Here is a 71,911-nt window from a genome sequence, read left to right as displayed (position 1 = left end):
CCAAAGCTGGGCCCCAGGCTGCATCTTAATGAGCTACAGCAGAATCTGGGGGTGGGCTGGGGGTGGGATCCTTGGGAAGGTGTTAAGCCTGGGACTATGAGTTCCCAAGAGGTGAGATGGGCAGAAACACTAACTCGGTAATGCAAAGGCAGTAGGAGTTTTATTCCAGTAGATTGGGGTCAACTATCTCACGCACAGAGTGGTCTCTTGATAGTGACCCCGACTTCAGGCAGCAAGCAGTTTTTATAGGGTTTGATTATAGCAGTGCATGCCTTATTGTTTCAGAAAAGAATCCTACTTAGTTACCAATCGAAGGTGTTCTGGAAAGTATCTTTGGTAACTGTGGTCAGGCAATAGTTAAACCATAATTTCCCACTAGCAGTTGACGGTTACATAGGCTACTCATTCTTTTAGGGTTAACAAAAGGCAATTTCTGGGGCACTGTGAGAACTGATGGATTGAGCCCACTTGCTGGGCCCAGGAACTTCCCCAGGTGGGTTCAGGTTGGCCAGCTGCACGTTGTTTCATTGCTGGGAAACGGAATCTGTTTCAGTTGCAGGAACTGAGCCTGAGAGGCCTACGTGGTTTTCCTCATTTCTGCTGCCTGTCGTGGCTGCACTCTGGCTTGGTCTGAGTCTCACAAAAGAACCCCAGGTCATTGGTGGGAGGGGGCTCGGGAGTAGGAAACGGAAAGGGCTGATTCACAGTGATGCTTTGAAATGGGTGATATTTACCAAGGCCACATGCAAGAGGGCCCCCTGGTTACGTTGTCCCCCTGAATGGCCCCAACTCCACCTAAATCCTCATAAGAATATAAATGCATTGGATTGATTCCGCACCCTGAGACATGTCACAGTGCACGGAGACAAGGAACAGAAATGAAGGATGTGGTTGGACGTCACTCACGACTGAGAGGCAGAGCCCCAACACCCACCCTGCCTTTGGGTCTTACACTTGACCATGGCGGCTGCCTCCTGGGTCCATGATCGCCCTCCAGACCTGCTGCTCAGTGGCTGCAGACAGGATGACAATCAACACTCCCTACAGAGGCAGGTTCCGCTAGTGAAGGCCTGTCCATCCCTCTGCTGTGCCCGCGCACCAGGTAAACCCTTCCTCGTGGCACTGCGGGAGTTTGTGTACCAGCTCCACCAAAGCTCTGAGGTTGGAGCTTCTGACTCCTGCTGGGGGGAGTGGCACAGGGCGCAGGAGCAGAAAACTTACCTTCAGCTGTAGCAGGAGGTAGAGAGCATTGCTCGCAGCCTGGAACCTGGAGAGAAAGAAGGTGGAGCCCCGGTACCACAACCTCTTCCTTGGGATTATTTCTCCCCTGCCCTGTAATGAGTCCATGGCAGCATCTGCGACTGAACCCACTCTGGAGTAGCTGTCACCCTCTGAAGCCAGGTGCAGTGGGTATAGATGATTTAGATGCTCCCTGGGCTTTACTCTCCTTGATGACTTGTGAGGTTTAAAATGGGGGAAACGAGTGCCCGAGAACAGATGACTGGTTAAAGAAACTTTGGTACAGCTACACAATGAAATACTATGCAGCTGTTCAAAAAGATGAAGTCATGAAATTTGCATATAAGTGGATCAACACGGAAAGAATCATGTTAAGTGGAATGAGTCAGAAAGAGAGGGACAGAGACAGAAAGATTGCACTCATTTGTGGAATATAAAGTAACAGAATGAGAGACACTCAAGAACAGTAGAGATAAATACCAGGACGATTACTCCAAATATTAGAAGCCGGCCTCATATGCTGGGGGAAAGGCAGCTCAGGTAGAGAAGGGACCACCAAGTAAAGGGTGCTAGGAGGGCCCATTCGGGATGGGAGAGGTCGGCTGAAAGTAGACTATAGATGGAACATGATGGCCCCTTAGTACCTCTACTGCAAACCACAACACCCAAAAGAAGAGAAAGAGCAAAAGGAAATGCCCTGCCTCAGAGGCAGGGTGGGGTGGGGGGAGGATGGTGCAGGGGTGGGGGGAGGGTGCTGGGACCATTGGTGGTGGAAAATGGGCACTGGTGGAGGGATGGGCACTCGACCATTGTATGACTGAAATGCAAGCATGAAAGTTTGTAAGTCTGTAACTGTACCACACGGTGATTCACTAACAAAAAAATTTTAAAAATAAAGAAAATAAAATGGGGGAAAGTGGGGGGTCATGTTGCTCTATCACCCAAGTCTTGGGGTGTGCATTCTCCAGCAGCATCTGGATATCTGTGTAGATGTGCTCCCCTCAAAGTCTGACTCAAAATGGGACCGTGCCTTCTAAAATTTTAGGGTTTATTTGGGTGGTGGGTGGTGGGGAAGCTTCCAGGCAATGCTCAGAGGACCTGGGTTCACCTCCCTTTCCTGCCCCAGTACTCACTTAGCTGGTTCCCACTGTTCAGTGTGCTCGTGGGGGCCACCCGAGCTAGCCTCCAGGGGCACACTGGCCTGTGGTGCCAGGGTTCAAAATCAAACGTGGCGGGACTAGAGAGATAGTTCAGCACATAGAATCTTGCCTTGCACAGTGCCAACTAACATTGGATCCCTGGCATTCCCTAGTTCCCTCTGAGCACCATCGGGAATGATCCCTGAACATAGGGCCAGGTGTATGCCCTGAGCATAGCTGGGTATAACTCCCTAAAACAAACAAACAAATTACCCCATCCCAAAACAACTATCCACTCCCCAAACAAACATAAAAACCCATCCCCTGTGAGCTTAAAGTGTGGCTGTGCAAAGCCTGTGTTTGGTGGCCAAGAGCCAATTCCCAGGCCTCCCCCTGCAGAGAAGCAAAGAGACAAGAGATGAGGGACCACAAACTGATGGTCAAATTGCCCACCTAATGCAGAGCTGTTAGCATACATATAGCACACCTGAGGGAGTTTGATGTATTGGACTGCAGTTAGGTGTGATTGATCATTTACAGAGGTAAAACATTTCGGCAGAGGCAATTCTCTTGGGGAGATTAACTCAAGGAGACACTCTGTCTCCCGGGGACATCTATATTGCTTTCCTCTTTCCCTTAAGTTGTACAATTTAGTTTACCTCTTATTAATGTTTACAATTATTTGGATAAACGCAGTAAGAGATATGGATTCCAAAACTTAGTTCTCTGGGTTCTTAGGACAAGCAAGATTTATATACTGTTAGTTGTAAATCCCAGAGTAAGTCTTCAGGCTGGTCCAGATTGTCCTTCCCCATAAGGACAAGGGGGTCCCGTCTCATAAATCATAACATCTTGCATCAGACCATGATTTTATGCTTTCTAGACTATCCCAACTCCATGCTGGAGTAGCTTTGCCACTTACCCTGGGTCCATCTCAGTCTCATTGTCGGGACGTCAGTTTGTGGGGTGTTAGGAACTGTGGCAACGGAAGCCTGAGTCAATTATGCCCGATGCCCAAGAGTAGGTGTATTTCAATCAACTCCCAAATACTAGGAGCATAGCATTAAGGATCTTTCTATGTTTAAGCAAAGAACATTACCCTGTTGTAAAATATGAAAAGGCTATAGGGGAAGTAGAAAAGCAAGCAATACACTACAAAGTCCAGAATCACCAGAAGTTTTGACTTGCAAGTAACCAAGACTGACTTGGGGAATTGTGACAATGAGAGGTAAAACACAAAGGAAAGGTTAAAAGTAAACTCGGGAGGTCAGAGGTGCTCTCAAGAGCACTATAAGCTTCTCTGGGGTGAAGAACAGGGGCAATTCACCAGTGAAGCCCACCTTAGGGATAATATCCCCAACAATCCCCCAAACAAACAAATCCCCCATTCTCCAAACACCCTATCCCCCAAATAAACAAAACACCCATCCTCCAAACGAACAAGCAGTCCGAGAATAATCTAAGCATGAGCGTCAGACATCTGCTGTCTCCTGAACACCCCGTAGCTCTTCTGAGCACTTCGTCCCTCTCTTCTCTTCTTGCTGCCTATCAGGCTTTTAGGCCTGGAAGTGGGGCATCGAGGAGCAGGAAGGATGCTGATGGCTTCTGCTATTCTATTTTGCATCACTGGGATCTGTAACCTAAGGCCCCATCCAGCCTCCCACCGGGACAGTCTCCTGCTCACCCGCAGAAGCTACCAGGCATCACTTCTCAGCGATCCTCTGGAGAGCCAAGCACACACCGGCCTGCAAGCATTTCCTTTATTGTAGTCTGCGGAAATGTGCCCCTAGGACCTTGTGGGCTGTCGTGACTTTCCAAAACCTCATCTGCCGGTCAGTGCCCACCGAGCCGGCATGTGGGGGCTGCCCTCTCCGGGAGCAAAGGCTCATGAGCAATGAACAGTTCCGGGAACTTGGAATTCTCCTGAGCTCTGTGACAGGCATCTAGTGCTTTCTGCCACCTGGCTCTGCCTGGCGGGCAGAGTGCTCCCTTGGACAAGGCGCACGTCATTTTTAGTTAAAAATGGGATTTCTTTTCTTGGACCTCTATGTGGCAGCAGGACCGCGGCTCAAGGCCATTTCTCCCAGTCCTGCTGTGATCCTGAAGCCAGAGGTGCTCAGGATACTCAGGCCATGCCCAGCTGAACTGGGCCTTGGGTAAAGCATTTCATGAGCACAGGCAGCTGGGCACAGCCATAAGCAGGCACGTGGATGTTTCCATGGCACTCTCCTTCCCAAGGACCTTGCTCTGCCCCCCTCCACTTCTGCTTTCCACGACCAGCCTCACCTCCAGATTCCTCCTTCCTGCAATCTGCATGCCCGTCCTCCCCTTCACCATCCATCCCAGTGACCACCCTGCAGGCTCTGGCGCCTGTCCTGTCCCCCAAGTTTGCAGGTGTGGCCAGGCATGGGTGCGGTTAAGAGTTCCCCATTGAGAAACTGGAGCAATAACACAGCGGGTAGGGCATTTGCCTTGCACCGCCAGGAGTAATTCCTGAGTGCATGAGCCAGGAGTAACCCCTGAGCATTGTCAGGTATGACCCAAACAGCAATAAATAAATTGCCACTGTCATCCTATTGCTCATCCATTTGTTCAAGCAGGCACCAGTAACATCTCTCATTGAGATTCTTGTTACTGTTTTTGGCATATCCAATAAGCCATGGGTAGCATGCCAGGCTCTGCCGTGCGGGCATGATGCTCTTGGTAGCTTACTGGACTCTCCGAGAGGGGCGGAGGAATCGAACACGGGTTGGCTGTGTGAAAGGCGAACGCCCTACCGCTGTGCTATCGCTCTAGCCCAATAAATAAATAAATAAATAAATAAATAAATAAATAAAAGAGCTTCCAATCGATCATCCCATCTCCAAGCCTGAGAACGCCTGATTCAGAAAAATGCAGCCTGCAGAGTTTCCGTATAAAGGCTACAAAGTCCAATCACACGGGCTTACCCTGTCTCCAACTTTTCAGGCCAGCACACAGCAGAGCAAGTGGTGCGTCTGGAGAATACACTATGATTTGATGAAAAATAAATGGATATGCTGAAGTGAGGCTGTCAATCTTTCCCGGGGCTGGAACCTTGCCTTCCAGCAGACATGAGTCCTGAGCCCAGAACCTGGTTGTCCCAAGCAAGACCACATCTACTTACCATGTTTTTTTAACTTTGAAATTCCCCAATAGCTCTATTTTTCAAAACCCAAAATGCTTTCCCCATTTTTTTATATGCATTGGAAGGGGAAATAGAAACTATTTCTTACCAGATGAAGCAAGAACATTTCTGCCCTGGAATACCTAGAAAGAACCTCTGCTAATCGTTGGCTCTCTATGCTGTCATTGTTAAATCAAATCAGACCACAGCTCTTCATTAAGAGATGTGAAATCTTGCCTTCTAAACACAATTTGTGATTAGAAGGTCAGTGGAACCTTAAGGAGGTTATAAGTGAATATTAATATTCTGCTAAAATAGTTTCTCAACAGGGGTGGGGGTGGGCAAATGGGCCCCCTAGGGGCTCCCAGGATATTCTAAGATGCCTCAGATCAGAATTGCATAAATTTAAGAGAGGGAGGCAGATATAGTATGAGATTCAGCAGTCCACCAGTTGAACAGGTGGTTGTAAAACCTCAAATTAACATAAATTAATCATAAGTTGTCTTTCATTAGGCACCATCATTTTATGTGAATCGGTTCATTTTTTGCTCATCGCTGAACCTCACAGCCACAATTAGATCAGATTATAGTCAAAGACATGGTGAATTTTCCAGGTTCAGGGAGTTACCTGGGTTCTGTATTAATAAGGGACAGATGTCCAGCAAGATGTCGTAGGGGTTGAGGTGCTTGTCTTATACACACCCAAGTTTAGATTGACTTCTGGCACTGCAAATGGTCCCCCTGAACTGATTCCTGGGCACAAAACTAGGAGCAAGCCCTGAGCACCACTGACTTTGGCTCCAAACAAACAAAAATAATAATAATGATTTGAGCTGGACTCATGGGTGAACAGGCATCTCCTGAACTAGAGATGTTGGAGTTACTCTAGCAAACTTACCCATTTAAAAAAAATTTACTTGTGGGTCTTGGGATGTGACCAAGATATGGGAAGGTACCTCTCTTGCAAGCATGAGGCCCCGCATTCGAGCCTAAGGGACACCCCATGTCACAAGCCTGCAGCCTCTGGGGATGGCCACTGAAACACCAGTGACAACCAGGATAGAGACAAGAGAAGGGGAACACAGAGACTCTCTGGAAATTGATGTTCTTACTAAAAATTGATGCTGACCATCTTTCTCCCTTACTAAATCACCATTGCATAATACCTGGGCCGGCCTTCCCTTTACAGTGGAAAGTCCCCCATTTTCAGAGCCGAGAGAGAGTGTTAGGAGAGTGTTAAGAGGGTTAAGACACAGGCCTTGCACGTAGCAGAACCTGGTTCCATCCCCAGTACCACATGGTGCCCCAGCCATCTCTGGGCGCAGACCCGGAGTCCTCCAAGCTCAGGATCATCCTGAATCTTCACATTGAATCTCAGTTGGCTGAGAATTTCTGGGCCTCCTAAGAACTGATTGGAGAACAAAATACAAAAGGTCAACCCCTCCATTTTTCTCTTTAGGGACACTGGGAAGCTTCCTGCGTGTTGCTCTCCCTGGCCTTCCATTTCCTCCTGACATCCAGGGACAGGTCATCAACTTTTTGTTTCTTTTGTTTCGGTTTGCCGGAAATATCTGGTGCACTCAGGTTTTACTCCTGGGTTTGTGCTCAGGGTTCACTCCTGGCAGGGCTCAGGGTATCCTTTGAGGTGTCGGGGACCCAACCTTGAGTCACTTCTGTCTTTTGGCTAACATGAATGAAATGATTTTATATTGTATATTGTATAACTATCTCTTGCAGCGGAGTGCAAGGCAAGTGTCTCACCCTTGCTAATTATGGGTCTTTGGTCTTGCAAGTTATGTTAACCCTTCTACTGTGTCTTGGTCATATCAGTCTTAGAGCAGACTGGGGAAAAGGGAGTCCTCTGAAACGGTGGCACCTCAGCATCCCTTCAGGCTCCCCCTAACTCCCATCATGAGCCGACTCAGGTGACAGGCTGAGCTCAGGGCTCTCTTTTGAACCAACTGCATGGTTTCAACCAGTTCCTTTCTACTTTGAGCCATTTGCTGTTGGCGCGTGTCCAAAGCGGGACCAAAACAATTGGTATTCAGGGCTGGAGGTTGATGAGACGTGAACACCCCCCACCCCCCTTCCCCTCTGCCTTCCCGCTTGCGTCAAATCAGCAGAAGGCAGGCTGCCTGTAGGTGATTATTCTGGCTCTCCATACAAATCACCTTTCAGAACGAAGGCTTGAATTATTCCCTCCGTGTCCATTAAGTCAGCTCCCGGTGAGCGGCTGCGTGCAGCGCGGGCGCCCGCACCGCTGCAGACACATCTGTGAACGTCCTACAAAGGAACCTGGCAAATTCCTGGCAGGCTTCCGCGCCAGCAAACAGGACCTGTTTATTTCCTTTCTCTTTTTCCAAGACATGAGGACCACGATGCGCCGGTGGCTGGTGCTTTGGGTCCGGACTAGCCAGGATGGGAAGCTTAGTCCTCACTTGGTGGCCAGCCCAGCACGGCTTCTGCCACCTGCCACCGGGGGTTCTGTCCTCTTTCTTAGGTGCCCCTTCAGGCCGCCAGCTTCCCCCTCCTTTCTGTCTTGCCCTAATCGGTTGAATGTTTGCAACTTGGCAGTGAAGGCAGATGGACTGAAGAGTCTGCCTGGAATTTTGAGCAGCCAATGACCTATTTTGAGCGATGTGTACCCCAAGCAAGCATCACGTCAGAATGGTCCCTCTGCAACCCTTTCTCATATACAAAAGAAAGTAACTGCCTCCTATGGTCAGGGCAAATGAAAGCATTCAGGCGGTGATGGTTGCAAAATGCTCCCTTTCCAAAAGAAATAAAGAGTCATGATACATATATACAGGACAGAATGCGCCAGCTCAGAGCTGTTTTGAAGGGTTGAGTTGTGGAGCATCAGTCACACCTTCCTACAGACAGTCCCCAGAACTTCCCCTTTGAGAAAAAACGGGGCCGGAGGAGAAAAACAAAAACTCATTCTATCTACCCATCAAATGATAACTCTCCCTTCTCTCAAAGCCCTGTACCACATTCCACTTCTATCTCTGAATTTCACTACTCCACGATCCCAGATAAGTGGAACCATAAAAGATTTTCCTTCCATAACTTGCTAATGTTACATAGTATACTGCCCTCAATGGTCCTCATGGGTTTTGGTTTTCTGTTTTTATTTTTTTTCTCATGGTGAGACATTCTGAAACTTTATTTTCTATTCTAATTTTTAAAAATTAAATCACTGTGAGATGCACAGTTACAAAGCTGCTCATGATCTTTTTAGTCAAACAATGTTCCATCACTCATTCCTCCACAAATGTACATTTCCAATGACCCCAGTATCCCATGTTTTAGTCTAAGTCATTTTCACTCCTCTTAAAGTCCTAGGATCCATAGGGACTATATTTTGTTTACCCATTCACCCATCAGACACTTGAGTCACTTCTGCCTTTTGGCTAATATGAATGAAATGATTTTATATTGTATATTACATAACTATCTCTTTTAAGTCTCTGACTTGGGGGTTGTGTATTCAACATCAGATAAATTATTGGGTCATATGGCATCTCATCTTTTAGTATTGGGGCAAGGGATGATCCCAAGAATGTTCAGTCAACTGTGACAGATGCAGGCAAATACCAGGTGGGAGGATGTGTTTTTGTTCAGCCTGTGACCGAAGGTCACCCCAGTGGTGCCTACAGGCTCCCGGGGCTGCTCACCCAGCAATGCTCAGGGGCCATATGTGGTAGCAGGGTTCAAAGTGGAGTGGAATGAAAGGCAAGAGTGTTACACTGAGCTATCTCTAAAGCCCTCTACTTTTAATATTTTGAGGAAACTCCTTCCTATTTTTCAAATTATATAAATTATACCCACTTAAAAATCTCACCAACATGCACAAGGATTCATTATTCTCCACATGTTTTCCAGTATCTGGCTTATCATTTTGATGAGAGTCAATTTCACAGGTATTATGTGATGAATCTTTGTGCTTTTGAGTTGCATTTCCCTGACGATATTGAGCACTTTCTTGTGTTCCTGTTGATCATTCACATATCAGCTTTGGAAAAATGTCTACTTGGGTCTTCTTTTGTATCCATTTTGCGTTTAATTTTTTAAGTTTTGCTATTGAGTTGAGTTGTATGAATTTTTTCAATGTATTTTGGACATTAATCCCTTATGAGATAAATAGTTGCAAATACTTTTTCTTACTCTGTGGGTCTCATTCCGTCTTTTCACTTTATTGATGTGTTCTGTTCTCCTGAATTGAACTTTATGCATGTTTTTAAGTATCAAGTCTTTCATCTATTTTGCTTTTATTTTGTATTATCATTGAGCCAATGGCTTTCTTTCTATGTTTTGAATCTCAACTACTATCTGCTAAGTAGTTTGCAAATACTTTTACCAGTGTTATAAACTGCTTCTCATGCTGTTGATTGTAGCTTTGGATGCATAGATGTTTTCAAGGTGATGCAGTTCTAAGGACTATTCTCAGGTTTTCTTCTTGTGCTTATCCCATATTTAAGAATATTACAAGACCAGTGTTCTGAAGTCTATCTCCTACTGTTTCTTCTAAGAATTTGATAACTGTAGGAGCCAGAGAGATAGTGCAGGGGCTAAGCTGATTATGTTACACATAGCCAACCCAAGTTCAGTCTTTGTGACAGCATATGTCCCCTGAACACTACTAGGAGTGACCCCTAAGCACAGAGCTAGAAGGAAGTCCTGAGCACCACCTGGTCTGGCCCAACACCCCCCTTTTCCCACAAAAAAATTAAGAATTTTTGTCTTTGGCTCATTTTTAATGTCTTCATACATTATAAGTAACATACACATAACTTACTTTTTCTTTTTATATACAATTTCCCCAGGAGCAATATGTTGAAAGATAAAACTGCTTTCCCCATTGAATGGTCCTGTTGAAATTGTTTGACCACCTATGTGAGTGTTTCTTTCTGTGACAAGGTTCTGTTTTTCTATCTCTGTTGTATTACACGTGTGTCTCTATGCAAAATTTTGTTTACCGATATAGGTTGACAATTAGAGTTAAAGTCAAAAAGTAAGAGTTCCACTTTGTTCTTCCCTTTCAAAACTGTTTTGGCGTAAGATTCCATTTGAGTTTGGTAATGAATTTTTCTCAATTTGAAAACACATATACACACAAACTTTTGATAGGATTGTATTAAATTTGCAGACATCACTTTGGATAGAATTATCTTAGAAACATTGAGAACATAGAATTTTTTCCTATTCATTTTTCATTTTTTATTTACTTTTTATGTTTTGGTTTCTTGGCCACAGCTGGTGGTGTTCAGAACTCCTGGCTCTGCACTCAGGGATTGCTCCTGACCAGGTTCACGGAATCATCTGGGATGCTGTGGATTGAACCTAGGCTAGCCACATGCAAGGCTAATGCTCCGGCCCATATTTATCTTTTTTAAATGGAAGCTTTTCTTCATAAACATGTTTAGCTTTTTTTTTTTTTGTGAAACATGTTCTTTGGTAATGCTTGTGTGCTATTGTAAAAGAAATTGGTTTCTGAGCTTTTTTACAACTTGCTGTTAGTACGTAGAAAACTTATACAGCTGATCTTACACCCTGAAATTGAGACAGATTATTTTATTTTTGTATGAAATCATGAAGAGCCAGTGAGTGTCATTTCTGATGAGGTCTCTCAAACAGTTAAGAATATATAGAGAAAAATACCCTCAGACAAGTGACAAACATCTGCAGCTAACATCAGACTTGATGCTGAGTGACTGATGCTTCTCCCTAAGATTGGGAACATGGCAAGAATGTTGGTGCTTATTGCTGCCATTTAGCACATTACTGGGAGCTTTAACCATCACAAGCAGCCAAAAAATATGTCATAAAGTTCAAACAGGAAGAAATATAACTGCCTCTCCTCAAATGACATATCATCTCTGTTGAAAATCTGAAGAAATCTACCAAAAAGAAAAAAAAAACAAAACCCTTCCTGAACGAAAAGATTCAGGAATATTGATGGATTTTAAAACATTTTTTATTAAATCACTGAGAGACAAACAGGGAGATTGATGGATTTAAGACCAAACAAAATAGCTGAATTTCTATAGAATAGCGATCAATACGTAGAAATGAAAAATTAAAAATCCAATTCCATGCACAAATGCTAAAGTTATATAATGGCGTGAAAATTTAACCAAACATATACATGGGGCTGGGAGATGGTAAGATACACGTCTACAGGCTCCTGATTCATGATCAATTCCAGCACTAGATGGAGTATCTCTGAGAACAGCCCTGGAAACCCCCATATTACTGGGGTGAGCTGGGTAATCCCAACACTGCAGGGATCAAGCAGCATCACATTCTTAGGCCCTTGCTGGCCTGGTTGGTCAAGAACTTCAAGTGGAGACCCCAGGCATCCTGAGCACTGCTAGAGAGGCCCCAAACAAGCAAGCCAAGAGACATATATACATATTTTAGGCTGAAAGCTATAAAACCCAGTGAAAGAAATCAGAGAAGGCTGAGGAGCTAGCTCACTGGGCTAAAATGGCACTCTGCATGAAGGAGCCGAAGCGCCAGCCCCTCAGCACACAGTGTCCATCAATGCCAGGTGGGTTCCCCCGATAAATCAAGAAGATCTTGTAAGACATACTCTCAATGAAATAGAAGATTCAACATGATAAAGCTGTCAGTTCTTATGAAAATCATCGCACAGTTTTCTGAAAACGCAAGTAAATTTATTGTAAAGTTTCTATGAATGGATGGAGATACTAAATATACATATAATATAACCATTTTGAAATAGAAAAATAAAGTAGGAGAAATCATCCTACCTATTTTCACACTTGGATAGCTAGCAACTGAGAACTGGAGTACAGACAAAAATGGATCAATGGAGCAAAAGACAGTCCCCCCAAAAGAAGAAGACAGAAAGAAAGAAAGAAAGAAAGAAAGAAAGAAAGAAAGAAAGAAAGAAAGAAAGAAAGAAAGAAAGAAAGAAAGAAAGAAAGAAAGAAAGAAAGAAAGAAAGAAAGAAAGAGAAAGAGACGAAGGAAGGAAGGAAGGAAGGAAGGAAGGAAGGAAGGAAGGAAGGAAGGAAGGAAGGAAGGAAGGAAGGAAGGAAGGGAGAGAGAAAGAAGGAAAGAGAAAAAGAAAGAAAAAACAAAAAACAAAACAAAGAAAGGGAAAAAGAAAAAAAGAAAAGAAATAGGAATAGAAAATTCAGAAGCACTAGGATTTGGTATGTTGACAGACTGAAATCAATAAAAGAAAAAAATTGATATGAAGAACCTCATCCAAAAATCACTTTGATCTGTGAGGGCGCATAAGAAAATACATAATGGGCTACAGACTAGAAGATTACTTGTACAACACTTATTTGACAAAAGACTGATATCCACAATATCCAGCATGTAAAAAGAACTCTCAAAATTCAGCAGGAAAGAAGCTAAATAATTCAATCAGAAAATGGGCAAAATGCAGGAATACTTTTGTTGCTGTTGCCGTTTGGCGGTCTGGACCTATTCCTGGCTCTGTGGTCAGGGGTCACTACTGACAGTGCTTAGGGAATCGTATGTGGTAGTGGGGATTAAACCTGGGGCATGTAAGGCAGGAGCATTAACCCCTGTATTATCTTCCTGATATATTGCCTGTGAAGCTCTTGGGATGGCCCTGGAGAAGCCCATGAAAAAGATGTTCAGTAGCATTCATATGATAAAATGTAAATTAAGGCTCAATGAGATAGCACTATGCACCTGAGAGAACAGTTGACAAGAAATATTGATAATACAAATGCTGGCAAGGATGTGCAGTAACTAAATATCTCACATATTGCTGTTGGAAATGTAAAATGGCACAGAGCCTCTCTGGAAAGTGGTTGACAATTTCATAAACGAAACAAAAAGAACCCAAATGAACTAAAAAACTATCCCCCAAATACCAAAAACTGTGGCCTCAACCATCAGACTCTTTGGCATTTCCCAGGGAAATAAAAATGAATGCGCTCACAAAAACCTATACACAGTTCTTTGTAGTGGTTTTATTTGAACAGTAATAGCTTGAAAGTGAACATAACAAAAACATCCAACTATTGGTAAGTGACTGAACAAACTGTGATACCTCTTCAGCCATTAACAATGATATTCAGATGCTGAACAACTAGAAAAGGTCTGAAGAGCTGAAGGGGAAAATCGAAACCCATAGCAAAAAGTGACCCACTAGAGGGGCTGGAGTGATAGCACAGCGGGTAGGGCGTTTGCCTTGCACTCGGCTGACCCGGGTTCAAATCCCAGCATCCCGTATGGTCTCCTGAGCACCGCCAGGGGTAATTCCTGAGTGAAGAGCCAGGAGTAACCCCTGTACATCGCCGGGTGTGACCCAAAAACAAAAAACAACAAAAAAAAACAAAACAAGAAGTGACCTACTAGATTATGGGGGGACTCGCATCCCACAGTGCTCAGGGATTACTCCTGGCTCTGTGCTCAGGGATCACTCCTGGTGGTGCTCAGAAGACTCTATATGGCACCAGGGATCAACCCCTAACTGGTCAGGTCCTCGGCACAAGCCTTCATCTCTATACTATATTTATTTATTTAATTTATTTCTTCATTTTATTGAATCACTGTTAGACACAGTTAAAAAGCTTTCATGTTTGAGTTTCAGTCATACAATGATTGAACACCATCCCTCTACCAGTGCACATTTTCCACCACCAATGTCCCCCGTACCCCTGTTCCCCCATCCCACCCCTCCCCCTGCCTCTAAGGCAATTTCCCCCATACTCTCTCTCTACTTTGGGGCATTATGTTTTACTCAAATTTTCCCACCATCATTCAAGCCTGCCTTCCAGGGGCAGCAGTACACTGCAGCACTGTCCTCCCGTTGTTCATCAATTTGCTCGAGCGGGCACCAGTAACGTCTCTATTGTGAGACTTGTTACTGCTTTTGGAATATCAAATACGCCACAGGTAGCTTGCCAGGCTCTGCAGTGTGGGCGGGATACTCTCGGTAGCTTGCCGGGCTCTCCAAGAGGGACAGAAGGATCGAACCCGGGTCAGCTGCGTGCTATCACTCCCGGGGTAGATGCTAGATAATTTATTTTCTATTGCTTATTAGGAATATCATAAGAGGTCGAGCAGCCACTTTGGAATTCTAAAATTCTGTAATTCTAATGGTTGGGATCCAGAGACATCTCTGTAGGGAGCTAATCCATTTTGAGATTCATTTGATAGTCTCTGGACCAAGGTCACTCACTGATGCTCTGAGATGGTGTCTGGAGGCAGACGGGGTCGTGAGCATGATGGCCAGGACCCCGAGCTAGTGGGGACAGTCATCACCGCTGCCACCATGTGGCCTGGAGTCTTAGTCCTGGAACCTGCACACCTGGGTTTTGCTTCTAGATGCTTATGGCCGCCAGGGTTTCATACGGAGTAGGCAGAGGGCACGCACACTCCAGCTGAGGTGCCGGGGTGGAACCGGCTGGGCCCGGGGTCCAGAGAGATCTCTGGCGAGCTGCTTTCTTCTGGGATTCTGTGTCCCATCTGCTGTGTCCCATCCCCATACAATCTTCCTGGGCCCTAGCCCGTTGTTCATGGAATACCTTTCCAAAACCTCCAGAAAGACACCAGAAATCAACTCTATATTTTCTGAGTTTCTTCTTGTCCGTGCAGACCCTGGATCATGTTTGATCTCTAAACGAGGCCCAGTCACTAGAGTACGTGACACTAAGCTAGAACAGGTATAAAAAGGTGCTGCAATAAAAAGTTCCATGAATGTGGTCTTCCTGTATCTCTGTGACCCTGTGTCTCTCTGTCTCGCTCCCCTGCAGTATCTTCTGACCCCAAGGAAAGCAACACCACCACGGACAGGGGGACCTTCTGTATTCAGGCTGCAGATTCTCACAGCACAACCTTCTGTCCCAGACCCCCACGGGGAGAAGGAATGAATGATGTGCCCGTGGAGCGCTGGGGATGGCCCTGGAGAAGCCCACGTAGAAGATGTTCAATAGCATCATACGGTAAAATGTACGTATGGGAAGGCTCCGTGAGATCGCACCATACACTTAAGAGAACCACTGAGGCCCTGGAGGAGATGGGGGGTGGGGAGGTCAGGAATTGGGGGTGGCTATAAAACGGTGCAGGGGTGTCTTCGAGGAGATAAAAGTCTCCTTAGATTTTCTTGATTGGGGGTTGGAGGCAGCGGAAACCCAGAGTTGTGATGAAAAGGCCCAGACCCACCGCACCGCACCGCAGAAACGGGAGCAAAGCGGACGCTCTGCAGTTTCCTGGGTGCCGTCCTCTGAAAACTGGGGGAGAAAACCCATTCTTGTCATACATGCCAGCTAGCACCGGCTAGCCAGGGCGCTCTCTATTCCCGTAGGAGGCTAGACGGTGAAACACCCCCGTGGGCCCCGCAGTCGCGCCCCGAGCTGAGCCGGAGCGGGCGGCGCGGGGCTGCTGTGCCCAGGGGTGCGCGGGCGGGCGGCGTCGGCGCCCGGGGAGGGGGGTGGGGAGCGGCGCGCGGCCGAGTCCCAGCCCCACCTCCGCGGCGCCCGAGCCGAGCGGTGGCCGCACCCCGCGGCCAGAAGCCGGGGAGCGCTCGGGCCCGCCGCGGCCCCGGGAAGAGCGGGAGAAGGAACTTTCTTCGAGCCGCCCCGCACTTTGGGGTGCGGCGGGCAGGCTCCGCATCCCGGCTTCCCGCCCTGGGACCGCGCGCGCATCCCTGCTTCCCCGCGCCGCTCCATCCTTTCCTCCGAGCGTCGCGGGGGTTGCAGCCGCCGGGTCCCCCCTCCCCCCTTCCGACCCCTCACCCCCTGCAAAGGCCGGGTTCGAGAGCCGAACCGGAGCCGAGCGCGCCCGGACGGGGTGTGTGCGCTCAGCGCTCGGGGCGCGCGGGATGCAGGCGCTCAACATCACCCCGGAGCAGTTCTCCGGGCTGCTGCGGGACCACAACCTGACGCGGGAGCAGTTCATCGCCCGCTACCGCCTGCGCCCGCTCGTCTACACCCCGGAGCTGCCCGCGCGCGCCAAGGTGGCCTTGGCGCTCACGGGCGGGCTCATCTTCGCGCTGGCGCTCTTCGGCAACGCGCTGGTGCTCTCGGTGGTGACCCGGAGCAAGGCCATGCGCACCGTCACCAACATCTTCATCTGCTCGCTGGCCCTCAGCGACCTGCTCATCGCCTTTTTCTGCATCCCCGTCACCATGCTGCAGAACATCTCCGACCACTGGCTGGGGGGTGAGTCTGCGCCGCCACCGGCTCCCCGAATCCCGACAGCCTTCCCGGAGACACCCCCCACCCCCCACCCCCCACCCCTCAACCCTCATCCACACACACAAACCACCGTCACGCTCAGCTGCTGCTGACACTTCCGTCCCTCCCAACCGCACGCAAGGACCCCGAGTCTTGGAGAACTTCTCACCTCCGGGACTTGGAGAGAACTTGCTTGGTTTGGGTGTTTGGCTTGGGTTGGGGTCGTTCTTGGGCACCCTTTGCCTGTGTTTTTGCCTTGGGATTTCAGCGAGGAAGCAGTCAGGAAGGACCCTGAGACAGGGAGTCGCACCTCTTGTTAGGTATTGGAATTCCCTTTTCCAGAATTCCCAAGGTTTCCCCCTCTCTTCCCATTTTTTCCTATCAAATGCAAGTAGTACTATTCCACACACCAAATCTCCTCTTCTTCGCCCTGCAGTTCCCTCCCGGTTCGCAGGCACCCCTTCCAGACAGGTGTCTGTAACACGCCCCCCCCCTCACAGACACACTCCAAACTTCTAGCAACAAATGGAACCCACTTGTAGAAACGATGCTTTGAACTTGTCTTGGCTTTTAGACACTAGACAGGAGAGTGGGGAAAAGAAGAAGTCAGACAAGATGAGGACAAGAGATGAATTCCTTCTTTTTTCTTGGGGAAGGGATGTGCGCAGTAGTCAGGTGGGGTCACTGGTTGTGAGCACTGTGTGGAAGTCGAGAAAAAAAACAAGGCACTGCATTTCCCCAAGTAATGCCGCTTCTCCCAAAGAAGCAAAGCTGGTGAGTGTCTTCGCTGTATTCCTTGGAGAGGATACACTCCTCCACTTTTTGGGGTGGGCTTCTCTATGCTCTAGACTTTCCTATTACTCTCGGGGGAGGTTGACTATAGAGAGCTCAGATGAGAGAGAAATGGAGTTTTGTACTTACAAACCCTGCTGTGTCTGGCCTCCTTGCTAAATCTTCTTCCATGCCCTGAAGAGTGTTTCTCTCATCTCATTATTGCCAAGTTGAGATACCCCCCAAAAAATTTCCCTGGTCTGGTTTTGCTTCATTCACTGGCACAAGCTAAATGTGAGAGGGTCAGCATGCAAATATCTTTGCTTCCTGCCTCATCTCTAGCGTAAATATTTTCAAAGATGCATTAGGCACCAGGGTACCCAGCATTGCTTGGAGAAGATGCATAGAAAGGTGTGAATTGTTTTAGAGATTTGCTGATGCATCCTGACAAAGTGATGCACTGAGGGATTTTTCAGACTTGCTCAATGAGACAAACTCCACAGGACAAATGGGGAAATTAAGGCTCAGGAGATACCTTGGAGGGCTAGAGAATATACTTGCATGCAGGGGGCCCAGGTTCCAGCCTGGTACCACATATAGTCCCCCAGGCACCATCAGGAGCAACGTCTAAGAACTGAGCTAGAAGAAGCCCTGAACCCTGCTGGGCATGTCCACGCTCCCCAACCCAGATCAAAGTAAATAAAGAAGTAAGGGCAAATTTAAAATCATCCTATCTAACCTTTTAAGAGAAAGTCACAGGAATTATATCCTTGAAATGTTTGAGAAAGCTGATGCATGAAATATACTGGTATGTCTGGGTGACTGTAGCTACAGTTGTAAAGGAGAGTTAAAATGGGATCTTATCCTGGGAATTTAAAAGCCTAGATTTTACTTTGACTCGAGTACCCGGGTTTCTTTTAAAACTTAACATTTCTTCTCTGTGTTTCAGTGAAATACTGGGAATTTAGAGGCTTGGAGGTGGGTAGAGGTAGCTGAGGAGAAACTGCAGGGATGTTTCTGGAGGAGTTAGTTCACTCCCTGGTACTTACTTCCTTGTTCATTGGGGACATGACATGTCAACTTCTCTGTGCCCACCAATCGTGTCCATAATATGTTGCTAGTGTGTTTATAGGTTGAGTGCCAGGATTGAGAGTATTCATTGAAGCGCAGTGGGGTGGGGGGGGGAAAGGGATCATCCCATGAAAATGTAAGGCATTCTATGAAGGAGTGCTTAATTGGAAGGGGGCTGTGTTGATCTGGAAATGGAGCTCTAGAATTAAACATTCTTCTCTAAATAAAGCAAGCAATGCCGAGAGAGAAGTTTGAAGGAGAGGAGAGAGCCCTCGGAGGTCCTGGGGAGAGGAATGCAGAGCGATCAGGCAATAATTGCAGAACTCCCTTGGTAAATTAGCAAAAGAGAGATCCGGGAATGCAGTCTAAAAGCTGAAAATTAATTCACAATTTATGATTTCAGGAGGCTATGGAGCACCTCCTCGAAGGCGAGGCATTCTCGCCGAGGGGCACACAAAGGAATAGAGCTCATTTATGGCTTTGCAGGCCTGAGAGACTAGGAGCAAAAAGCCCCAGTGACCACAGAGAGGATTTAATCCGAGATCCACGGCAGCGGGAGCAGCGGGTGCTCGAGCGGGGTGTGGAGGGCTCCCTTCAGCCTGTTTCCAGTAGAGAAAGGAATGTGAAATATATTTTAGGAGCAGACCCAAAGTTTGGAGGGAAGCAGGTGATGGATTTCAAGAAAACTGCGTGTGGCATCTCAGGAATAGATCATTTATTTGTGGGGAATGGAGGGAAATGAGGCAGAAAGGGGCTGGGGAGAATGCATATTAAAAGTTACGGAAAAACCTCGATTCTTGCCTTTGGGCTGAGACTGTAAACAAAGAAAGCATGGAGGGCACCCCAGAAAGCAGCAGGAGGCAGGCTCATGGTTCCCCCAGAGTCAGCGGGCAGAGCTGCAGCCTGGACTCTGCACCCCAGCGAGTCCAGTCTGCACTTCCAGTCCCTGTTTCTGCTCTTTTGAATTCTCAGTAAAGCGACACAGTCAGATGTTTAGGATGAGGGTATGGAACTCAGAACGCCAAAGTGAGCTGCAGTTGGAAGCAGCCCCGCTGTGGGGTTGACCCCAGTCTCTCCTGCCCTGCAACCGGGGGGCTCATGAGCAAAGATGCGTCTGCCGAGCCTTCCCCTCCCGCACTTCTAGCCAGGGATGGGCGGCAGGGACCCTCTCCTCCCTCCCACTCAGCCCCTCCTGCAGGAGCGACAGCACCTGCTGAGTCAGAGCTGCAGCCCGCTGGTCCCCAGGTGACTTATTTGCACAGGAAACTGGCAGAAGCCCCCGTGGAAGGAAAGGTTCTCACACTTGGCTGCACAGACGGTCTCCAAGGAGCCTGTGTACCTGCTCTCTGCCAGCCCCTGTCATGCGAGCTCTTTTCAAGTCTCGGCGGCTCTCCTTGACTTCTTCTGCCTCTCTACAGGACCCTGTTCAGGGACAGCGATTGGACTTCTAATTGGGGGCAAGGTTTTCTGCTGTGTAAATGGGCTGAAAGTGAAGCTTCACACACACACACACACACACACACACACACACACACACACACACTTTTCCAGAAAACCACTGAGCACTGACATTGAATTGACTCTTTTTGGTTTGTTTCGGGGCCACACCCAGTGGGTGCTAAGGGCTTACTCTTGAGTCTAAGCTCAGAGGTCCTTCCCGGTGGCCTTGAGGGACCCTAGAGGGTTCTGGGTATTGAACCTGTAGCGTGCAAAGGAAACACCCTACCTGCTATACAGCCCGAGTTTACTTTTGAACCCAGATGGAACCATAAGTGACAGGTGAGACAAAGTTCATTGATCAGCATGTGGTTATTTCCGTGAATTACATGTAAGACAGAAGTAACTCCAGGGGGGGCCTCAGTGTCTGTGTGTAACCAAGCAGCAAAGGGACTCCATAGCCTGCGTCCACAAATGCAGCGCCACCCTCTGAACACCAGCCATTGCCTTCCTTCCATAGAAACCTTTACCACAAGTGAATGAGTGAAGGTGGGAGTGAGTGTGTGTGTGTGTGTGTGTGTGTGTGTTTGTGTGTGTTGGGGGGGTGGGTGTTATATAAGGAATTATATAACATTTGGGTTGTGATTTTCTTTTAAGATTTGTGTAAAGGCTGCATTGTGTCACCATAGAAATTAGGGTCCAGGCCTTGGACATTTGTCCCCTCTGTAATCTCTGATCTCTGGCAACATCAAGGGCATTCCCACCATGCTCTTGTGGTCACAAAATTTAACTCTTCTTCCTGTTCCAGTTTCTTCTTAGTTTGTCTCATTCTTCCTCCCACTTTTTTGTCTTTTTCTTAGAACATCTTATTGTTCTTCCAAATTCTTGGACATGATCTGTATTTTTCCAGCTAAATTTAGCACAATTTTCCTTCTGGCCTATGTTCCCAGCCCTTCGCTCTCTTTAGTGTTCCCAGAGCACCTTTTTTCTTTCTTGATGCTCCTGTTTCTTTATGTTTCACCTTCTTTTTTGGGGGGGGGTCACACCCAGCAATGCTCAAGTGTTACTCCTGGCTCTGCACTCAGGAATTACTCCTGGTGGTGCTTGGGGGACTATATGGGATGCCAGGGATCGAACCTGGGTCAGCCGCATGCAAGGCAAATGCCCTACCCACTATACTATCGCTCCAGTCCCCTTTTTTTTCTTTCTTTCTTTTTTCTGTTTATGTTTCACCTTTTGAGGGGTGGTGAGGGGTGGGGGAGGGGGGCCTGCCAGCAGCAATCAGGGAGTGGGCGAGAGGGTCACTCCTGGTGATAGTGACCCAGTCGTGTGGGTCTGTGGGTTAAAGGTCCAGTGGTGCTGCTGGTGGGGTGGGCGTGTCTAGGGCTTCACTGCCCGTGCTGGGTTACATGTTGGTGCCAAGCGGGGAACTTGAGGTCTCAGCATGTCCCACTTTGCTCCTGCCCTCAGCCCTCTCCTGCCTCCCCTGTGCTGCCTTTTGCTGCAGCAAACCCTCGCTTTGCTTTTCTGGAAGCTGCAGACGCAATCTCTTGCCTTTCATCCTTCGTGTCCGCAGAGTCTGCTGGCAGGATGCTCGTGCTTTGCTGCTGACTAGGAACACAGCACCTAACCCTTCCCGGACCACACTCTTCCCCAGGACACCCGGGGACACAGCCTTCCCTCGCCCTGTCATCTCTGCCCAGGGTCTACGCTGGTATGGATCCTGTATGGCAGCTGCATCTTGCACTCACCATCTCCACGGCTTGTGCCGTGTGTCCCAGGGTAGTGTAGGTGTGGAATATACTATATATCTGGGGACCGGCCCGGTCTCAGTTCAAGAAGAAGAGGGGGCAGGAGGCACTGAAGGAAAGACCTGGGGTGTACGGGCCTGGTCTGCATTACAGCAATTGCCTTGCGTGAGTGGAGCCCCCCGGCACCTCACCAAACAGAACGAACCCTCCCAATCCAAGGCAAGACGGAGCACACGGGGGCCGGGGGCTGGCCGGGAAGGCACAGTGGCATAGGGTTGGGAGACTGGGGGCTTGAGTCTGGCTGTGGGGTGTCTGCCAGCCCGGCTCCCCAGGTCAAGGACTGTGGAGGAGACTCAGAGTGGCTGCCACCAGGGAGGGGCTTGGGCCTGAGGGGCCCTCCCAAGTCTCCGCCCCCTTCATGGCTGTTCTTGGCATCTGCGTCCTAAATTACTGGAGTCTCCCGAGTGACCGAGCAGTGACCAATGAGCAGCATCCCGAGAGGCGCAGGCGCGGCTCTGCCTGCTGTCCCCCAGCCTGCCCGCGTCTGTACGCCTGCTCTGGGCACCTGCTCTTGCAGCAACATTGGTCAATCTCAACACCGCCAGGAACCCCTTCCTCCTCCTTTCTAGAAGTTTCTTAAATAAGGCCCGGCCCCTCCCCTAGAAGTTCTGATGCCACTGGTCTCAGTGTGATACTCCAGGATCCAATTCTCAGATATAGCCCCCCCCCCCCGCCGCCCTCCAAGAGAAAGAACTTGTCATTTGCAGCCAAGGTTGAGAAGTTCTAATATTCCCTTGTGGACAGCACCAAGACTCAAGCTGTTAAGGAAGATAAAAAACAAAGCCTGTTCTGTGGACCTGTGCCGCTGAATATTATTAATTTAATTTTGATTTGGGGGCCACACTCGGCAGTGCTCAGGGTCAGCTTCTGGCTCAGGGATCAGTGCTGGTGGGGCTTGCGAGGCCCCGTTTGGCTGTGGGCAAGGCAAGTGTCTTGTCTACTTCAAAATAGAAATCAGACTCAGAACGTTAGGGAGAGGCAGGACTCTGGAATTTGGAAGCAACCGTCTATGATATATAGTCAGTTGCGTTGTGAAAGTCGTTAAGTATGCGTCTGTTTTTGCAGTCTTCCAAGATGGATTTGGAAAGAAGTCAAAATCGATGGAAAGGTCGGGCTATAAGTCATACAAAGGGCTAAAAGAATGACTCCCTCTTCTAGAGAATTTAACTCAGACTATGAACGATTATTGTAAGAATTTCAGGCTTAATCCCACAGCCGTGGTGAATAGTGCGTCGGGGAGAAAAGCCTTCAGCCCCTCTCTGGAGGGTTTAGCATAGGGTATCATATGAAAGAAAAAAGCAAGGATTTTGCTGCAAGGGAGTGAAGAGAGGGGAAGAGGTGACCCACCAGGAGCTAGCACAGACACTTAGCTGATGTTCCAGTGATTTCGAGCTGTCTGATCGTGTAACAGATAATTAAAAGATACTGTGGGGCTCTCATTTGGTGAGAGATTCTTCATTCTTCAGGTGCGTTCAGAGTCGAGCCCTGAGGCTAGAGCATCCTTGCGCCCGTTTTGTTATTAGATTGTTGGTTAAAAAATACCACTTAAATGTGTTTGAATAATGTTCCCTCCGTGCTGACATTTTGGAAATATCAGTGCTCCTGGGGAAATTTAAATATGGTAAAATTTATGTCAAATTAACAGTCTTGTAGGGATTTTTGAAAAACATTGAACGGGAATGATATAAACTAGGGAAGGTTGGTTTAATTAAAGAAGTAATGCATTATAAAAATAGAATCCCACCTTCAACGTGCACTTTGCAAACTAAAATTGTTGCTTCAGTCTTTTGGGAAAATAAAATAATTCATTTGAATCATTTATCTAAATATTATAAAAGTAAAGCAGTATACAAATTAAAAAATAAAGAAAGGTCCAACAGCAATGATGGTTTGGAAGTTAACTCTTTCCAACATAAAATGTTGCCATGGTGTTAAACTCTGCGTACTGCCCCCTGGAATCTATTAGGACACACTTTGAGAAAAGAAATTATTAGGGGTCATGAAAATCACTAAATTTGGTGAGCAGGGTGGTGATAATGCCAATGGTATATATTAAAATGATTCCCTTCCCCAGGACGAACATTTTACACTTAGCATAAAATAGAAAAGGAACTGGCAATGAGAAAGTTTGAAATATTTCATTGACTACTGCAGAGGTTTAAAAAGAATCTCCCTTTAAATTTGCTTTTTTGAAGAATTCATCCTAGCCTGTTCTTTGACCAGTGTTGTGTGGAGATTCTGGTTCGCAGATAGAGACGCTCAACTTTGACTTAGCAAAGGTGGGGGCCGACAGAATCCTGTCTTCTGGAACTGAAGAGCTCAGGGTTATTTTAGTTGCAGACACAGCTGCATCTAGGTGCCTCCACAAGTCCAGGGCCTCCTCATTCTCCCTCTCTACATCTAGTTTCATTTTCTTTGCTATTGTGGTTTTATTCTTGGGTGTCTTTGAGGAGGATGTGGTGTTGTAAGCTCATGTTCTCTTTCTAACGCTCTACCTCAACTCTTTCCGGAGAAGAAAAAAAAATACCAGGGTCTGTATACACCATGGAATATGGCTCAGCCATAAAAAGAAATAAGATTCTGATACTCAGCATTATGCTCCGTGAAATCAGGCAGACAAATTTTATAAGATCCCACTTACACAAACTATCTAGCACAGGCAAATTTATAGAGACAGCAAGAAGATTAAACATGACCTTAGAGTGAAGGCAAGGGGGATGTGGAGTTTCCGTGTGGAGGATGAAATGGCTGGCATGAGGGATGTAATCAGTGCCATTCAACTGTATGCTTTTAAAAAAAATGTTTCAAATTGCATGATGCTTAAACAGGAAGTTCTCCTGCAGGAAGGAAGGCAGGGCAGAGACACCCAGTCATTAAAATCCCCACAGGAATTCCCAAAGCAAGTAGGTTTAAGCTGTTTGGCTCACACTGGACCTTGTTTCTCTTGTGCCCGTCTCCCTGGCCAGGGAAGTGGTGGGGCTGTGTTCAGCCACATGACCCTCCTCCCTCCCAGAAAACGTCCAGGCTTGGCCTGTGCAAGACTCACAGCCACAGTGCTGAGGGCTTCTTGGAAGGTCACTGAATGACACTGAGAAACTTCATCTCGGCCATTAACTGTTGGCCTGTCTCTAAAAAAATAAAAAAGAAAGAAAGATTCAACAGGACCCAAACTTCTTGTTTCTTTTCATGTCTTAAAAGCACAGGTTTCTGAGATGAATTCTGAAGTGCTCCAGTAAATGGTTATTGATTTTCATCTAAGTAGGCACACACCCTATATATTTTTTTTTGCCATGACTGAGTTTCTGAGAAAGACATCACCTAGTGTAATGAAGATTACTGCTTATTAGACACCCAGGGGACTCTTCTTAAAATTACCAGGGCCCAGGAGATGGCTCGCTCAAGTGTAAGAGTACATGTGTCCCGTGACAGAGACCTGATGTTCCATCCTCATCACCACGCAGCCCCACTGTGTAGCTCTGGTGGCCCCTAACCATGGGCACAAGTGCTGCTCCGCCAGGCTCATGCATTCGGCCAAACGCCCCTGGGAGTGTCCTTCTCCCTACCCCAACCCCAGGACAGTGAGGTGTGGCTCCTATCACTGTCAATGTCACCCCGTTGCTCTTCCATTTGCTTGAGCGGGCACTAGTAACATCTCTCATTGAGAGACTTATTGTTACTATTTTTGGCATATCCAATACGCCACGGGTAGCTTGCCAGGCTCTGCCGTGTGGGCAAGATACTCTCGGTAGCTTGCCGGGCTCTCTGAGAGGGGCGGAGGAATGGAACACAGGTCGGTCGAGTAAAAGGCGAATGCCCTAGCACTTTGCTATTGCTCCAGCCCGTGGCTCCTATGTTTAAAAAAAAAAAAAAAAAAAAAAAAAAAAAAAAAAAAAGGAAAGGAAAGGAAAGTATCCCCATAAACTGGGAGAAACAGAAAAGATCAACTAATGCAATGGCAATGACCGTGTATTTTAGAGTCAGACCGTCGTGGGTTGCAATCCCATGGCACCATTTATTCGTGACTGTCTTGCAGATTAACAGTTACTTTTGCCTCTGCCTCTGCAGGAGACGGAGCTGAGGAATGATAAAGTAATGGATGCTACTGCCCCCCCATGGTCAATCCCGCAACAGCAACTACAAACCAAGACGCAAATCAGGCGTTCTGCACTTTCAACACCTATGTCTTTCTTATGACATTTCTTATTGATACCTACGTCTTTCTTATGACTTCCCTGGGAATAAAGAATTCCCACATATCTCCCTACAAATTATGTAATCTTTAAAATGGAGAATCCCCTTTTAATTATGTATCTAAACTTTTTTTTTAAAAAAAACAACGTTTTCTTGTGGCATTAAGGTCCATTTAGTCTGCCCATGATGTAGGTTGGGGAACACAGTGTTTGATGCTGGGAAAATGCTGTCATTTATCTTTGCATGTAGATAATTTTTCATCTACAAGCTTGGGAACAGAACATTTTTTTTTTGCCTTGCAGCAGGGGGAGTGGTCCATTCTAGAATTAAAGGAATTAGTGAAAGTGGATCATAGCTGCTTGACTCTACTCTGTTTCTATTGAAAATCTCTACTGAAAATTTGAGATGCTTTTATGTAGAATAGATTTGTGCTCTATAAGCGTGATAAGACTTGTGAAAGTAAGAGCTCTAGGGGCTGGGAGCGACAGTTTAGTGGGTAGGGAGTTTGCCTTTCATGTGGCTGACCAGGGTGCAATCACTGGCATCCAATATGGTCCTCCAGGCATCACCAGAGGTAATTCCTGAATGGAGAGCCAGGAGGAACCCCTGAGCATCACTATGTTTGGCCCCCAAAACAACAATAATTAAACAAAAGTTACAATTGCTATGTAATATGGCAAATATGTATAATATACATCTATACAAAACAACTGTACCGGTTCTAGTTTCATTTTCAGTTATCATTCATCATTACAAGAATCGTATTTTCCAGATTACTTTATACGGCTTATTGGTCTGTGTTGCATAGTTGTAAATTCTTGCATTTGAGCCTAAAGTCTCTGTAGCTATCTGCACCAAGAGCAATGTATTGTGAAACCGTTCATTTATCAGGAACAAGAAAAAAAGAGAAAATATCAAAGTCCCATCGTCAGCCCCGATTCAGTGAGTGGGGAAATAGGTTCCTGTGCTTGGAAGCAGTACCAGAGTCACACTGCAAAGGGCGAGGGAAGGTGGCAGAGAGCACTTTCTCAGAGAGCAGTGGAGAACTGGATAAGCTGTGATCAGAATGGGCTTCAGTGCTGGGACTGTAACCACCGTGGCGGTGCTGGGCTAAGTCTCTCCTTCTGCGGTGCATCCTGCCCACTCTCCCACTTCTGCCCCATCCGTGCACCAACAGAACTGGATGCTGAAAAACGCCAACACAACTGGGCCCAGAGACCCTCAGATACTTGTTTGGAATTCAGGAGAAAACTAAACACGAGGGGGAAAAAATCCAGGGCCTTTTCCATAGCAATTTACATGAAATTGACTCCTGCACCCTGAGTCTGGGGGTCCTTTGCCCTGTCCCCAGTTCGTCGACACCTCCTCCCCAAGACTGCATCTTCAGAGAAGTTCACCTTTCCTTCTCATTCATGCTTTGCTGCATGTCCTTCTCCCCTTCTATCCGCTCGAGATTTATCCACAGCCCATAGACAAGGAATCCGGTTGACTTAGTCTTTCGGTCCAATATCCTGGCAGCCAAAGGGTCGAAGGCGGCAAGGGTCCGGCCGGGAGACTGACCTGGGCTCCGCCCCCAGTGGGGTCCAGGGCATCTAAAACTAGGGAAGCGTTAGCACCCTCTGCAGGACACCCCCGGAAGCTGCAGAGCAAAATGGGTCTTAAATCGCTGACCTCCTCAGGTTGGCAAGGACAGCTTCCTGCGATCTGTTTGCAAAGATAACTCGGTAACCATGATGATAACGAAATTCCTATTCGATATCTTAAGAAACTTGGTTTTCTAAATTAAATTTGCCTTTTGAACCCTGTCAACTTCCTTTAAAACTTTCTGGTAGTGATTAGACCCACAAAATACTTTCTCTGTAGGCAAAGCCAACTGGCATGTGTACAAGTCTCCGTCTTCAAGAAAGGGAATATATTTTTTAAGCTATTTTTTTAAAGGGAGAGAACTGGAAAACAAACACCTACATTTTTCTATTACTGCCAGAACACCCTGACTTAAACTCTCTGGATAGATGAGCTGGTGACAGGAGAAAGGGCAAGATGATTCTTTACCCAAGGACGGGCCCAGATTCTGGCGTCGGGAGCACTGTAGCACTGTCATCCTGTTGTTCATTGATTTGCTCGAGCGGGGCACCAGTAACATCTCCATTGTGAGATTTCTTGTTACTGTCTTTGACATATCGGATACGCCATGGGTAGCTTGCCAGGCTCTGCCGTGCGGGCGGGATACTCTTGGTAGCTTGCCAGGCTCTTCGAGAGGGGAGGAGGAGCTTAGGGGGTAGCATGTGTATCTTATGGATGGGACCCTGCATTCAATCTCAGCAATGTCCCCCAGCACAATCTTTAGAAATCTTTCACAAGAAAAAGAAATACCACGTGAGGGATCTATGAGTCACAGTTACCACCTACTAAACTGTTGGAGTTATGTTGAAAGCCAGCTCTTGGTTTCATTGATCTTTCGGATTGTTTTTTGGGGTTTCCATGTCGTTAATTTCTGCTCTGAGTTTTATCATTTCTTTCCTTCTGCCTGGTTTTGGGGTTATGTTGAGACATTTACTTCCACCCATTTTGCTTCCAGGCACTAGCTGGTAGGGCATCACCATCAAGTTTTTGTGGTTCCTGATCTAAAGTGGTCTATAAGGAGAGCTGCTTCTGTAGGAACTAGGAGTATTGCTAATTTGGAACCAACAACGCTGATTCCTCTTTCATGTGGAGCAGGAAAGGGAACCTAGTATGGGGGAGGCTGGGGAGGGGCACAGAACTCTGCCTCAGTCCTCCTGAGTCAGAATCTTTCTTGGGATGGGGGCAAGGGTGGGGTGTTGGCTGCACCTAAAGTGCTCAGGGGACCACACAGTGCTGGGAATTGAACTGCGACAGCAGGATGCAAGGAAAGCTCTTAAATCTCTGTACTATTGCTCTGCTCCCAGAATCTGTATCTAAACACAACCCCTCCTGTGCTCTCCAAACACAAGAAACTTTGACAGCCCTCCGGCCTCTCACACACCGCTGCCGTGTCCTACTTATCCTTCGGACAAAGGCGTGGTTGATTCTTTTGGCCAGCAGTGAGGAAGTACCGCTGAGCACTTTTTAGGAGCAAATAGACTGGCTCAGTAGTTCTCTCCGATAGTCTGTTAGTCTACACAAGCCAATACTACAGCAACCAGGAACTATGCCAGCAGAGCTTATTTCTCCAAGTTGTCATTGCCCCGACGAGGGTTCAGAGTTTTCTTCACAATCAACTTTACTTGTCTGCTTGATTTGTTGATGAACAAGTTTCAGCCGCCCCAAATTAAGTGGGTGAACATGGCCTTAAATAAGCTTTTATGAAACCGTCTACTCCAGTTTTCAGAAATTACAGTTTCCTTAATCGGCCTCTAGGTTATTAAATGCTTTTCTTCCTCTCTGGAGCCACGCCTGGCTTTTTACAAGGAAGCCCAGGCGATGTTATTTGTCAGTGTACATAATATGAATCTATTTTGACAGAGCTTTTGTTCTCTGCTCATTTATTCATGCATTTACTCATTCAGTTCGAAGTCAGGAAATGCCTGGTAAATGCTTACCGACGATGTCAAACTCAAGACACGAGGGGAACAGCACATAGTGGCACACTATGCACTATTCTCTGCCTATAGACTAGGAGAGAACTCAGTTTCCTGAAAAATCCAGGTCCTTCTGTATGCCTTGAGTTCAGCACGCAGAGAGGAAGTGGTGAGCCATGTAGCTGAAGAGAAAAAGAAGCCGGAGATCCGAAGATCCTTCAGGCACCAAGATATCAAAGTTGGAACTTTGTCCTAGAGCCAAGGTCTTGCTGGACCAAGGGATGCCAGGCTGGGTGTGGCCATCTGGTAGTAATCCATGGGGCCATTTGGTGAATTTGGATTAGCCGTATAAAATAAAATCTATAAGGATTTTGTATTTCTATAAGAAATACCAAAGAGCAATTGCCTAGTGAAGCTTGGAGTTGCACACATGGTAAGAAAATGGTGCAGTCAACACATATGTGCGTGTTTGTGTGTATGTATGGGATTAAAGGGTAGGTGTCTGACTGTGCCTCTTATTTCAATCAGTGCTGAGAGAGGAGTTAAGTCAGGCCAAAATCAGTGGAGCAGGGGCAGGAGCGATAGCACAGTGGGTAGGGTGTTCGCCTTGCACGTGGCTGACCTGGATTCGATCCCCGGCATCCCATATGGTCCCCCAAGCACCGCCAGGAGTAATTCCTGAGTGCAAAGCCAGGAGTAACCCCTGAGCATCGCTGGGTGTGACCCAAAAAGCAAAAAAAAAAAAAAAAACCAAAATCAGTGGAGCAGATGCCTTGAGAACTCAGGAGTCTGCAGCTAGGGTTCTTCGCCACATTCGCACGGTGTCCACTCACCCACGACTGGTGGCTGTCCAGCTTGAGATGCTACCGGAGATGGTGGCAGATGAGACTGCACGAAAGGCAAACCTGCTTCCATCATAGCCAAAGGCCTAAGTGGTATCAAAGCGGGGAGAAAGGTTCCCGGTAGCGGACTTTCTCACACCCCAGCTCTCTTTTTATTACTGCCGAGAAAGCGGAGCTGATACTAGGTAAAAAAAAGCACAAAAAAAAAACCATAATGATGTGTGAGCAATTTTCTGGATGCTTTTGTTTTGGGTCTGTGTTAAGTGCGCAGGTTCAGATGAAGCACATTTGGGGATGTGTTAAGTGCATCCGCCACGCAGGAGCACCCGGGGATATTTTGGGAAAACATCACCACCGCGAGATTGGGGGATGGGTTGGCGGGGTGAGAAATCAAGTTCAGGAAAAAAACCCTCCGCCTGGGAAATGGACATGACGTGGAGATGAGAGGTAGCTGGGTGCTCCTCAGCCGTGCCCAGGCGTGAACAGAGAGGCAGGACGAGGAGCGTTGCTGTCAGCTGGCAGGCAAGTTCAAAGGCACTGCACGGAAGCTCTGAAATCATCACTGTGGATTCAGCCTTCCTCTGAACACAGCCACCCCTCCCCCAACAGTCCCGAGAAACCGATGGTTTGGGGGCTGGTTTTTTTTTTTCCTTTTTTTTTTGCTTTTTGGGTCACACCCAGCAATGCTCAGGGGTTACTCCTGGTTTTGCACGCAGGAATTACTCCTGGCAGTGCTTAGGGGACAATTTGGGATGCCGGAGATCGAACCCAGGTCGGCCACGTGCAAGGCAAACACCCTACCCGCTGTGCTATCGCTCTGGCCCCAGGGCGGGGGGCTGGTTTTTACGGTTCTACGGCACCAATTCTGGATGGGTTGGGAGGCTCCACTGTCTACAGGATATCCAGAGATCCCCAAACTTATTTGTCCTGCCACTCCCTTTTCAGAGAAAGCTTGTCAGTGCTCCTCTGGAAATCTGCCTTCTTCAAGCCAACCAACAGAAGGTGGCCCTTTCAGCTGAGGCGCCCACCTATGTCCCACTCGGGATTTACTCTCCCCCCCCCCCCAGGTGCAGTGCCGCCTGCTCTGGGGAGCTCTGGGCTAGAGGAGTTAGGGGAAGCTGATGTAGTCCTCGGTGCTGGGCAGGTGGAGATGCCAACATGCCCCCACCTGGGGGTGCTGCTGGGAGGGTCTGCATTAACTGTGGCGCACACACCTTGCACGGGCCCATGTTCACAGATGTTCCTGAGCAGCCTTTGGAACTTGCAGCATCGTCCCTAGTGGGCACAGCTGGGACCCAGGTGTCTTTGGACAGGTCTGAGGTAGACACTATAGAGGACATTGGGTCTATTCTCAACCTCCCTGGGGATGCTGGGAATGTGCTGGATGCTCCCGCCGTGGTGTCCTGTCCCCAGAGCCCATGCCCAGCTGTCCATGTGCGTGGGGCTCTCATGCAGGGTTTGAGTCCCAACCTATCTCCCCTGGTTCATGTGCAGTTCCCAGCCTGACCAGCCAGGCATGGGCTCCCTGCTGGCTATGCAGTCACCAAACAGTCACTGGAGCAATTAAAAATGGTTTTGTTGTTATGGAACCACACCTGCGTTTGGGGGCTGTTCCCAGTGGTGCTCAGGGCACCCGGGCCTCTGCCTGCAATGAACACTCAGGTCTCCTGGGCCATTTTCCTAGTCCTGATTGTAGTTTTTAATGCATTAACTCTGTATGGCAAATGTGCCAATGCTATGGGCACTTTCTAAGTGTAGATGTTATGTTATTTTTGATTTGAGGTTGGTTTTTTTGTTTTGTTTTGTTTTTTTTTTTTGCTTTTTGGGTCATACCCGGTGATGCTCAGGGGTTACTCCTGGCTCTGCACTCAGGACTCACTTCTGGCAGTGCTCGGGGAACCTTATGGGATGCTGGGAATCAAACTCAGGTCAGCTGTGTGAGAGGCAAATGTCCTACCCATTGTGCTATCACTCCAACCCCTGATTTGGGGTTTTTAGGAACACCTGACAATGTTCAGGCCTTACTCCTGTCTCTGCACTCAGGAATCACTCCTGGTGCTACTCAAGGGACCATATGGAATGCCAAATATTAAACTTGGATCCACTACATGGAAAGCCTTGCCCACTGTGCTATCTCTCTTCCCTTAAAGTGCGGATATTTTGGACAAGACCAAATTTGCATGGGAGGTGGACCTCTTGGCATCTTTGGGGATGTTCCCATAGGCTTTTTCACAACTCCCACCCACCCAATATCAAGAACTTTGGGAACAGGACTAAATAAATATTCACGAATATTAGGTCTAGCACTGTAGCACTGTAGCACTGTCATCCCGTTGTTTATCAGTTTGTTTGAGCGGGCACCAATAATGTCTCCATTGTGAGACTTGTTGTAACTGTTTTTTTGGCATATCGAATAAGCCACGGGTAATTTGCCAGGCTCTGCTGTGCGGGCGGGATACTCTCAGTAGCTTGCTGGGCTCTCCAAGAGGGATGGAGGAATCGAACCCGGGTCGGCTGCATGCAAGGCAAACACCCTACCCGCTGTGCTATCGCTCCAGCAGAGAGAGAGGCAAGCATGCAGGGGAGCACAGAGATAGCATCTCACGTGCCAGATGTATGCAGTGAAATCTACTGGGGGAGATATCACATACTTGAATTAATGGAGATTCTAGATTCACGTGACCACGGAGGCTGGTGAGTTTCAGAGTGTCGCCCTGCAGACTGGGTGAACAGATGGTGGTGGCTGAAGAAGCCCTTGAACCCAAGACAAAATAGATTCCAGTATGAGTCTGCAGCCTAGAGACCCCGGAACCTCGTGGGCTGAAGAGCAATTACTGAGCTCACACCAACAGATAGCGAATACATTTAACCTCCCACTACATTTTTGTTCTATTTGGACCCTCAACAGATTGGAAGCAGCTCCCCCACACTGGGAGAGAGAAGGGAGGGGACAGCTGCTTTCCTCTGTTCCCCAATGCAAATACTAATCCCTCCAAGAAACACCGTGTCAGAGACACCCTCACGTAACATTTGTACCAGGTATCTTGTTTGTTTGCTGCATCCGAATGTCCACTGACATTCGCGGGGGGGGGGGGGGGGTGGATTGATTTTGTGCCAGTTGAGCTGACGCCTAATATTAACTGTCATAGCAAATTGTTGTTAATGCACCATGTTCTGGCCACTGTCAAGGCAGAAATGATTCGGACCCACAGAAGGAACAGAGAAGTAAAGAGAAGGAAAAGAAAGTCAGAAAGCAAACTCCAGCTGCTGTTTCATGAGTTTGAAGACTCACAGGGCATCCAGTGACATTTGGGGCTGGATGGAGCTGCCCACGAGATGTCCACTGTCATCATCTCTTTCCAAGACCACACCCATGGTTGGTGGCTGGAAACTGGAATTGGCTGTGGCAGGAGTAATTAAACCAGGGAAATGAATAAACACAGAAAAAGTGTTCTTCTTTCACTTGGAGAACTGGCCAGTGATTTGTCAACTCTGCCCCACCGGTATTATCAAGTATGAGAAGCAATAGACGATTCTAGTTATTACCTCCACTATTGCTTTAACACAGATTTCTATTTTGTTCTTTCTCCATCAGTTTTAACCCAGTTTTTTTTCTTTTTACCAAATTGGGGTCATAATCAATGGCACCAATTGGTGCTGATTCAGAGTGTACTGAGTTTCTGGAGCACCTCGGCCCAGGGCCTGTGTGTGAGGCCACCACCGTGTTGTCCCTACATCTCCAAAGGCCATTCCAGGTCCCTCCACCTGGCTTCCTCAGGATGGCATGGGGCAGACGCAGGGCAGAGCCCTCTGCAGTCCCCTGGGCCCAGAGGGCATCCTGGCAGAGAAGCAGAGCTGTGTGGGCCGCGGGAGTGCAGTGGAACAGCACTCTGAGACGCACAGAGGACAGACAGGGATGCAGCATGCGAGGAATACAGGTCTGAGGGTGGAGGTAAGGATGGGAACTGCATTAATCTTGGTAAGAACAAGACACAGAGCCCGTGTGTCACTCTTGTCCACATCACAGTGGCCCTCTGCTACTCTTAGCCACAGTGCAGAGAGCAAAGGTTTGCATCCCCTCCCTATACTGAATTAGGTCCCCAATCTCTAGGTGACAGGAATAAGGTCAGAAGGTGGCGAGCTCGGTCCTTTATAGCTGCTTGAGGAGCATGATGGACAAAATGAGATGCTTCCTGTTATGAAAAAGTTGAGATATGTCACTGTGGCTTTTTTGTTTTTGTTTATTGGTGTATAAGAAATTAGTGTGATTATAGGTCAGGTTGCTTTTAGTATTAGGTTTGACCATAATTTCAGGCACAGCTTATGTACATGGGTCTTTTCTTTCAAAATTGCAAGTGTTTATCTGAGTTGTTTTTTTTCCCCAGCCTTGGAACAAATACTTCACAGAGTGGTTATATCATTAGACACTCCAGGCAATCATAGCTCATTTTTACCATTTTCTATATTAATTAAGGAACATTTGTCATCTTTTTACATATGAATGATCTGTTTCTTTCATACTGTCCTTTCCACTTGGTTCTTTTATAAAATCACTATTATGCAAGGAGGAGAACAAATTTTGGCCAAACTATTTTCAATTCCCAAGCATCATTCTCAGAGAAAATGAAACCAATAATTTTATTCTAATCATTGAGACTCACACTGTGTATGGGTATATGGGGTGCATGGGAGGGATTGGGAAAAACATTGTGTCAGGGGCATAAGAATGTAGGAGAATGGACTCCATTTATGTCCACAGCAGTGAGTTCACATGCTGGATGATAAAGTTATATCACTGTATCATTGTCATCCCGTTGATCACAATTTGCTTGAGCGGGCCCAGTAACATCCCCAATGTCTCCATTCATCCTAGCCCTGAGATTTTAGCAGCCTCTCTTTACTTGTCCTTCCCACCGTTGCCGCATTAGAGGCTCTTCCGGGTCAGGGGAATAAAACCCATTATTGTTACTGTATTTGGCATATGAATACTCTATGGGGAGCTTTCCAGGCTCTCCCGTGCAGGCAGGAAACTCTCGGTATGTTGCCAGGTTCTCCAAGAGGGAGAACTAGGCTAATTTTCTGGTAAGGAATGTAAATTATTTTTGTCTGTTCCTTGCTTTCAGTCAGGTGACCAGGACATCTGGGGGTCACCAGGTCCAGGATAAATGGAGAGTGAGGAACCGAACAGATGGCATATGCAGCAGAAATCTTTATGTTTTCATGCAAAGAACAAAATTCACAAAGATTCCATGCAAACAACCTAGGGAACCATGCTTCAGCCTCATCTTATCTCACCTGTTAATCCCAAGGATCAGCATTAGACTCCAAACAAAGACCTGGAGGTGCTGTGAGCAGAGAGAGGACAAACCTCCAGCCCTGACCTGGGAAGTCCCTGCCTTGGACCTGGAATGTCCTGATGGCAGGCACCTTCCCAGATCTCAGGGCTGAATATCCTCCCATGTACACTGAGCCCATCACTCCCACCCTGACAGACAGCCAGAATTCCAGACTGCTGTGCATCCCCAGGAGATGATCTCGAAGTGTCTCCCCCAACTCTACCAGGTGCTGCGACCTGATAGAGTTATATAACCATGTTAATGTATAACTATGTAAATGGCTAAGTGGAAGGCAATAAATACTAAACCAGAGAATTTTCTCCTAGTCCAGTAGACAAAGGACAATTATTACTATGGGGGCCAGAGAGATAGTGCAATGAGCAAGGCACCTTCCTTGCAGGCAGCTGACCCCAGTTCAATCCCCCACACCACATACTGTCCCTCCAAGCCCCACCAGGATTGATCCTTGAACACAGAGCCAGGATCAAGCCCTGAACATTTCCGGGTAGCAGTGCAAAGACCCAACCCTTAACTTCCGAAACAGAAAATAAAAAATATTGTCACTTCTTAGGCAAGACTCACAGAGGTGACAAATGGAACTGGCTGCAGAGGCAAACCATAGTGGTAGGATCTAGCTGTTGGTATTCTCGGGCTAACAAAGTATACACAGAAGTGTTCGTTTTAGGAAATGTGCCTTTCCGTTAAATGGTGCAACGAGGGGGAAATAATGTCAAATAAGTTGGTTTGTTATATAAAACAGTTGCCTGATAAGGAGCTTAACAGAGGGAATGTAGGGGAAGGAGGTTAAAGGCTCGAGTTTCCTGGGAAGGATGGAGAGTCCCTGGAGGGACGGAACAGCACAGCAATCACCAGGGTGGCTCAGAGGTCACGGAAGGAATTAATTACGTGCAGTCTGGTGAGTTGCGATTATGTGTCCTCAAGCCTCCCTTCCTCCTTCCTCCCCCTCTCATGAGCTGGATAAGCTGCCTGCCTGCTCCTCTCTCTTTCCCAGTAGCATTTCTCACTGAATTCACCGTGTAGCAGAGTGAAGTGCCTGCAGAGAGATGTTGCTGATACAAATGCAGGTATATGCTGGGGGAGCTTCACAGGAGCCATAGCCATCGCGGACAGGCCCGCTGAATATTGCTTCATCCCCTGAGGAAGCAGAGAATGGGACAAACCAAGAAATCAGTGCCATAGCCAGGGGTGTCTAAGATAATCTGCAATTAAATTAAAATTGCAGTGTTGCACTGTAGCACTGTCATTCCGTTGTTCATCGATTTGCTCGAGTGGGACCAGTAACATCTCCATTTTTGTTGTTACTGTTATGGGCATATTGAGTATGCCACGGGTAGTTTGCCAGGCTCTGCCGTGTGGGTGGGATACGCTCGGTAATTTGCCGGGCTCTCTGAGAGAGACAGAGGAATCGAATCAGCCATGTGCAAGGCAAACACCCTACCTGCTGTGCTATCGCTCCTGTCAATCAGGGCATTTTCTTCAATGCCTATGAAATTCTTCAATGTTGTTTAAACCCCACAAAGGATCCCTGAATGAGACAGGGCAAAGCAAACTTGCTTCACCAAAAGCGAGAGGTCCCAGATCCAAGAGTAAGGGAAGGGCCGAGAAGCTTCTCTCTAGTTTTCAAAGAACTTGGAGCTGCAGCCCCTGTCAAGCCAAGACTGCGACACTGAGGAATCTTTGAGATGGGATCCAGGAAATCCGGTTGATAATTTGTTAGAACGTTGGGGAAACTTCAGAAATGATGACCTGGGGAAAAATACTTGTCGGGATTCATAAAATGGGCCAGATGAACTCAGGAACTGCTGTTGGGTGCAGAATTCTCAAGTGGTTTCTTAAAGAGGTGATTTGTGTGTGCGGAGCCCAGCAAGGGCCTGCAGTGTGGACACCCCGAGCTAAGTGGGGGGTGGCGGAAGGAAGAGCTGAGCCCGAGAAGCCCGGCTCCCACCCGCTTTCTGTCAATAAACGGCTGTGTGGACACAAATCACTTAACTCATTTGTGCTGCAGGGTCTTTATTCTGCAAAATCAGGTTAGAGAGCTGGGTGTCCTTTAGCCACTGAGAGCCTCTCGGCCACAAATGGACTGAATTTACCTCAATTCTCGCCATCAGCCTGTCTGATGAGGGGGGACATAGCACAGCCTGTACCGGCCCTTCTCACCTCAGGGTCCTTGACCACTCGAATCCCTCGCAACAAATGATGACATGGACGTGTCAGGTGAAGGTCTAATTGATCGGATGAGTCAGAATGGATCCGCATGGACATCAGGGAATCAGTAGACAGTCTCCCAGGCTGAGAGGGTGGATGAATGAATATGTCTGGGAAGATAACACCACAGAGAGAAAATTGCAGCTACTTCTGCAGTGCTTGGTTAGTTGGACCTAAACTGTGTTGGTAATGGATCCCGGTCCATTCCACAATAAATTTCTCTTGGGGTTCCTTAAACGGGCTGGTCGAACTTTTCATTTTTATTTCTTTTTAAAAGATTTTTTTTTCAGTGCCAGGGATCAAATGCAGTTTTTATGCATGCAAAGCAGACACTTTACTATTGAACCACATCTGGCTTCTGTCCAATTTTTTCCCTAAACAATTTGATTGAAAGAACAAAGACATTTTGATTAAATGCATTGAAAAAGCAGGAAAAATATTCAGATGAATGATATGTTTGCATATTTGTGCAGGATGCATATCCAAAAACAGGATTTGAGGTTAGCTAATTCATGGGCAGTATAATCAGTCTCCGAACCCTGAAATATATTAATATTGAGCATTCGTCCCTTCACTTCACATCTAAAATTGCTTGGTGGGGATAAGGCAGAACTTTGACTCGGAGTAGATTGTGACCTGGGGAGCTGGAATGGAGGACAAAGTGAAGTGCAATCAGTTGGTACCTGGTTTGCCGTTTGGAGCTTCTAGGGCGTGGAAGAAGCAGCGTGCCTAGAATAACACCTGCATGCGTTTTCAACCGTAGTTCACAAGATTCAAAGGAATCTTGGCTACCAGGAAGTTTCTTTTAAATGGACCTAATTTATTTCAGGTGGACTTCAAATCCAATCGAAGCCAAACGTTTGAAGAGTAAGTTTCCACTTCAGCCACAGAAGGCTTTCAGATGGGGGTGGGCAGAGAGAACGGTCCCCTTCGTCAGCTTCTGCCGTGGCCATCCCACAGCCTAAATGTGGCTGCTCGTTTCTGGACCACAGAGCAGGACAAAGACGTAAGAGTGAAACAAAAGCTTTCTCAACTAGGCAGACGGTGCCTTTTGGAAAGCTCTCCTGAAAGCTTCAGCAACGTATTTAGAAGTGAGTAAAATTATGGAGGAACACTTTTTCCCAAGAGATCCACACCAGAGTGCTCCAGAAAGGAGGTACCTTCCGAGATTAAGGTCCTCCATCTTACACATGCTCTTCAGTTCAACCTCCAGGAACTGCCCTAATGCTGCTGGCAATGGCCCAGACTGAAAATAGGCACACTTCCGAACCAGCAAGTAAAGGGTGCTAGGAGGGCCTGTTCGGGATGCTGAAAGTAGACTATAGACTGAACATGATGGCCACTTAATATCTCTACTGCAAACTATAACACCCAAAAGGAGAGAGAGAGAGAGCAAAAGGGAATGTCCTGCCACAGAGGTGGGATGGGGTGGGGTGGGGGGAGGGCTGAGTGGGGGTGGTGGGAGGGATGCTGGGACCATTGGTAGTGGAAAATGGGCACTGGTGGAGGGATGGGCACTCGACCATTGTGTGACTGAAACGCAAGCACAAAAGTTTGTAAGTCTCTGTACCTCACGGTGATTCACTAACAATTTTTTTGAAGTAAAAAATAAAAATTAAAAAACAAAAAACAAAAAACAGGTACACTTTCTTGCTCTTGGAGGGCCTACTTCCTAACTGGGGTGGGGAAAGTCTCCATCAACAGGAAGAGAAACAAATGAGTAAATCGCGTCGGAGTTGGAAGATGAAAAGGTTATGGAGAAAGCCAGAGGAGAGAGGTGGAGAAGGAGAGAAGGGGGAAAGTGGCGGTGGAGAGCAGAAACTTCAGCCAAGGACGGGAAGGGATTTTCCGAGGCAGGAGCATTAGGGCTGGAGGGAGAGCCAGAAGCAGGCCTGAGGGGGGATGCGACAGCCAGGAGGATCCTGGGCATATGCCACAGCCACGCTGCAACAAGTTTCCCTCTTTTGAAGGAAGACTGGGCTACATGACCGTAGAGTCCCTACAATTTCTAATATTCCTTGAGTGAATGGTTCAGAATAATTAATAGGGTGGCAATGTGGAGGGCGTATTCAAACAAATGTCAACCAGGCGTCATAGAGATAGTTTAGTAGGTAAGGTGACTGCCTTGCACTCAGCTGACCTGGGTTTGATCCCTGGCATCCAACATAATCCCCGATCTCTGTCAGGTGTGATCCCTGAGCACAGTGCCAGGAGTAAGCCCTCAGCATTGCTGGGTGTGGCCCCCGAACTCAAAAAACTAAAAAAAAACAAAAAAGGAATGCCAGGGCTTCCCAATACACACAAATCAGAGAAGCAGTCTAAATAATTTAAAATACTGACCCTACATTCAAATACTAAGTAAGGGATGAGAGAGCTTGCTTGTACAGGCCCTGCATATGTGAGGTCCTGATTTTGATCTCCAGCACCACAGGGCCCCTCAGTGGGCATAGTCTTGGTGGTCCCAGTTCCACTAGACCTAAGAGGTAACATTGAACGATCTGATTCTATTGTCTGAGTACCACTAGGAGTGGTCCCTGGGGCCCCTGATCATTGCTTGGGTGGTCCTTGACTCCTGACAAAGTATTAAACCATAAAAACCATGTTTTTTATTTCTTGGACCCTAGACTGGAGCAATAGCACAACGGGTAGGGCATTTGCCTTGCACACACCGACCTGGGTTCGATTCTTCCATCCCTCTCAAAGAGCCCAGCAAGCTACCAAGAGTCCCGCCCACACTCCAGAGCCTGGCAAGCTACCTGTGGCGTATTCAATATGCCAAAAACAGTAACAACATGTCTCACAATGGAGACATTACTGGTGCCCACTCAAGCAAATCGATGAACAATGGGATGTCAGTGCTACAGAGCAGATCAAGTCTTTGCGGGGGAGGGCGGGGCACCAGTGAGGCACCTCTGCAATTAATCAAGTAAAATCAGTCCTGAGTGCAGTGGTGTGTTACTTGGTGCTTTATTTGGGTGGCCGGGGAGGGGGGCAGGGAGGAGGGAAGCAGACTGGTGTCACTGAGCTATTCACCAGGGGTCAAGCCTTGGACAAGGAGTCAGGAGAACGTGAAAGTTCTCTGAGAGCCTTTGATGAGAATTATCCCTTCTCTCTCATTGGCCAGGGAAGCCAGACGGGAGAAAGGAACAAAATTTATTCTGTGGCTTGACCCCAAGAGACCCGTTCACCACAACTGCCTTTTCTCAGGCCCTTTCATGCTGTTTTTGGTGGCCTGTCTTCAAGGCCAGATACTTCCCTGCCCTCTCCTCTGATGATACATGTCGATGTGAAATTGAGAAGCTCAGACTCTAGTTCAGGGGTGAAACTATTGGCCACCTCCCTTCTTCGCTCTGTGGCTATCCTGCACTAACATCCTGAGGCTTTGGCCCCGGGTTTGCGTTAGCTGAGACAGTGCCCGAGATAGAGAGAGAGCCACCCGCCATCCTTGTTGCTGTCTAACTCAGCCTGTTGCCCTGTTGCAGGCGCCTTCATCTGCAAGATGGTGCCCTTTGTCCAGTGCACGGCCGTCGTGACAGAGATCCTCACGTTGACCTGCATCGCTGTGGAAAGGCATCAGGGGCTGGTGCACCCGTTCAAGATGAAGTGGCAGTACACCCAGCGCAGGGCCTTCAGCATGCTTGGTGAGGCAATGCCATTCTGCCCTCTAGACACAGAGAATTGCTTCCAAAGCCAAACATATTTGCATATGACACGAACAGCTTCCGGTCTATAGGCAGGTATTGCGCTACCATTTGATGGGTTTAGGCCTCTCCAAGTGTCTTCACCCCCTCTAGTCCCTCCTTAGGCCTTGCCCTGCCCTGGAAAACTCCCATTTCCTATTTTTTTTTTCCAGCTGAAGTCTTGACTTACTTTCCACTGACCTAAGATAGCCAATCTATGACTTCCTGGCAGGGTCAGAGTTCATTAGTCAACTCTCATCCTGAGATTAGAAGTCTCCAAGGTGAGATGTTTGGGGAAGCCAGGTGGATTCTGAGAGGAGTCAGGAGAAAGGCTTTGGGAGAAGTGGAGAGGAGGGCCAAGGTGGCTCTGGTTTTGGGGTCCCTGCTGCAGATGGTCCAGGGTTGCAGGAGAAAGTGGAGTTCTGGGTGCTGGGTACCAGATGTTTAGCAAAGACCCATCTGTCTGCTCAGAACCTCATCTCAAGCTCTCCGAGTCCCCGGCTTGCTCGCTGCAGCTGAGCCTCGTCAGCAGGTCCCCAGCAAGGAGGGAGGATTTCTCTACTTGAGCCATTTAAAAAGCTGAATATGCATCTCAGTGGTTTGAAGGTATTAGAGCTAAATAATCAGAGGAATAGGAAGCAATTAATGTCATCATCCAAGAGAGCAATTTTTACTAATATCCCCTTTGAGAGAAATGAAGAAACCTCGATTTCTGATTTAAACATAGAGCCTGTAGGGATAGTAAAATTTCCTAACAACCTCTGAAGGCTAGGAATGACCAGCTCCTCTGAAATGGCCTGAGACGAACAGATAAATCCATAGGGGCATTTTTTTTCATTCATTTCCATGAGTATCAAATTTATGTCACGCAATCCCTGCAAAGAATTCAAAGACCTCTTGGTTTTTAATAATTGACATCCTTCCTACATCAGAACCTTGGAGCGTGGAGTATTTGAGTGTGTGTGTGTGTGTGTGTGTGTGTGTGTGTGTGTGTGTGTGTGTGTGTGTGTTGGGTGATGCAGGGAGGAAGGAGGCATTAGGAAAGGGGACAGAAGAGTATAAAGAGTAAAAGCAAAGTTGGGAACAGGCAGTGTTTCCCGTTCCCACTTTCAAAAAATGCCAGAGGCAAGGAGAAGAATTTCAGTCAGGTAGATTTATCTCCTGGGCCCTTTTCCAGCTGTGTTTGTCTCTGCCTGTGCCTCCCTCTGCCTGAAACTGCTTTGCCTTCAGGCCTCGGCCAACTGAGACGTGCCCATTTCCTGTCCAGAGAGGTCTCAGATTAGAAATGTCCAGTGGAATCCCCACACCCCCCCTCCCCCAGAGCAGGCAATGAATCCTAAGAACTGGCAGTGGCCTAAGCCAGTTGACCCCATTCCTTCAGAATTTCTATTAAAGGTGGTCAAAATGATAGAACATACGAAAACATAATAAGATAAGCATTAGAGAAGATGAAGCAGATAAAAGAGATGGAGAAGGATGAACCACTGAATCATAACGACTTTCTGCAGACAAAATTGATTCATAAGCTGCTCTATAATAAACCTCAATTAGGACTTAAGTGAGGCCAAGTCCCTTGAAATTCAAGACAATACATTGTTTTCTTAATGGTTCATCACAAATAGCCAAAACTAGCAGAGGCTGAAACTCTGAGATATTCTCAAAATCTGTGCTGGTGCTCTCAGTTCTGACCTATTCGGTTCAGATGCTCTTTCGTTCCTGGCTCAGGACACATCAGGCATTTAAGCAGTTCTCTTCCCAAACTCGTGGAGAAAATGGATTTCAAAAAAAGCACCCTGGTTTCTAAGAAGTACTTGCTTTGTAAGGAAAATCAGATGGGCCCTATGCTGATGCTTCAGGTGATGTACTCTCCAAAAATAAGTTATAGAGGATGATCAATCATCTTTAAGTTACTTTTCTAGTGCACAGACACGCCCGATTGAGCACAGAGAGTTTTCCTTGAAATCTTATTTTGGGACACAAAATAAATATTCGTGGTGGGGGTGGGGGTACTCAGGAAGTGGAGAGGAGAGTAAGGACAACCCAGGCTAAAGGGCACTTAGAGACAAGCAATTAGTGGTCACTTCTCTCTCAATGGCTGTGGCCTTCAAAGTTTCCCTGGGGAAATGTAGCTTTGGGTCACCTCCCCGAGGATGCGTTCAGATAATGGGAACAGTCTGCTAAAGGGGGTGACTTCCTGCAGACATTGAGTGACCCCATGCATTCTGGGACGTAGGCACCACAGTGCATTCTGGGAAACGGACACCAAAGCCAGCTGGTGGAGAACTCAGTAAAGGACCCTGATGGGAAGGGCACAGTCTCTAAAGTCAGAGGGGTCCAGAGAAGCATCTGAGATTGGAGGGGACCTCTTGGACCATGTTAATTGGATTTTTGGATCTTCCAGGAATGCGACCCTCATGCAAAGTTTTCAACACTTATAATTCAGGGCAATTGTTCCGGCAGCGGCGGCGAGGGGTGTGGTGAGGGAAGGGAGGAGGCTTGAGCGGGCCAGCAAGCTGCTTCAGTGCAGGGGTGAGGGGAGTGTGGCTCTTTGGGGGAGGGGCTATGGTGAGTGCTTAAGCACAGGAGGGTGTGGCGGGGCTAAGCTGTGTTCTGATGGTTCTCACGTTTTCACAGGTGTGGTCTGGCTGGTGGCGGTCATCGTGGGCTCGCCCATGTGGCACGTGCAGCGCCTGGAGGTAGATCAGCTGAGCTGATGTCCCCTCTCTCTTAATGAGAATCATTTCCTTCTTGCAAGAGTGCTCCCCAATCGTAGGGTATCCACTCTCTCTCTTTTTTTTTTTTTCTGGAGCTTTCTCAGGTGGAATGCAATAATCCACGTGGAGGACTGTCTCTGTTGTGTCTAGCTCTGCCTTGATCTTAGACGGTTAAGGCTTCACCACTTAGGGGACAATGAATGGGGGTTTCTTTTGACCTTTTCCTGCTGGTGGCACGTGACTTTTCAGCTTCCTCCTGTGTCTCGTTGTTCCAGTTTGAGTCCAGTGGGAAAACAGATCAAATGGCTGATGTTGAGTTGGATCCCTGGCCCGGTGTGCACCTTCTCTTCCCCATGGGGCTTTGGCCGATGTAGCCCAGTTGGTGGAGAATCACCAAAAATGGGACACCATTTGGGAGAGTGACTACCCCCGCCCCTGCCCTGATGTGTATATCAAGAGTCTGGTAGTCACACTACATTTTTATATGAAGTCATACAAAAAAAAAACTGCTATAAAATTGTCACTAATTGTTGACTCATTAGTAATCCTTTATCAATCCTTTTTTGGTATGCGTGTGGGGGGTGTGCCTTGCAAGGGAGGCCCTCCTGGTGATTCTTGGCCAGCTGGAGGTAGTACTGCTCAGGCCCTGCCATGCTGGGGGTGACACAGGTCACCCTGGTGATGCTGGGGGATCTCCCTGTACCCAGCAATGTGTGAGGACCAGACCAGGACCAGTCCCATGTGAGGCAGGTGCCTTACCTTTGTGCTGTTTACCTCTCCTTCCACAAGTCCTGTCATTCCTGTGTCCTAGTCATCATCAAATTGCATCTCCTTTTGGGACCTTGGGGAGAAAACACCCTATCTAAAATTCTCTTGAGCCAGCCTTGGCCCTGCGGGGAAGGGAGCGCCATGTATCTCTCAGGGAGCCTGACTATCCATTGGGACATGCGTCTACACATCCTACATAGGCAGTTTTGGTCAAATGGTTCTATTCAAAGGTACAAAAGGGGATGCTTGCTCACATGCCCAGTAAGCGTCTGTCTAAAATTAGAGATCCTTCTGTACTTCTTTTAATTAATAATGTGAAACTCCTGGGCAGCCTCTGTCCATTGGGCAGGATATCAGATGAACCCTTGGACAAGGCCAATTTCAAAAGTGGCTTTCATCTTTATGGAACTGGTACACTGAACTGAATTCCACAGGTTAGGGACAAAGGAATCTAATTCTGTGCTGGCCTTTGCTGCCCATACAAATTAGATGGGGAGGGAGGCCCAGGGATGTGGCTCAGTGGTCTGCCTCCTCCTTGTGGGCAGGAGACCAGGAGTTTGATCTTAGCACCCCCCTCCCACATGTCAAGTACAGTCCAGCAATACTGCTACTTGAGGACCCAGGGGGCAATACAAAGTATGTCATCTTTGACACGTTGAAACCAAGCATGTGCGAGCAACACAACAAGAAGATACCTGCTCCCTCCCACACACAGCAGATGTCACAACTAAGTGTGCAAGTAGCATAAGCAAGTCCTCCAGCACCCCATCCAGGCATGTGTGAACCCCAGTGGCCTCAGCAACAGCAGAGGGAAGGGAAAAGGGGAATCTGATGTTTACATTTCAGAGTGGGATATAAACAACTCCCACTCTTGTTGAAACGGATGGAGGGAAGGACTCTCGCAGTCACTCTAAGTGAACGACATCCCCTCTGCCACATTCAGACACAAGAATCATGTCAGAGCTGATCCTGACATATCCTGGCAACCTGTCCAATGACACCATCACCTCTGTCCAAAATCTCAGTCACCTCAAAACATGTGCATGGGGCCGGAGTGATGGTAGAGCAGGTAGGGTGCTTGCCTTGCATGTGGCCTACTAGGTATCATCCCATATGGTCCTACAGGCCCGCCAGGAGTGATCCTTGAGCACAGAGCCAGGAGCAATCCCTGAGGACTGAAAGTTGACCTAACAACCAGATCTCCTTTCCTCCATCTTGTCATTTTCTGGCCTAGAGCCCTACCCTGTGGGATGGGGGCAAGACCCTGTCTCTGCTGCCTTTTATTTCTCTTTCTCACTCTCTCTTCAGCTGGTTCCTTGGAGTTGGTAGGAGCAGGAACCTCCTGCAATCAGCACCATCAATGCAGCACAGCTGCCCTTGACTGATGGTTGCCTTTATGGACTTTTCAATGGTCATAGTATCTAGGCTTCCAGTTGTGTTTGCCTCGCCAGCCAGCTGTTTATGAAACTCTTCCACCCATATACCCTGCACCCACATAAGCCCCATAGTTGTCAGTCCCTTTCACCAAGGCCCTCCTTCCTTTAAGCAGGTCACCCATCCTGGTAGGAACCGTCTGTGACCATCCCAAGCCCACTTCCCCTCTCGGAGGCTCATTTTTGGCCTGTAGAACCCAGGGGGTTCTGTCCAGTTTTTATTTATTTATTTTTTCCTCCTTCCCACGCCACCAAGTTCATACCTGCTTAAAAGTCCCATAATATGGCGGACGCCATGCCGCTTCTTCCCACAAAGGTTAAGAAAAACCGAGGAAAAAGGATATTTCCCCTCCTCGGCCGGCATGGGGCAAAAGCTTAGCTCACAGTCTGGAGACATGGCTGCAAGTACTTGCTGAGACCAGAAGTAGTGTAGCTGGCTCTGGATCTTGGTCGTTCAGCAGCAAAGAGGTCGTGCAAAAGCATGGCCGCCCAGGTCGAATCTCGGAGGAGCGTGAGCCGGTATTGGCCCTGGCCCGAGACTCTCTGTCCAGTTTTTAACATAAAATTATTTGGTTTTATCATAGACCCAAAATACATTTAATATGTATCCCATGTTTGGTTGGTAGAAGAGGCATATAATCTAATTGGCAAAACTGTCAGTCAGGTCGACCAAATTAGATTTCCTTTCTGTCAGGAGAATGATATATAATTTTCATGTTAAATAAGTGGATGAATGGGCATTCCTGACGGCTGCCTGTCACTCCCGAGTCCTGAGTGAGCAGGTGTGAGATGACACAGATCCCGCAGTTCTCACCTGGAGGATGCAGAGTCCCACCCCCTTCCCTGGTCCTCCCCAGTGCTCCCTTCACTGTGGCCTCAGCAGGCTCTTTCTCAGGAAGGATGCTGTTTTCTCTGAAAACTGTTGACAGTTTTCAGAGAATGGCAGCAAGGGGTGATTAGATTCAATTTCTCATCACTCCTGCCCCTTCACTCTATAAAAAATGTGAGTGTACCACATACCCACGCATAAAATACCTTCTTTTCTAACACCTACCTTCGCCCTGAATGAAAATATATTTAGTCCATGGAAAATCACAGAGTCCTATGACAGAAGGAAGAAAGGAGTCTTAGTCTAGAGAATATACTGACCTCAGTAATTTGGGAGGTGTGTGGGTGTTATGAATTCCTCCTGGCTATGTGCTTAGGGGGTCACTCCTGGCAATGCTCAGGGGACCATAGGTAGTGCCAGGAATGAACAAAAAATCAGTTCCATGCAAGACAAGAGTCTAAACCCTTGGACCGTCTCTCTAGTTCTTGATCTCAGTCATCTGAACCATCTTGTCTTGGTACCTCCCTGAGATTTTGGTGGGGTAAGAGGGAGAACGTGGATCAATGGGAAGAAGGGGATGATGAGAGAGGAACAGAGATGAGACCCCAGCTGACATTTCCTCCTCAGACATTCTCTGGGGCAGTGGGGTTTTAGGGCAACCTGTATTTGGAAATGGACAGATTTCCACTGATGCCATCCAACTCCCTGTGTATGCCCTTGGGATGTCTTTGATTGCCCCAGGGCAACATGAGCCCATCTGGACACTGCCAGTCTGGCATTGGGCTTTAGGATTTGGCTACATGTGGCTGCCCTAGTGATTGTCCTTGAGGCCTCTGCCTATGTGGAATCAGAGCAAACGGTTCTTTGATACCCTGCTCACTCGGACTTGACTTTTCTCCCCCTTGACCGAGCAGTTTTGATCCCCTTCTGTTGACTTCCAAGACTGGTGAGACAATTTTATGGAAATGGAGCAAGATCAATGTCTAAGACCTAAGGATTATCTGGAAAGCTCCAGTTGTCTTGATGCACTCTTTAACTTTCATTCCTATTATCCAGAGGAATGACGGGGATATGCTTTAAGTGTTTCAGATGCTCCATATTAGCACTGGTGAATACTATTGTTAGTGATGACATATTTGAAGTCATGAGCCTATTCGGGATCATGTTAAGATGTAGACTTGTCTTTCTGTAGAATATAGACTACAAAGTCTTATAAACGAGTCTGTGCAGTTGTAGATAAGCATTCATTCAATTAATAATTTCACATTCATGCCAGAATCTGAAGCAATCAAATGTTTTTTTGGAATCTTTATGAGTAGCCCAAACATTATAATACAAAACAGCAATAACAAAATTGAGATTTTCAGTATTATGAGTTGGAAGAAGCCTGATGCCTTGGAAAATATTTTAATAGCTGAAGCAACATAATATAACATTAAACTAACTGGCAGTAGAAAGTATTTTCCTCACACATATTTTCTCATTGCATTACTCCACCTTATTAAGACTGGTGTAATAGGTAAGAAGATTAAAAATAATAAATCAGCTATAGTTCTCAATTTCATTTAAAATGGAAAAGAAAGCTGGAGAGATAATACAGAGGGCAAAGAACTTACCTTGTCAGGCAGCTAACTCTAGTTCGATCCCTAACACCATACATGATCCTTTAGTTTTGCTGGGAGTGATTCTTGAGTGAAGAGCACCACTGGAAGTACGCTAGCAAAACAAAAAAAAAGTATAAAACTTTTAAGAATTTAGGCTGTGGAGTAAAAAAGAATCTAAATTTACACAAAAGAACAGTTAAAATCACATTAGGAATATGATGAACCCAAGGGAAATAAAAGAGCTTAAAAAGCGTATTCCACTAGAACTTCCCTGCTTTTCCTTGGATGCTGACTTCTGGTTCTTCTAACTCACTGTTCTTGTTTTAAAGATTAAGTATGACTTCTTATATGAGAAAGAACATGTCTGCTGCTTGGAGGAGTGGGCCAGCCCCACGCACCAGAAAATCTACACAACCTTCATCCTTGTCATCCTCTTCCTCCTGCCCCTGATGCTGATGCTTATTCTGTACAGTAAAATCGGTTATGAACTGTGGATTAAGAAAAGAGTGGGCGATGGCTCTGTGCTTCGAACGATTCACGGGAAGGAGATGTCAAAAATAGCCAGGTCTGTTGCAGGAAATATTCACTCATAGTTTAAGAGTTGTGCTGGAAGGGAAAGTGGCAAGGGTTCTCGGAATCTCTGCACAGTCTAGTCAAAGTAGAGCTTGGAATTCCAATTTCAGGTAGAGGCTGACTTTAAACTGCAGAGGTTTTCTGGATGGCAGGAAGTAGGAACAAGACCACCAGCTCTGAAAATCAAAGGGGGAGGCCACTGCTATCAAGAGGAATATATTGACCTAAAGAAAATGGCTAGTGGTCTTCATTACGAGGTCCATCTGCCAGGCAGGGCTCTGCGTCTCATCAGCCACACGGCTTGGAGATACCCCCAGTGTGGTAATGTGCTGACTCCCTCCCACTCAAGACCTGAATGGCCTCATAATGATCCTCAAAGCCAGAGTATCTATTAACTTCATTACTATCAATGTCCTTATACTTGAGGGTTTGTTGGCTGAGTTGTGTACAACTATTAAGAGACTATTTGAACACACAATTTATTGCTCCGTTGCTTGTTGTCCGTTTGATTTGCACTAAATATCTCTTAAAAAAGAAAACTAAGGGACAAGGCATGATCAACCTCTTGGCCTTTGATCACAATAATGAGGTTAAGGAGCAGTTGGGGAAGCTGGAATAAGAAAGAGGCAGATTAGAAATGACAGGTGACGAATAAGCACATGTAGAAGGTCTTGGGGTACCTTGGTAGTGGTGCAAATGCAGAATCGTTGTACATAAAACCATGAATGGGAAGACTATTGTACATAATGTTACAAAAAATAAAATGAAACAAGAATTTAAAAGTGATTTTAAACAAAAATAACGAAACCACACAGGAAGTTTGGCAGTTGAGATGGGTTCATTTCTTTAAGTGGATCGCGCCCTCTAGTGCTCAGTTTGTATAAATGATCCAGTCTCCCACCATCCAGGGTCCTAAATAAGACTCCCTGCTGATTTAGCTCCCCACCTTTCCTAGAGGAAAAAGCTAATATGCTGACATAAAAAATAACAAATGTGACCTTTAATAAACTTAAATTGCCCTGAAAATTGGTAAATCTTTTTAGATGTTTTCCTCCTTTCTGGGAATCCTAACAAAAATTGGGTAGAATTTTGATTACTCCTATTATTTGGATACATAATAAAATTTCAATTATGCCCTAAGGGTATCCATATTTCATACCAATTGATGCATTTTTCTCACAGACATGAGCACTATTCAGTAGACAAAAAGTTAGGCACTGATGTAGGCAGTACCCAAACTCACCCTCAGGAGTTTTAACAATATATACATTTACTGAGAAAGTACAGATTCCCAAACTAGTTTTCAGAATCTATGAGGCTGGAATATATGAATCATTGCTTTTCAAACTTCTAGACTTTTCCAGGGTCCAGGTAAATTGAGATCCACTGATCTAAATTATCTTCTTGATCGGACTTCAATATTATTATATATGATATATCATAATGTTATAATCATATATTTCATAAATATAAACATATATTTTAATAAATAATATATTTATACAAACATATATAATAATTATATGTTTTGTATATTATGTATTATATAATTATAATTACATATAGTTATAATGTTATGTCGCAGAGCGATAGCACAGCGGGTAGGATGTTTGCCTTGCATGTGGCTGACCAGAGTTCAATTCCTCCACCCCTCTGGGAGGGCTTGGCACATTACCGAGAGTATCTCGCCTGCATGGCAGAGCCTGGCAAGCTACCCGTGGCATATTTGATATGCCAAAAACAGTAACAACAAATCTCAAGATGGGGATGTTACTGGTGCCTGCTCAAGCAAATCAATGAGCAACAGGATGACAGTGATACAGTGATACAGTGATATTAGCTATTGAACCAGGCAAAATGCTTAATACTCTCTGGGCTTCAGTGTCTGCATCAGTCTACTGGCTTTCGGGAAGATTTAGTGACATTATCCATGCCAGTCAAGTAGCAGAGTTCCATTGGCCTCACTCCTGAGCACATGAGGAGACTATGCATGTTTAGTTGAGAAATACAGGAGTGAAGAGACTAGCAATGGGAAAAGATGAGAAACAGTCCTCAATAAACCTATCCGGAACTTCATTTATAATTAACAATCCATGGTTGAGAGAGGTCTGGTTGGAATGTCCTTTAATGACTTTGTATTCAGCTGCCATTGTGACTAATGCAGTGAATCCTTTTGGTCCAGGAAGAAGAAGCGGGCTGTCATTATGATGGTGACTGTAGTGGCTCTCTTTGCTGTGTGCTGGGCACCTTTTCACGCCGTCCACATGATGGTTGAATACAGTGAGTGTTGGTGGCAGTTTGAGCTCATTTCCAGCTGGGCAGATGAGAAATCACTGAAACATATTGCCACCCGCAGGGGTAACCAAACATCAGGCATTTAACATCATGTTTTACCGCATGATCAACACCAACTGGTTGGGTTTTTTTTTTTAAGTCCAAAAATTGGTTTATGATCTTTCCTCTTATCATCTTTTCATGATTCAATCCTGTATGTCATGCTACTTAAAAGGTAAATAGAACAGCAACCAAGGATAGTGGCACAGAATCTTCAGATACAGAGATTAAATTTTCTAAGTTCGCACTTCACAGCACTGCGGTGAATTTTCTCAGGTGTAATAAACAAATCAATAACAACTAATGTGTTCACTTTATTACTTCAAACTGGAAAATGTTTGCTGAACTAACACAGAGAAGTGATTTGCGTCAGTTTTGACATATATTCATGAGAATTCTGTGCCGCCTAATCTTGCACTAAAGGCAGTATAGAAGAACATGATATTTTATGTAATAGTGGCTCCAGTTTTTCTTCAAAATAGTTTTGCATAATTGATGCACACTAAAATTTGGCATAAAATCTGTGATGTTTATGTGAAATCTTCTTTGATTTTTTTGAAGACCATCTCATGGTAGTTGGATAATTAGATATCACAATGTCTATAACTGGGAATTGGAGGACATAAGAAATTCTTCTGCAATCCTAGTCCCAGTTCACACCATCTCCTCCTCCTCCTCCTCCTCCTCCTCCTCCTCCTCCTTCTCTTCCCTCCCTCCCTCCCTCCCTCTCTTCCTTCCTTCCTTCCTTCCTTCCTTCCTTCCTTCCTTCCTTCCTTCCTTCCTTCCTTCCTTCCTTCCTTCCTTCCTTCCTTCCTTCCTTCCTTCCTCTCTTTCTTTCTTTCTCTCTTTCTTTCTCTCTCTTTCTTTCTTTCTTTCTTTCTTTCTTTCTTTCTTTCTTTCTTTCTTTCTTTCTTTCTTTCTTTCTTTCTTTCTCTTTATCTCGTTCTTTCTTTATTTTTTCTTTCTTCCTTTCTTCTCAGGATTCACTTCTGGCTGGCCTCAGGGAGAACATAGGGATGCTGAGGATCAAACCTGGCTCAGCCAGAATGTGCAAAATAATGGCCCCTACCTTCTGTTTTATCACTCTGGCCCAGATTATGACTCCTTAGACATCAGTGATTCTCCCCAAAACAACCTTGAAAATGTGCCACACCTTTATTTGCTTGTCTGCTTGTGAGTGATTGGTAAAGGCCCATGAGAGATCAAAATTTTATTTTATGCTCATTAACAAATATGTATTTTATTTTATTGATTTTGGGGGCCATGCTTTGTTGTGATCAGACTTTTTTTCTGGCTCTGCACTCAGGGACCACTCCTGGCGGAATTTAGGTTGCTGGCTATTTCACCCAGGTTAACCACATGCCAGGCAAGCACCCTACCTGCTGTACTATCTTCCCTGGCCCTAATAACTATGGAATCTAAAGTATTACTTTTCATTTTAGGTAACTTTGAAGAGGAATATGACGATGTCACCATCAAGATGATTTTTGCTATAGTGCAAATCATCGGATTTTCCAATTCCATCTGTAATCCTATTGTTTATGCGTTTATGAATGAAAATTTCAAGAAGAATTTTTTATCTGCAGTTTGTTACTGCTTGATGAGAGAAACCTTCTCTCCAGCCCGTAGGCGTGGGAATTCAGGAATGACTCTGATGCAAAAGAGAACAGCATTTTCCAGGCGAGAAAATCATGTAGAAGAGACCAAAGGAGAAGCGTTCAGTGATGGCACAATTGAAGTAAAGTTGTGTGAACAATCAGCAGAGAAAAAACGTCTCAAGCGACATCTTACCCTATTTAGTTCGGAACAGTCTGAACATTCTGCTTTAGGCAGCAGTGGGCATTAGATATAACACTATTTTCATTATTCATTATTCATGTCATTCATGTCTTAACTTGGAGTGAAAATTATTTTGTGCAAAGAACAAGTTTTTTTAAAAAAAATTCTTAGCATAATGGAAAAAAGGGACCTCAGACCATGTTCCCACCCAAATGATGACAATTCTACACAAAACCACATTTTGAAAAAGAAAATGAAAGTACCATCCTGACAGGCCATAACAATGAATTTTACAAAACTCTTGTGCAGAAACAACTGAGCTTGACTATAAATTTTATCTGCCTGCAGTCAACATAATGTGGCTTCCTGTATATTGCCAACTGTTTCTTCTTGCATACATTTAACAGTGAATCCTATCGTGAAAGTTAGTGCCCTGTTGAATTTCAGTGATACAGTCTCTTGCAAATGAAGTTTGTCCAAGAGTCATGAAGTTGAAGAAGATGGAAATGGCAGGTGGGTGGGGTTTAGGTGCAGGGGTCTGGCCAGAGCTGCTTTACAGCTCTGTCAGCTACCATGACTGTGGCGACCAGCAAGTCACTGACCCTCTGCCAGCTTCCCCCACTTCCTGTGTCCATACAGCAGAACCTCCTCTCCTCCATGAAGTGGCTGCAGAAATGGGTGGGACCTGAACAGCAGGGCACTGCTCAGTTCCCCACAGCAACCTCTGTGTCTGAAACATGAGGTTAGTTCCTCACCTCTCTTTGATTTCCATTTCCTCTCAGAAACTTGCCACAACTCTGTTCAGCTTTCTCAGTGGAGTAGCTGAGAGAGGGAGTCACTTGCAGGACCTGTAACTTGATGGTACCCATCAGGAAAAGTGGACTCCCCACCCACATTTCTTATCTAACTCCCCTTTATTCTCTCTCTTTTCAGAAAGTCCCTCTCTTTTCATTTTTTCTTCTTCCTCCCAAACATCATGGCCCAATGACCCCCATCCTAGTGCCCTATCCCTTCCTGTCAACAGTTGTGATTCCCCCAAACCCTGTCATAGCCCCATTGCCCATGTGTTAGTTTTCCAACATTGATGCTTCTAGGCAGGTGACATAAAGGCAGAAAAGCTCACAAACGTTCAGGGCATTTCATTTGTAAAGCTTTAAGAGTTGGGATCCAGAGAAAGAACTCAGACAATTGGGATTTCTTGAGACAAAATTACTTCTTTGTGTATATGTGCTAATCTAAGCATGTACTAAAATACAAAGATGAAACACCATGTTTTCTATTAAAGAAACAAATACCTGCATGTCAGGAAAATTAACAAAGGCAAAATGATTTCGATTGTGTTGAAATGGACTCATCGTGGATTATTTCTCTACTCTATCCTTCTGTCCTGAACACTCTGTAGCAAAACAGTGATGATTATTTCATCATTAAATCACTGGAAATGATTCAGAGTCATTGATTTTGATTATCCTTATTTAATCATCAAAGATTCATGGACTCTTCTTAAATTAGAGGTACACATGCTTCAAGTATGACTGAGTAGAGAAACAGATCAATGAACACTTTGACCATCAAAATGATAGTCTTTAAAAATTCATAAACATTGAACTGCTTGATTGGAAAAAATTAGATAAGAAATACTTTAAATATTTATCATAAAATATGAAGACAGCCTATAAAAGCTTTCATTTTTTTCCTCTTTTACTCCCCTTTTCTTAATGCTGCTACAAAATTAATAGTAGTTACAGCCTAATTTTTTATCCATTCAACTCTAATTATGTTGCTCTATAATTAACATTTCAGAGCAAAAATATGGTCTCATCCACTGGAGAGATTCCAGGTCAGGAAAACCAAGGGTCACAGATATCTCTGAGAGCAGCATGGGCCCTGACTCCCAACACAGTACCAGAGCAGCCCCCAAAGAGGGTTCACCACAAGCACAACCAGTGCTGGAGTGGATGTGGGGAGAAAGGAACCCAGGATTCCTCCCTCATTGCTAATAGGAATGGCAACTGGTCCAGTCTTTGTTTTGTTTTGTTTTGTGTCATACCCTGCAATGATCAGAGATTGAGTCCTGGCTCTGCACTCAGAAATTTCTCCTGGCGGTACTCAGGGAACCATATGCCGGGGATCCAACCCAGGTTGGCCATGTGCAAGGCAAACACCCTACCTATCAGCCCTCAACTAGCCCAGTCTTTTTGGAAAACAATATGGACATTCCTCAAAAAGCTAGAAATTGAGCTCCAATTTGAGCCAGCAATACTATTTCTGGAAATGTATCCTGGTGGCCCAAAAACACATGGCAAAAATACCATCCTCACTTCTATGTTCATTGCAGCACTATTCACAATAGACAGAATCTGTAAACAACCTGAGTGTTGAGAATAGACAATAGATAAAGAAACTATGGTACAGCTACACAGTGGAATACTACACAGCTGTTAGGGAAAATAGAGTCATGAGATTTGCCTATAAATGGATGGACATGGAGAATATCATGCTGAGTAAAATGAGTCAGAAGGAGAGGGATAGATACAGAATGACTGCATTCATTCGTGGTATATAAAAATATATAGTAGAAGACTAATATCCATGACCAGGGAAAACAGGGGCTAGGAAGACTGGCCAATGGTTGGAATCAACCACAAGTGTGTGTGGGACAGAGGGTTCATAAGCTAGAGAAGAGACCAGTGTGACAGTAAAAGCTGGGAACGATTACGCTGGAGAAGAACTGAGTGTTAAAAGTAGGTAAAGGGATATTCCTGAAAACCTTTCAGTATCTGTATGGAAAACCACAATGCCCAAAAGAAGAGAGGGAGGGAGAGAGACAGAGCAAGAGCGAGATCAAGAGCAAGTGAGCAAGCAAGTGAGAGAGAGGGAGGGAGAGGGAGAGAGAGGAGGGAGAGAGAGAGAGGGAGGGAGGAAGGGAAGGAGGGAGGAAAGGAGGGAGAGAGAGGGAGAGCTTTGTAAGGGTCTAGCTCACAGTGTTTTAATAAAAAATTTAAAACAAAGAAAAGAGGGTCGACCTTGGATTTGCACAGGTAGAACAGGTTGCAGCCTTTCTTTCTCTTTACCACAATGCCCCCGCTCCATAGCCCCCAATCTTTGTGTTTCCCACCTGCATCTCATTTCTCTTTGCTTCTCTCTGCCCTAGGTGGCCCCTCCTTTCATCCCACTTCATTTTCCCTTCTCTGGTGCTTGGAGTGGAAACTGAAGAAGGTATCTGGATCCCAGAGGCAGGGATGAGAAGAAGTGACTACTAGTTGGTCACTTGTTAGTATTGAGGTGAAATGTTTGTGAAGCTAGTGAGAGATGCGTGGTAGAGCCCTGCTCAGACACGGAGCCCTTTATTTCATTCTGCATCATCAGGCACCAATGGCTCTGCACCTTTGTTCCCTTGACCAAAGAACTCCCTTCCTCTCCTCCAGAGTTTGAGGTGGGGGATATGGGATATGTCCAGCAGTGTTCAGGGCCTCTGGCTCTGCCCTCAGGGATCACTCCTGGTGGACTCGGTTGACCATATGGGATAACCAGGTATTGAACCCAGGTCACTGTGTGCAAGGGAAGCACTCTACCCGCTGTACTATGGATCCAGCCCTTATTGTCACTGATTTCCTTAAGGAACATTCCCAGTGATGCTGAGGAGCAGAGCAGGGGGTCATCCCTAGAGATTCTTTACCAGCATTGAGGGCAGCCCGACAGTATTATCTGAATTTCTTGGCGATGCTGGTGCTGGGGTAGCCCCCTGCTGGGGGGGGGGTGCAGGGTGGTGGAGGTGCAGCTCTGAACCTGGCATACAGGTACTCTTTGCTGAAGCTATCTTCCCAGCCCAAAGATAAAGTTGGTTTTCATTTTTTTCTTTCAAAACAATTTTAAAAAGAGCCTCATTTCAGGGATCTTACTACCTCATTCAAAGAAATGAGGGGCCGCTTTGTTATAATGAAATATAACAAATATAATATATATATAACAAACACAATATAATTTTTTATCTCTAGTAGCAACAGGGGCATTGACAATGAAAGCATTGTTAAAAGATCATCTTTACATATATTTAATACAATGTTTGAAACGAGGTGCACTGTTGCTTAGCTATAGAAGCATTAACTGGAATAAAAAAAGAAAAAAACTAGAACACCTATAGAGAGAGGAAGGGGAAGAAATATAACATTATAGCCACAGGATCTGTATTTTTCAGAATGTTGATTGCTTGTGCATCAGGTGAATTTATCCCAACAAAATGTGAAAAGGATCCATTAGAGAAATTCCTTCTCATACTCAATCCGACCTTTTAAACACTCCCTTTTGCTCTGTAAAAATAAAATTCCTTTGTCACTTCATAATAGTTTTTACTTTTATAGCTCGCCAAAGTAGCTTTAACATGGTTTTCTGCTTTATTGCCCTAAAATGAAAGGTAAAGTCATTTAATTCCATTATCTGTAAAACCAGCAGGCTCTTTCAATAGGGCATGGAAAAGTTTCAGCTATAAAGACAGAGTGGAAAGCAGTTACTTTTCAAATGTAGTAAATGTAGAATTTATAAGGCACAGGAGTCCTTACAAAATGTTCAAAACTTGACCCACCTGTTAAAAAGCGTAGCCTAGCAATGAGCTTGGTTCAGTGATCCCTGAAGTACATGTCAAGCCCTCTCTAGGTGTCAAACCTAGAAACCTTCTTTCCATTTCAATACGGAGAAAATCCTTTCAACACCAACTTAGAGGAATCTCAACAGGGTCAACTAGTAAACAAGAGAACGGGGCGAAGAACATGGTAAAAATAGGGTGAAATTCACCCTTAAGGAGAGCAAATTACAGTCTTACTGGTTAAAGTTAAGCTTTAAAAAGTTGTATTTCCTGGCTCAGTTTTCAGACCCTTCTTCTTCCAACTCACCCAAGTTTCATTTTTCCAGAACTAAGATTTGATAAAGCTATAAAAGGACACGGGCTGGAGAGATTGCACAGCGGGTAGGGCATTTGCCTTGCATGCGGCAAACCCGGGTTCGATTCCTCTGCTCCTTTTGGAGAGCCTGGCAAGCTACCGAGAGTATCTCGCCCGCATGGCAGAGCCTGGCAAGCCACCCGTGGTGTATTTGATATGCTCAAAACAGTAATAACAAGTCTCACGGTGGAAACGTTACCGGTTTGCTCGAGCAAATTGATGAGCAACGGGGTGACAGTAATAAAAGGACAGACACACACACACACACACACAAAGAAAAAAAACAAACAGAAAAGAGATAAAATGACATAAAAATGGCCCTATGTAAATTATAAGAATTAAAAGCATAGGAGTTAATGAACTGTTACTCAAATTCCACATTTCTTGGCTGGACACTACTCTATTTACAAAAGTGTATTAGCTTCAGAAAAGCTAGATATGAAAAATTAAAATATGCTTTTAAAATCCATATTTAACGAACAGGCAAAGGCATTTCTTAAAAGCAAAAAGGGCATCTGAGAAACCTACAATTATATCTCTCCTCTACAGGGAGTCTGCTTTTCAAATGTAACAGTTGTCTAAACTCTACCTCTGAGTGAGATCAAAAATAATTAAGGAATCATTTCTTGTTTAAAACAGCAAGCTGGAAACATATTTTCCTCTCCTCCCGAGATCCCGCCAGGAGGAAAATAAAGGAGCAACCAAGAGGATAAACCCACTACAGTGATGAAAAGAACGAAGGGGCCACAGTAACCAAGAACTTTCAATACTGTTTTTTGTGTTCCTTGCATGGGGTCTCCCAAGCACTGCTTAGCGGGCCTGGGGTCACTCCCAAAGATTCTTGGTCAACTAGGCCAGCCATTCAATGTGAGGGCACCAGGACGTGATGCTGCCAGGGCCCTAGAGTGCCGAGGAACAGCAGAGCAGCACCTGGCAGTGCTAAGGGGGCCTTTAGGACCATCTGGGGGTGCTCAAGGGAAACCGTGGTTCTGGGAAGCCAACAAGGGTTGGCTGCATGTAAAGCCTGTGCCTTAATCTGTGTCCATCTCTCTGGTTCCTCAACACACTTCTTAAAGATGAAAACCGAGTGCTGTGCTAAGTGAATTGAGTCAGAAAGAGAGGGACAGATATAGAATGATGGCACTCATTTGTGAAATATAAAATAACATAATATGAGACTGACACCCAAGGGCAGTAGACACAAGGGCCAGGAATATTGCTCCATAGTTGGAAGCCTGTCTCATGAGTTGGGGGAGAAGGCAGCTGGAATAGAGAAGGAATCACTAAGTCAATGATGGCTGGAGGGATAGTTCGGGATGGGAGATGTGTGCTGAAAGTAGATAAAGGACCAAACATCATAGCCTCTCAGTAGTTATGTTGCAAACCATAATGTCCAAAAGTAGAGAGAGTATGGGGTAAATTGTCTGCCATAGGGGCAGGAGAAGGGATGAGATGGGGGGTGGGGGGTATACTGGGGACATTGGTGGTGGAAAATGTGCAATGGTGGAGGGATGGTTGTTCGATCGTTGTATGACTTAAACTCAAATATGAAAGCCTTGTAACGGTATCTCACGGTGATTTAATAAGAAAGAAAGAAAGAAAGAAAGAAAGAAAGAAAGAAAGAAAGAAAGAAAGAAAGAAAGAAAGAAAGAAAGAAAGAAAGAAAGAAGACTGGGTGTTGGGTGTTGATTACACACACACACACACACACACTGTCGTCCCCGTTGTTCATATATATACTTGCTTTTTGGGTCATACCTGGCAATGTACATATATATATGTGTGTGTGTATATATATATGTATACACACAGAAGGAGGGAGGGAAGAGTTCAATTTTTACGCCCCCTTTGCCTTTAGATTCCAACTTTTAAAATATTGCTCTTTCAGGTGCATCCTAATCCCTGCTGGCTAGCCAGTGGCCTGGAGGGTTCGCTTGTGGATCAGAGCACTCTGGACGCCCTCCCAGGAAGACCAGGCTGCTGTGTCCTGGCCTGGGGCTGGGTTCCTGGACATTCATGATGCCCCTGCTGGGCATCGGGGAACAGGGCCTCGGGTCCAGTGGGAGCTGGCGCCATCCATGTGCCCCAGGAACGCTGGGGGCCTACTCCGGACTTGGACTTGGTGGATTCCAGGAGCCAGGCTCCAGAATAGGAAGTTGGGGAGGTGGCAGAGGGTGAATGGGGTGGGGGTAGGGCACTGCCCTGTGGGGGAAGTGGCTCAGCCTCACTCCTCTCCCCAGAAAAAAGAATTTTAAAAAAAATCGCTCTTTCAAATTTTGTGATTTTCATATGTCCACCTGAGTATTCTATGTAACCAAGATTCCTCTTTGTAACACTGGAATCCGTAGCATTTCTATTTTTTGTTTTGTTTTGTTTCTTTTGGGGTCACACCCGGCGATGCACAGGAGTTACTCCTGGATCATGCACTCAGGAATTAACCGTGGCGGTGCTCAGGGGACCATATGGGATGCTGGGAATCAAACCCGGGTCAGCTGCATGCAAGGCAAATGCCCTACCTGCTGTGCTATCGCTCCAGCCTCATATATATACACATATATATTTTAATTCCCAGCATATGGGATGCTGGGAATCGAATCCAGGTCAGCCACATGCAAGGCAAATGCCCTACTTGCTGTGCTATTGCTCTAACCCGAATCTGTAGCATTTCTTAAGGACTCCAGGCTTCTTTTAAGTTCTTGATGTCTTCACTGTGTTGGTGTGGCATGGCTACATTGGCCCTTTACTCTGGCATCCTCCTTCAAGGGCAGCTGTGCTCTTCAGGTCTTCGTTCATTCATCCTGCAGCTCAGATTCCTCTTAAAGTATTAGAGCTTTTGGCTAGTAATATCCAGGGAGCTCAGCCAGGAAATCCAGTGAGTGTCCAGGTAGGGATGTCCCTCGAGAGAGAGCTGTCACTGTTCTGGTTTGGATGACACTATTCTGGTTTGTCCTCTCTCCCTCCACCACCCTGGTCACCTCATAATGCTGAGAGCATTATGAATCTATTATTCAACCTCTTATTAAGAGCCTATTTAATTTTTCATTTCTCCTGAAATCGGTTTCAGTGGTTTATGGCATAGAAGAAATTCATGATTCCCGTTGGCATTATCCAGTTTTGACATGTCATCTTCAGTTTCTGCAAATGTGTAGTTATATCCCAAGCACCCGTGGCGATCGGGCTCAGCCAGCCACAGGGCTAGGAGATGAACCGTTGGTGCCTTTCTTTCCACCCTCCTGCTAGCCATTGTGTTTCCACTTAAGACCGGAAATGAAGCTTGCGAGGAGGCTCACGTGTTGCTGTGAAGCAGCAGCATCGGGGGTACATTTGTTTTTCTGTGGAGGCTGCAGCCCGGGACCCCAGACGCTTGCCTCACATCTACCAGAGAGCGACTTTCCTGCTCTATCATTGAGTCGACTTAGGTTCATGCAGAATCGGTCTGGCCGGCTTCTGGAAGAGGAGGTTCCTCAGCAACCTTCGTGGGGAACCCGGAGAGGCAGGTTCTCCGCTGCACGTGCAAACTCCATCGCAACGTGCCTGGGCCCAAGCTCCTTCCTCTTCGCGACCTGGGGGCTGAGGGATCAGGAAGCCACCTCGGCTGCTGGCCACCTCGCCACGCAGCTCCCTCACGATCCATGCACACAGACTGTGCTCTGTTCATTTGGAACTGATTATCTCTTTCGTTTCAGTTTTTTGCGTCATCCTTTCCATAATTTAAAATAGTGATGATAGTGAAAAATTCAGAGCTGCCCTTTGAAAGGAATGCCAATTTGGCTGATGTCCTTGAGTTTGACCTCTTACTCCCGGCACACACGTGTCATTCCCACCATACCCCCACTCAACACACATACACACACGCACACATGCACACAAGCACACACACATGCAAGCACACACACATGCAAGCACACACACATGCAAGCACACACATGTACACACATGCGGGCGCACGCGCACACACATGCACACACACGTGTGCACACGCATGCACACACGTGTGCGCACGCACATATACGCACACACGCACACACATGCATTGTTCTATAGGTGGCGCTATCGCCTTGAAGAGGACTAGGTTCCTTTGAAAACTGAAACTCAGGCACAGGATTGAGTCAGCACTGCGTGTTTTTCAGTTTGGTGTGTGGCTAGATGTTGGCAAATTGCCTCTACTTTCTGGAAAGCACAGGCGAACAAGTTTTGAGCACCCAGCCTACAGGCAGATTTGTCAGAGGGAGAGAGTCCTCTGCTTTGACATGTGTTGGTGCTCTTGACAGCCCTGGAGAGCTCGGGGTTCGCTCTTCTCAGAGTCTGTTGTTGGGAGTGAGTGGGAGCCTGTGGAAAGGTGGGCCAGGAGGACAACTGGGAGAGGACGACACTTTTCTCCATTACCATGCAAACCCACAACTGCTTCTTTCTCTCGCCTAGAGGTCCTCTTACATTTTAGGAACCAAACAGGGATTGTGACTCTTCACAAAGTCATTCCCTCAAGACTTTACTCTTTAAGGGACAAAGAAAGCCAGAAAACAAATTTGAACCAGAAACTCCAAATAACCATATGCTCCGAGTCTCTCTAGCTCATTTGCCCAGAAAGCTAGAAAAGGTCATTGAAGAGGATCGTTGATTACTGGGCTTGTCTTTCAAGTCTTGAAATCTTCCAGCAAATGTGAAAGTAGGTGGAAGAATAGTTGTTCTCAGAATACCCTGTTTGTTCACTTAGAAATCACTTCAAGTCCCCTCTTTGTGAAAGCTGAGCCACCCCATTCATAGACACACTTAGGAGTCTTTCACCCAACCCTGACGCTAGGTCGACTCTCTTAAGGGAAAGTCATTGTTTTTAGAACACTCCAACAGGACATGTGCTTAAAGAAATCGCAGCATTTAACATGAGCACATTGCCCACTGGCACAGAAGCATTTCTGTGAACAGGGTCCTCTCCAGTGATGCTCGGGGGCCCAGCCCAGCCGGTGTGGCACTGCAGGTTGATGGTTCATTGCTCAGGCCATCAATGTGTCACTGCTCATCACAGCAGTGCTCAGGGGCCACCAGAGCTATACCTGGAAGCGCTCTGTGGGCCATGCAGTTCCAGGAGTCAAAGTTAAAACTTTGTACCAGATGCAAGGCAATGTCAGCAGGCAGGCAGATAGGGAAGGCCCCCTCCCAAGGCAAAGGCAAAGATCTCCTGGGAAAAAATAGCCCCAAAATTGCGAGATCCTGATAAGACCCTCAGCAGAAAACAGGAAAAACAAAACAACAACAACAACAACAACAAAAACAGGAACAGACCCTGAGGAGCCTGGACCCCTACAGAAATTATGAACTTCAACAGAGATAATGACACAATTAAGGACTTGAAAGAGATCCACCAGAAACTTCAAAGCTGTTCCTTCCATACAGTACCTAATCAATCCCCACCTCTGTCAGAAAACTCCAGACTAAGGTGTCTTTAGAAATAGACATATAAAAGCCAGTCCTAAAGGCCATTTCAAGGCTCCTCCCTCTTTGGGGAAGGCTGTGCTCTCCCTTGAGTGTGTTTCTCTCTCTCTCCTCCCCTTCAAACCTCCAAACAAAATCTGTTTACTTCATTGCTTGTCTACTCCTGCAATTCTTTTCTTCGAGGTGAGACAAGAACCCGAAAACCCTGGGTAAGGCCTGGGACTGGCCTCTCCTTTCCTGAAAAGAAGCAAATCCTTCATCCAGCCTGAGTCCGTGGCTCCTGGAGAAATTGGGTGGCGGGGATCAACTCCTGTACCTAGAAGATCAAGCAGACTTAAGGTGTGGCCTGAAGGCCACTTAGTGGGACTGGCGGGGCTCAGGCCCGTGCTGAGAAGGGGCTCATTGCAGACTTTACAGGCACCCAGGTGGCAGAGGCGGATGGGGAGAAAGTGACGGTCTTTCTCCTCCCTGCCTCACACAAGTCACCGGTGGGGCCCACCGACATCACTAGGCAGATACATGATCCACTTCCCTGACTCTTCCCCCATCCATAGGCAGACATTTTTGTTGTTGTTGTTCTTGGGGTTGTTTGTACTTTAAAACATAAATAAAAGTGAGCACAGCTGGAGAAGCAATTTTCTTATCTCAAAACACAAAATTCAAGACGTCAGCTCACAGAATTGTGAGATAATTAGGTCTCCGGTATAACTCAGCCCAAGAATAGGATAACTGATATTACAAACAAGAATGAAAATACAGCACGTTCTCAGGCTTTGATGCCATTTTTAAATCACCACATTAATGAAGTTGTAAATTAAAGACAAACAAAGCAGGAGATGTAGAGATTTGGATTTTCAAACCCTGGAATCTAAATCCTTGGGCCACTCCCCAAGAACAGCTTTATCGAAATTGCTTTCCTGCGAATTCTTTTTCATATCCTAGAATATTATACATATTTTCTGATGATACATAGAAGACCAGAATATGCTTGGGTGAAAAATAAGAATCTGTGTGCCTCCCCATTCTCTGGGAGCTGATGTGTTTGTCTGGTGAGCATGCTGCATACTTATAGGGCTTCTATTGTAAGTTTTGAATGCAAAAAGCCGCATGTGAATGGAGAAGGTGCTGGAAAGGAATGCCTAGCAGGGTACCATTAAATTGATTTTTGGAGAACAATAGCCCTGCCTAGTGGGCACAGAGCTGTGGACTGGGAAAGAAAATCAAGACACAAGGAAGTAGGTGCTGATATTGATAGGGAGATAACTCAAAAATTCCAAGGTAGAAGTTCTCGGTTTTCTTATGTTAAGGGAAAAATCAGCATATTCTCATTTTATTTGTCAAGGAATAAAGAATAGGACTTGTTTTCAATGACTAAAGTAGAACTTTTGAAAGTTGGGGGTCACACCCAGCAGTGTTTCGGGGTACTCCCAGGTCAGTGTTTGGGAGTTGCTTTTGTCAGTGGTTGGAGGAGAATGTGGCACCAGGGGTTGAATTGGTTTTCCTACCTGCAAAGCATGTGCTTAGACTACTGAGGTATGCAGACTCAACTGGGTTATTAAAATTGGATTTATCTCTTCTATTGGCTTTGTTATTCTTTTCTGTATCACTCACCACTTCCATGAAGAGATTTGTGGAAGTGATTGAGATCCAGTGGGAGACTACAGCTGCGGAAACAGTGTTTCCCCAGGAAGGCCGAACTCCAATCACGTGGTAGAGGAGTTCCATGGAGGGGGAAGTACTTTCAAGATGGTATTTTATGAAGATGATTATGCAATGAGGAAGCAAGCGTTCCGTGCTTGGTTCTCCCTGTACCCTGTAAACTGTGCAAGATCAGGACGCTCAAGGCCAGGTGAGATCCCTCTAAGCTCTTCCCTTGCGTCACCTGTTCGCTGGAGAGTTTCTGCTGAATGATGTGAAATTCACCAGTGGAGGATTTTTTTTTTTTAATTGAAATGAATGCAGGACCTGGAAGGAACAACATTTTTATAGCAGTTTCATTCTTTTCATATATCAGAAAATCTGGAGGTAGACACGTGCCCACATTTCTGTTCCTCCAGCTTTGTTTGGGAGTATTTCTCACCTGTCATGAGGTGTCTAGAGTCCCCACCCTCAATCATTACATTTCTCTTGGCTATGTGAGCTAATGCATGACACCTGTTTTAGATTTCTATGCCATACACCCATGTTTTATATCTTTTGATAGTTAAAAATGAATATGGCTTAATACAGATAAAATATATAAAATATAGATAAAATGAATAGTACTATTATTTCTTGGACATTTGGGGGGGTCTCACTCAATGACGCTCAGGGAACGATTCAGTATACTGGGGTCAAACACGAGTCAGCCACATGCAAAATGTGTGCCTTGCCTCTGTTCTATTTATCTAACTCCAAGTTTGTTGTTAATTCAATATAGGTATGTAATCAAATTCTACTAAAATAGACAAATTTAAACACCTTCCCTTATTTTGTGATAATCTCTTGCCTGAAGTTTCTTTCAAATGTGTATTTTTCAGATATATACATATACTTGCATAGAAGAGCCTGGCAAGCTCCCCATGGCGTATTCCATATGCCAAATACAGTAACAATAACAGGTCTCATTTCCCTGACTCTGAAAGAGCCTCCAATCATTGGGAAAGATGAGTAAGGAGAGGCTGCTAAAATCTCAGGGCTGGGATGAATGGAGAACGTTATTGGTGCCTGCTCGAGCAAATTGATGAACAACAGGATGACAGTGATATAGTGATACAGTGATTATTATTATTTGCTTTGGTGTCCATACCTGATAGTGCTCAGGGCTTAGTCTTGACACTGTGCTCAGGGATCACTACTGGAAGGGCTTAGATGACCATCTGGGTGCTGGGAATTAAGTCAGGGTCAGCTGCTTACAAGGCAGGTGCCTTAACCTTGGTATTTTCTCTCTGGTCCAGGTATCACAATTCTTCAGCTTACCTAGAAATTACAAAATGCAACAGTGACAATATCCTATTTTTATTATGCTCTATTAAATACAAGGATCTTACAATAGTTTAAGTGCATTTATTCAATTTATCTGTCCTGATATTGCTGTGTTATCTACATAGTTTAAGTTCTTGCACTTCTGTTCACATTCTTCTGTTTTCTTGGTGGGATCTTGGTCTCTGAGATGAAAAACATCCTTTATTAACCCTTGCATTGTGGTCCTACCACAACAATTCTCTCAGCTTTGATTACCTAAAAGTCCATTTATTATTCATTTTTTGAAGCATATTTTCACTCTATATAGAATCCTCTTTGAAGGGTTTTGTTTTTTTCTTTCAGTTCTTTAACAATACATGCAGTTTTGCTCAGTGGTATTTCTTATTGATGCTTTTTTTTCTGAAGACAATGTTCTTCCCCCTGTGTTTTAACATTTTCCTCATGATTTGTTTTTAGAAATAATAAGAGCTGAAGTTTTGTTTGTATTTATTTTGCTCGGGGTTCATTAAATTTCTTAACTCTGTGGGTTATTCTCCATCCAATTTGAAAAGCTTTGGGCCATTGTTTCTTTATATTATTTTTTCGTTACAATTTATTTTCTTTGCATTTGGGACACCAATCTGTTTATATTAGGTATTTTATTGAATTTTTTTAGCCCATTTTCAGTCTATTATTTTTTGTGAGTAGGGACACATATAGCTGTGGTAAGGGCTTACCTAGAAATTACAAAATGCAACAGTGACAATATCCGATTTTTATTATGCTCTATTAAATACAAGGATCTTACAATAGTTTAAGTGCATTTACTCAATTTATCTGTCCTGCTATTGCCTCTCTGTTCAGGAATCCCTCCCACTAGGCTTCAGGGAACCATTATTGGATGCTGGGATCAACCTGGATTAACCCAGGTCAACCACATGCAAGGAAAATGCACTACCCCTGGCACTTTTTATCCAGCTCCTGAGTCCATGAATTCTTGTGTGTTCTACCTATGATTGAACCCATCAAACCCATTTTCTTAATTTCAGCTTCCTTAGTTTGCATGTCTGAAATTTTCTTATCGACTCTAATTTCTAAGGTGACTTCATTTTCATATATTTTGTGCAAATGTCCTTTTTCTTTAATTAATTATAGCTAATTTAGTCTTATCTGATAACTACTGCTATGATATGACACCCTACCTAAACTTGTACCTATTAACTACCTCATCTCATGTCCCTTTTGATATGCTTTTTAAATTTTTTTTGTGGTCTGGGGACTGAACCAGGACCCCACACACATGTGGCATGTACTCTACTATAAAGTTATTCCTGGCCCTGATGTCCTTTCTGGATCCACCACTTTATTTTACAGTTGGTAGTATTTGGGTTCTCTTCTGTTTCCTATATTGCTGATTTCTTCTGATGTCTGTGAAGGTCCAGCATTTTGTTTAGGATTCTTAACAGTATGTCAGATTTTCTTCTGTTTTTGATACATTGTTAGTTATGACATCATGTTCAAAGGGAGCTTTTCGGATAACATTTTTACTTTTAAAATATTAAAGCCTCACAAAATCAATACCCAAAAACAACCATGAGATATCATCTCACACCACAGAGACTGGCCCACATCCCAAAAAACAAAAGCAACCAGTGTTGGCGTGGATGCGGGGAGAAAGGGACTCTTCTTCACTGCTGGTGGGAATGCCGACTGGTTCAGCCCTTTTGGAAAACAATATGGACGATTCTCAAAAAATTAGAAATTGAGCTTCCATTTGACCCAGCAATACCACTCCTGGGAATATATCCCGGAGAGGCAAAACGGTATAGTAGAGATGGCATATGTATTTCTATGTTCATTGCAGCACTGTTTACGATAGCCAGAATCTGGAAAAAATCAGAGTGCCCCAAAACAGATGACTGGTTAAAGAAACTCTGGTACATCTACACAATGGAATACTATGTAGCCGTCAGAAAACATGAAGTCATGAAATTTGCATATAAATGGATCAACATGGAAAGTATCATGTTGAGTGAAATGAGTCAGAAAGAAAGAGACAGACATAGAAAGATTGCACTCATATGTGGAATATAATGTAACTGAGAAGTACAAGTTGGCAATGATGCAACTTCTGGCAGATATCTCTCTGGACTTAGTTACTAAAATACTAAAATACAGAAACCCAAAACCGAGAGGCCGCTAAGTGTGGTCACTCGACCTCATACCTCTTCATCCTCAGCAATGGAAAACAAATTATCTAATGCTTCCTTTTCAGCAGGTCTGACTTTAGGGGAGAGACTCTCCAAACAATAATAGTGAGTTTTGTTGAAATATTGTATGCAATCAAAGTGAAAGTAAAGTGAAATTTTTTAGTTACACAGGCGGGGGGGCTAAGGGTGGGGGGGCTAGGGGCGTGGGGGGGTTAGGGGTGTGGGGGTGCGGGGTGGAGCTATACTGGGATTCTTGGTGGTGGAATATGAGCACTGGTGAAGGGATGGGTATTCGAGCATTGTATAACTGAGATTTAAACCTGAAAACTTTGTAACTTTCCACATGGTGACTCAATAAAAAAATAAATAAATAAATAAATAAAATGGTAAAAAAATGCACCTTAAGAATCATGTCCTGGAAAATGAAATTTCCTGTTAGAGCTACTATATGGAAATGTTAACTGATGAATTCTAAGACTCACTCTTCAATGTACATTGATGGTGTTAAGGAATAATAGAGCTAAATAGCCAAAGCACAAGGCCAACAACACTGAAATCGTGAGACCCAAACTTAAACAAAGAAGCTTAGAAAGCTTGAGATGGCAGGCAGGGGTGAGGGTGGAGTAGGAGACAAACCTGGGAACACTGCTGGAGAGAAGATGAACCTGGTGGAAGGACCAGTGATGCAACACTGTATGTCTAAACCCAACTATGAGTGACTGTAAATCATGGTGTTTTCATAAAATAAAATGAAGGGGAGGAAAGAGTGACTCTTCAATGTAAACAGCTAACAACAGATGAGTGGAGAAAGAAACTGTGGCATATACGTTCAATGGAATGCTACTTGGTTCTCTATGAAGACGTGATCTTGTATTCTGGGACAACTTAAGTAAAACATAAGGGAATTTTATGAAGTAAAACAAGTCAGGAAGTGAGAGAGAATGAACAACTGAGCCTTTCTGGGAGATAAATAAACAAAACAAGTGAACTAACAAAGCACAACAAAAGCACAACTCCTAGACTGAAACAAATGTGATGTCTTCCGGGGGGGAAGCAAGTCTGGACAGGAAAGAGATCAATTTGATGATAGGAATGGCCCTAGAACTATGATGGTAGGTATGGTATGACGCTTATAATATCCAGGAGTGATGTATGCCAACTTCCCAAACTTACATTATAAACCAATTTATATTATATTGGTTTATATTATTATAAACCAATAGTAAATCAATAGACATTTCCTTTAAAGGGCCAGGGATATGGCTTAAGTGGTAGAACACGTGCCTTGAATGTTTGAGGAAGTGCTAGCAAAGTTTGTCCACCACACTTCTGAGTGTGACCCCACCCCTTTTATCATCCCCCCACTAACTGCCATAGAAACACAAAAGCTTAAAAAAAGACTTATTCTTGGGTCAGAGCCATAATACAGTGGGTAGGGTACTTGCCTTGCACATGGTTGGCCTGAGTTCAAGCCTCAGCATCCCATACGATCACTCTGATGGGGTAATTCCTGAGTACCTCTAGGAGTAATTCTTGAGTTTAGAGCCAGGTGTAACCCCTGAATATTGTTAGGTATGACCCCCAAACGAATAAACAATCAAAAAGAATTAATCTTTCTTAATAGAGTCTTATTATGAAGAAATACCTTGATTATTCATGCTTCCATATCTTCATTTCTTTCAGTGAGAATATTATTACTAATTTCAAGAAGAATATTTTATTTTCGAAAAGGAAAACAATTTCTAGAATGTTCAAAAATAAAATAAGTTTCTCTTTTTTTAAAAAAATTGATTGCTTACAGAGAATCCATTTCCCACTGTGATTTATCAATTTCACTACTTGGTTACAACTAACTTTTATTATTTAACCACTTCAAAGCTATATGAGCTAGTCAAATATATTACATAATTTATTTACCTATAAATTGCTTTTTTATCCTAAAAATCAAGTGAATTACATGTATTTTGTACTTAAAGCGTCTCAAACAATTTTTGATACCCACTCAGAGTAAGAGAGGAAATAGTTAAGATTTTTATAAGAATGCAATTCCAGACCCATTTTAGACCAGCTTCACACTTTTGTAAATAGGATCATTTTCTTTTAAAAGGATCATACCTTCACTATACTAGCAAAATTTCTTCTATGAGAGTCACCACAACCTAAAAGTATTTTTATCTTTAATTTTTAGGAGGAGAGAGTTCCAGACTTAACTGACAAGTATAGTCCTTTTAGAAATCATAGAATAATATTGATTTTCTTTAGCTTGTTATTAACATTATAATCGAGTACTTTAAAAAAGATGCCATGTGTGGTATCTTTGTGATCAAGAAAAAGAACAGGTCAAGTCCCTGTCATTACAAAGTTGATGGATGATACACGTAAGAATTATCCCTATTGTATGAGTGAGGAAATCAAAAAGCGATTTTCCGCACTTTCGGGCAAAAATCAGCACCAAAGCCAACACAATAAATATTCTCTGAAAGAACTTGGAGGGTTAGAATACACACAAACCTGGGTTAGCAAGTTAATTGACTTTTAAGCTTCAGTTAGAAACTAGCTTAGTAAGATAATTAACTGTAAGCTTCCAATTTCGTACTTGTACAGTAGGAGTGCTGATATTCCTACATTGAACTGGAACAGAACTCTAAGCAACAAAGATCATTTCCTTAATGTTCCTTCTTACATGATTTTTACCTGGAATTTAGTCCAGCTATGCCCTTAAGTCAAACCAGACTGGGG

The 71,911-nt window shown here is 45.5% G+C and overlaps 1 protein-coding gene and 1 non-coding gene across 2 annotated transcripts; both read left to right on the top strand.

Moving 5' to 3' along the window:
* The first annotated feature begins 15,973 nt into the window (after positions 1-15,973).
* On the top strand, positions 15,974-54,981 carry QRFPR (pyroglutamylated RFamide peptide receptor). The gene is made up of 6 exons (XM_004612728.2): positions 15,974-16,699; positions 41,421-41,579; positions 44,253-44,314; positions 49,296-49,531; positions 51,722-51,819; positions 53,316-54,981. Exons 1-6 carry the CDS (start codon positions 16,360-16,362, stop codon positions 53,717-53,719), a joined length of 1,299 nt encoding a protein of 432 aa, XP_004612785.1. The 5' UTR covers positions 15,974-16,359; the 3' UTR covers positions 53,720-54,981.
* Positions 54,982-60,475: 5,494 nt separating this feature from the next.
* LOC129406348 (small nucleolar RNA SNORA52) lies at positions 60,476-60,605 on the top strand. Its single transcript, XR_008630954.1, has one exon. It is a non-coding gene; the product is annotated as a small nucleolar RNA SNORA52 (small nucleolar RNA).
* The last annotated feature ends 11,306 nt before the right edge of the window (positions 60,606-71,911 follow it).

This window comes from Sorex araneus, chromosome 6 (genome assembly GCF_027595985.1).
Source record: "Sorex araneus isolate mSorAra2 chromosome 6, mSorAra2.pri, whole genome shotgun sequence".
NCBI lineage: Eukaryota > Metazoa > Chordata > Mammalia > Eulipotyphla > Soricidae > Sorex > Sorex araneus.
Note: the sequence above shows the minus strand (reverse complement) of the source record. Positions and strands in the feature narration are given on the sequence as shown.

Coding starts and splice junctions, on each gene's coding strand:
- QRFPR (XM_004612728.2), top strand. CDS start 16,360: ATGCAGGCGCTCAACATCACCCCGGAGCAGTTCTCCGGGCTGCTGCGG. Junction 41,580..44,252: donor CAGGGCCTTCAGCATGCTTG/GTGAGGCAATGC, acceptor ACGTTTTCACAG/GTGTGGTCTGGCTGGTGGCG. Junction 49,532..51,721: donor GAGATGTCAAAAATAGCCAG/GTCTGTTGCAGG, acceptor CTTTTGGTCCAG/GAAGAAGAAGCGGGCTGTCA.